Raw genomic sequence first — 72,089 nt, forward strand, 5'->3', positions numbered from 1 at the left:
TAGTCCGGTTTGGGCGAAGAACCTGGTGCCTGCATGCGCTCACTTTGTCTGATCCGTGTATATATATGAGTGCATGGAGACAATTCAGTGAGTGCTTGGAAGGGTAGTAAAGAAAAAAAAAGGATAGTGTGGATAGATACTGTTAATTTTCGAAAGGAGCAGGAGAAAGTCGCTGCTTGCAATGCAAGTCGGCATCGCAGTACAGTAGCGCACTGCTGTGCTGTGACCCTTTAAAATGTGATGCAATAAAAGAAATTTCATCAGTGTTTTATCGTACTTCATGCTGTTGAGTGTTAGTAATGGGATATAGCGTGATTGCACTCCCTTTGACCGAATGACGAGGCGGCGGTAACAAAAACGCTGAAAACGTGCCTCTGTCGCTGAGACCTGTCGCTCCGTACGGTATGCACCAGCGACAATGACAGGCGTTAGCGGCGGTGTCGGGCGATGGATTGCTAGGGGCTGTCGCCTTATGCGGTTGCCGCTACAGCGCTGGACGTTGGTAAAACACTATAATGATGGTTAGCCACTGCTGCATTGCACGAAACATAGTTGAACCATTCAGAAGTTTCATTATAGAACGCAGTTGACAAAGTGTTTATAGCCTGGTCGGTGCCTTTCCACGGGGAACAGCACAGTTGCCACAGTATTAGCTTCCATAGTTCGCCGTGACTGTGGCATGGCATCTCCTCCTGCTTGAAGGCAGCGTGAAAGAGGATGCACACAATATAGCCATTGGACATAGCAGAGTCCACTTATCGCTGCTAAATTGTGTGTTGTTGAGAAGCCGGTAAAAGATGCGTGGTTGAAAGGGCCGGATCACGAAATAAGATGCGAGGTCATTTTCAAGAGCAGTGAGGGCTGGGTAGACAACATAGAGATGTGATGACCAATGATTTAGACAGAATGAGGGTAGTGTTAACTTCCATCTCCTTGTACCACCTTTGAAGGAAGATTTCAACTAATTGTGCACAAGCTTTTTCAGAGCTCTAAAAGTGGAGAGTGGAATAGAGTACACCCTGCTCGTTTAGTTCATCCACGTAAGTTTTTCTGAATATATTTCATGCAAATAGCATTTTCTTTAAACGTTGCTCATTCCACTAAAGTCAGGTTTCAGCATTTTGGTTTCATTGGAAATACTGGAGGTGATGATAAGTTAATAAATGCTGGTAAGTGATCACTCCCGTATGGATTATCTAAAAAGCATCCCATGTAAAATTGACAAAAACATGGTGAACTAAACGACAGGTCTAAACAGCTCATTTCCCCGGATGATGCAGAGCAGGACGTGGGTTTTCCGAAATTCCACAAACGTCTTTGGAAATTGTATATTCCTCTAAAATTTTACATCTGCTTTTAGGTTTTTCGCTTCAAAAGGTGGAATGCGCGTTAATATCTCCACCTATCAAGTATGGTTCTGGTAGCTGGTCTAAAATGCCATCCAATTACTGTAGTTATTTTCATATGGGTTGTAGATGGTTTCAGACCTGTGCCAACTTCAAGAAAGCAAGAGCAGTAGCGTGATACGCCTGAAGGAATGCCGAAAATACCCTTCAAATACGTCAAAAAATATGGGGGCGGGTACAGAAGCTAAATTGCAGCTTCTCACCATTTAGTGTTTCTCTTTTATTATCCTGTATTCAAACAACTCTACAATAGCAACCAAGCATATTAGGCGAATACTTTCCAGCAGCTTATATATATCTTTGCATTGCACTCAGTCGTTTTTAAAACACAAAAACCACTGAAAAATAGACTTCCAACAGCTGGTTGACGTACAAACCTTATAACGGCCAAATTACTGTCCATAAAATCAACACGAGTACTATCTGCTGGAAAACAACCTGCCCCAGGGCCTGAAAAAATACAATATGAAAGGTTGGCCCATCTTTCTGATTCTGCTGTACATGCACTTTTGAAATTTTTAACAAAATGTGCATCTCACAAAAGTTACTACTGAAAGCTTGGTAAACAGCTGTTGCAGTTCCTTTTCTTAAACCGGGAAAGCTGGCAACTTCCCCTAGTAGCTCCGGGTCTGTAGCCCTCACAGTTGCCTCACTAAATCTTTTAAACCAGTTCTCCTAAAACGTGGCACTCTGAGTGCCAATGCTGCATTTGTGTTTGCACCTTTGCATTTGTGCATTTGGTCAATGTAGGTGTGTCAGGCGTAGATAAACTGGAGAATTAATTCGTGCCAACTCCCATTGTTTTTTGCAGCAGGTGGTGAAAGCAATTCTGGTGCTGAAACCCAGGCACCCTTAAATCTTGTGGACATGTATGTTCATTTTTCTTCCTCCTTACTTGCGACCTGTTTTCTGCGTTTGACATTAGGTCAACCTTTATTTTTGATTCACGTAATATTCTGAACATCGATCAGTGTGGTTTTAAAAAAGCATGCGCAACGACAGACCATCCTCTTAGACTTTAAAATGCTGTCCAAGAGGCATGTATACATAAGAAACAGTGTCTTGCCATCTCCTTCGACATGAAAAAAACCGTATGACACAACATAGAGGTTCGGCGTACTGCGTGACCTGGCAGACTTGGGTCGAGGCCACATGTTAAACTGCATGAAGGAATTCCTATCAAACCGTTTACTTAAAGTACATGTGGGCTCAATCCTTTTGAGGGGCTTTGTTCAAGAGAACAAAAATCATGAAGGGTGTATTTAAGTACTACTTTCTTTGTGGTAAATCTTCAAACAATAGCCATGATGATCCCCAAATTGATTATGCACTCACTTTGTGTGGATGACTCCACATTGCAGTACATCCAAACAACATGCGAGCGGCAAGTACAGTAAACCATAGATAGACTACCTACATGGGCATTCTATATCTTGACACCATTGTATTCTAAATGCATTTGACTGTAGGTATTGTGACATGGTATTCGGTTAAATTTACTATTAGTCCCATTAAACTGATTATTAGTCCCAGGTCTTGTTTGTCTTAGCTGGGATTCGAAGAGTGCATGGACAAGAGATTATTGTTTGTCACTACTGTACTGATCACTTTCTTTGTCTTTAATTTGTATGCAACTGACAGGTGAAATATTCTCAGATGCTGAAGTAGTGTCCGGCTAGAGGCAGGTACCTTCCAGAAAGTTATGCTAGAATCACTCTGTATCGGGAGGCTAATGACTTTCCAGTTTTGTTTTATAGCTACAGCAAAATTTCTCTCAGCAGTGTCACAAGTAACTGTGTGCAAATTGCATGGCTCGTAGTAAAGTATGACAACCAAACACTAATTTAGAGAAAATGTGTACTTGCGGCTTTCAGTGCATATTCGATTTCAAGTCAAGCCCAAACAATGGCCAAACAATTTGTGTCAGCAGAATTTTAAAATGTTTGTAGAGATAGCTTTAAATTGACGCAGCTAATACCTTTGGAGTGGAACGCCGTATGATTTTTTTTTGTGTTCAGAGCGAGCAGACTGTTAGTGATTATCTTCTCAACACTCATGTCCTTGTTTATTATGCCGTCTAGTTCCTGTATTGTATTGTAACATTCCGTATCCTAGCGCATGAGAATAGGTCATAGATAGCAATTCATTACACATTTGCAGAAAGAGCGGAGTCAAAGTGCTGAGCCTTGAGGTACACCAAGTGTGAGTTTTTGGGGGACTGATGTGTAATTTTCGAATGCAATGCATTGTGACTGTTGAGATAACTTAATAAATCGTGTTTCCCCTTAGCTCCTAAGTTATGTTTCCTCTAATAATATAAATTGTTGGACTGTATTCTGTTTATTGAAAAACGTGTTTATATGGCTGCAAAATAAACTAAGATGACTGCAGTGAAATACTATATTAAAAAAAACTGCTGGTTCAACTATCCATCCGACGAAATCTGCAGTCGTTCCTGAAAACACCTTTGTTACACAACAGTTACACAATGCCCATCTAGGGCACTGTTTATTAATAAGCCTCAAGTAGTCAAGCCACTCCTACTTCGTTTTGAAGGGAAGCGCACAGAATTAAACTTACTCAATTACCCGATGTTGCACACTGCCCCCACCCACTGCCACCCTGGTACAGCTTCCCCGATGTATGTGACTTAACACTTAAAAATTCCACAAAAAACGGACACCACATGAACACCTGTTACAAGAGTTTTTGACCCTCAGTGATAAATACAGAAATTATAAATCATTCTACACTGATGGCTCTAAAACAGTATTTTATATAGGCAGTGCCATAGTGAAAGACAAAAAAGTAGTAAGGTTACCTCAGGGCTCTTGCATTTACTGCTGAGTGCTACGCGATCGCCGTGGCAGTAGAAAAAGCAATAAACGAGAACTTGAAGAAAAGTGTCATTTACACTGATTTCTTAAGTGTACTCACAGCACTTCACCTTACACCATTGATTGGAAATATCATACAAAACATAGTAAAAGCCACAGCACAGTGACAGAGCATAATACTGTGTTGGGTTCCATGTCATGTAATTAAAGGCAATGAGAGAGCAGATGAGTGTGCTGCACAACACAAAAAATTAAAAGCATTCCCTGCAAGGACAGTTTAAAGTTAGTGCACTACAAGTTGGAAAAAAGCTGTCAGTCAAAATGGAATAAAGAATTGAAAAATAAGCTGCACTTAGTAAAACTTGCCATAGGAGAATGGAAGTCATTCTCTCACCATTAGCATTTCACTGAAGTCATCGTATGTCGCCTGCGCATTGGAAACTCACACCTTACACAATACTTTATTCTGGTAAAACAGGAAAGACCGAAATGTGGACTGTGGGGAAAAGAGATGACAATAATACACATTTTATGCTCATGCAAAAAACGGGACAAGATGAGAAAAAGAACACTTCCCACAATTCTTCAAAGTACACATTACTTTTCATCTTCACGTACTTCTAAAAGATGACTCACTTGCAAATACATTATGTGTTTCATTCCTAACAGAAGCAAACTTTTTAATTGAGTTATAGATTTTTTAACCAACTTTTAGACCCATCACATCCATAACAGCACATAGTCATGCTGCATGTTTCATTTTATTTTTTCATTTTACTTTGTGCCTTTGTATTTGTATTATCCACTTATGTATTTGTTCTGCTTGGATTTGTACAATAATCTGCAGTATGAAATAAAAAAATTTGGAGGACGCTTAAGCTTCGCCTTCAAGAGTGGAACGCGATAGCTTTATTACATCGCAGGGGACGCTTTCCCAGCAGAAGCGCTACGGCGCAGAGATCACGTCGGAGGCGTCCGACATCAGACGCTGCACCTAGCAATCGCGCTGTGAGCGTAAAGAGGAGCCGCGTCGCCTAAACACCACTGGTCGAGTGACGCACGCTGGATGTTGGAAGGGGAGAGAACGAGAAAACTTATTAAACGCAAGGGTATTGGGGCATCCTCGCACCGGTACCCGCGCGGCCCGAAGGGGAGAAAGGGGTGAGCAAAGATAGTGATCTAAAGAAAGGAAAGACTTGATTTTACAACCCGTGAGGGTGCACGGCGAAACGTCAGGGGCGAGTGGCATGCCACGTGTCGGGGCAGCGCTGCACATGGAAGTTGCTTTTTATTTATGAAGTGCATGCCGGGATTTATCGCTCACGGCCAACGCCGCCGACGACACCGGCTTTTCTGCGACACGAGCTCCTTAATGCTACCGCGTTAATAAAATAAGACTAAACCTCGCGCCTGGCACATGATGGCCTTCGTAGCCTATGTGCCATTGAACCACACTAAACTAAACAATCTTGGCTCACTTCTGCTTTTGTTAAGCTTCTCGGTCATAAACACAAACCAAAGTTTATTACCAACGTGTGCACAGCAAACCAACAAATTGTTTAATGCTATCCATAACCTAGTGCATAAAATGGTTAAGCCACAATGGCCATTTGAAGAATCATTGGAGGTATATGCAAAAGTCATGCGTGTGAATCCGGAGCGTATGCTATGACTGAACTAGTACTTTTGTGCTCCGTAACATGTTGAATCATTTGAAGCACTCCGAACATTCTGCACACGGTGTTCCACAAATTTGTTTATAGAAATGGTGGTGCTAAGTGGTCCAACAGCAATGGTTCACAAACCGGAGTATGTATCGCGGAACGAAAGTGCGAGCAGTAGCGCTAACAATCTGAAACCTCTTTCTCCAGCTATCCAAGATGAAACCTGCCACTGCTTTGGTCCAACCAACCACTAGCAATCAAGAGGAGACAAGACTAACGCGCACATTCAAGATGAACACTGTACCTTTTCTTTCTCATATCACAGAAATGTAAATAAATGTAAGTATGTAAATACATTTCTGGCCACGTTTCCACATTGCTTATGTCTCCACATTAAATACTTCCACCGCAAGTATTTTGTAACTTTGTCCGAAAAGAATTGTCCATCAAACCCCAGATACTGCGTTTCATATCGATTGCATCGTATTAGCCGCTGCTTTTCTTGATGCGCTTGCTTGCACTCTCGCGTAATGACTCGCGTGATGCATGCCATAATAAATGCATCGGGTAGCACAGACGCATGCTACTGTGTTTACTCGTCTGGAGCTTAGTGGACAGAGTACAGAAGAAAAACACTGACAAAGGGCCTTATGTTGGCAAAAGGCTCAGGGTAAGAGAAGACAGTCCTACACTTGAAGCTGTGTGTGCCACATTGTCGGTCGAAAGTCAGAACAGCGACAGTTGACAAGAAAAGACCTTAGGCCATTTTAAATCAACGCGTGTCCTGTGTCAATTGCCAAGCTTGTTCCACGTCTTATAGCCAGATAGTCGTTTAAACCTTCTACCAAACACTAAATGCCATATCAGGCCAGGTTATAAAAGACTGTATCCTACGCCCATAACTGAATTGATTGATTGACCTATCGCGTTGAGCGCCTGTCACAAAATTGGCGGACGGCCAATGAGGCCACCGGGTGAGCGGAGCTGCAAAACTGACCGTTCCATAAAGTTTTACTTCTCCCAATAAAATATGAGCATGGCATGAAGGAAGCCTCCTCAGGACTATAAGATTAGCCGCTTCATGAAGTGGTATGAATGTAACTGCCGAATGTGCATTCCTGACCCGCTCCCACCGAAAGCCAGCCGCAGCAGCTGCGGATGAAGCATCTTGCCATACTGAAATGCGATAAAATTATGCATATGTGGCGGAGAAGAGTAATGAAAAACCACTAATATTAGTTACACACTTCTAGGCAATAAAAAAACTAATGTCTGTATAGGCCGGAATTATTTGCTTTTATTTGGTCTGTCAGGTTGCTAGTGCACTGGTGCGATGTCAGTGCACGTTAGAGAACCCCAGGTGGTCGAAATTTCTGGAGCCCTCCACTACGGCGTCTCTCAGCCTGAGTCGCTTTGGGACGTTAAACCCCACAACCCAACCCAACCAGTTAAAAGTCAAAACTAATTAAAATTTTCTACCCTTACCAACGCTACCAAATGTACTAAAATACCTCCAAAGAGAGAATATTAAATATTGCATGGCGGGATTCTGCTGCACTTCCCTGTTCAGCTTTTACAACTGACCACGAAGTACGAATATAATTGCGATGCGTAAGTGTGAACGGCCATCACGAAATCGGCGCACATTTTTAAGCCGGCGCGGCGCGAGGCCCGCGCGTCGCCGCATGATAAATTCCACAAGATTTGAGAAAAACCTCCTTCCCCGCGCGAGAGAGCGCGTAGCTTTGTACGCCACGTGTCGCCCTCTTTCTCACCACCCGGCGTTGAAGGTGACTCACCGTCTGGAATACGCCAGAACCATCCAGAAATTTCTACGGGTCCTAGCCAACGACGCGCGGCTCGACGGGAGGAAAAGGGAGCGCTCTGACCAGCGAAGCTAAGTGTGTGTGCACGCTAACTTTGGCGCGTGTTAACAGACAGACGCGGCGCGCCTTATTTAAAGACCGCGCCGCTTGTGTAGTAAGTCAGTCCGTCAGTCTGGTTGCGGCGTGTTCGCCAGTGCTTCGGCTGGACTCCTAGGGATCACCCGCTGCTGGCAAGCCCACGGACCTGCGAGGGAGCGGAGCTCGTCTTGCATGGCGGCCACATCGTGACTCTCGAGGCGTTGGACTGCAGCAGTGCCCGGTGAACAATTGGTGTTTGTTTTGTGACTCTCGTGTTTGATCTGTTGTAAATCCTCTGTGTTATTGAATACCTCTGTAATTGCATGCTTAGCGTTTGTATTCTGTGACCCTCTAGTCTGCATTTCCAGCGATCTTGTGTATTCCTTTGTATCGTCTCTTGCTGTGCATAAATTGTGTTTTGTTTGTTACTTCTGACTCCAATCCTTACTCTGGTTTGAACCGGTGACAGCTGGGCACCAAACGGCCACCCCCCTCTGTCCCTACAAGGTAGTTGAATTCCGGCTGAGCTTGCCACGCAAGTCGAGGGCATCTCTTTTGCGACCGGAACAGCTACCCGCACTCACTCCAAGGATGTCTGGGAGTGTGCGCACCGTTGAGGGTGCATCGTTAATAATAATACCTTCTAATTATTAACGGGTGACAACTGCATGCAGTTTGTAAACGTAGGCCAGAAACGCATTAATGCATGAGAGCTTTTTAACTGATTTATAATAAACGCTCCACCAAAACCTTCCTCAAATTCATTGCCCATTTCTTCATCGTCGATTTTTTACGATTCCCGAAATAGTCGAACACGTCAACTACCACTGAACCGAGCTGTCGCTGATTTTTCGGTTTCTCAGTCTGCCATTGCGGCTATTAGTGCTTATTTCGTCGCCCGCAACAGCAAACGTACGGATGCTAAAAAAAAAGGACTGCATTTATTGCCAGAAATTTGCCTTTGGAGCTCTTGCCAAAAAAGCGAAAGCCTTCGAAGGTTAATATTTCAGACTGCGGTAGGGCCGTTTTGCTAGTGCTTTACACGATGGTTGGACGTAACACACAGAAAATAAAGCTTTTTTTCCTTCACTGTTTGATAGTTATGCAAATTTACACTAACAACGATTTCAGTTGCATTTTTCTCAGTGGCGGAAGAGAGGCCACAATGCACTCAGTCCCTGTTTCATCAAAAGCTTTTGAATAAGGAAAAATGTACACCGAAAACGACCAGTTTGATAGATACCAGTAATTTCAGTGACATATCTCAGCTTATATGCCTCTTTCTGGCCAGTTGTTTAAATCTACAGCTAAATCTGTGCTAGGGTGGCTAGAATGGGGAGGTGTGAAAACCGGCTCCTGAAAGCTGGCCGCAAAACGCGTTCCTGCCGCACGTGGCGCTGCCGGCGGGGGCGCCATCGTTTCTCGCGGCATCTGCACTGCTCCAGTAGGGTAGCTCCAAGTTAGCCCGAATGATTTCATCGCGCGAATATTTTTTCGCTTAGTATTTTTGTTTTACAGGTAGTAGATATGAGATATTTTAATTTGATACTCTCATTCCTCACAAAACTGCTAGCACAGACAAAGTTGGCGGCGTTCGCGCTAGAATGAATCCACAGAACTGATACAGCGCTGTTTTTGATCTTCACTCTCTGTGGTGCTCTTAATGCGGCCGCTTCTTAGAGTTAGCGCGTATGCTTGCCAGAATCTCGAATAAAAAAAATAAAGTGTAGTTCTCATCGGAATTACCGTGAAGGGCCAGCATGTTGGAGATGACTTTGAATGTGTCGGTCGTGCATCTGTCACAGTATTTTAATGGAGGAAGAGATTAGTGCAATATATGCGCGATGAGGTTAAAAAAATACGAAAAATACAAAATGTTCGTGGTTTAATAAAGTTTATTGCGAACAGCATAGTAACTCAGCAACACCGCATTTTTACAAAACACAGGGCTTAACTCTCTTTTTGTAATGGGCCTTGCGCTCATTCAATCCTTTCAGCAAGAAGTGCACACGCGTGATGCAATAAAACCTAGCCACAGACATTGTTAGAACAGTGGAATGCGCACTACAGCCAATCTGTGGTACATTGGCGGCTAGAAACAAGAAATCCTTTACCACTTTCGCATGAAGCCGTGTAGTGCTAAATGCACGCGTTAATCTGTCCTCTAGGGTCTGGATTAGTCTGTACAGACACCTTGATGGGTACAGAAGCCCTCCCATGTCCCATTGCTTGCAAGCTTCTGCTGGCAATTCATGCGGCACACTTTCTTTTGCCACAAGGCAGGTATCCGTGCATGCTTCACAATGAGCTGAAAGGATGCGTTTCCTGGCAACATAGCCCGCGATGTAGTAAACAAGGCGGAAATCGCTGTGTTCCTCGACGTAGTCCACATGGTCTATGGCCACTTCCGCTGCCTCAGCAGGTAGTCCAGGATCACCCAAGGCTGTTTCCTCACTTTCTGGAAGCAGCTGCTCCTCCAACAGCAGGGACTCCAAAAGTCCAGGGGACACATTTCCACCCTTGGGGCTAAGCTGTAAAAGCTTAAGCGCCTGCATTTACACGAGCAAATGAGAACAATTAAGAATTTAAAAGTATATGCCTGATATTTCAATGGACAGTATTGAAATGCATATGCATACTTGATGATAATGATGAACTGCGAAGGTGTGGGGTGATCATTGGCTCCACTAGCCTGTCTTACAACCCCAAAAGAACTCTCCAAGCAGTCTTGACTAAGGCGGGAGGTCATCAAATACCTAAAGCCAACCTTTTCAGTGAGGTACCAATATGTCCTTAGTGGAATGAATGGTGACACGCAGACCTTCTGATGTGCTCTTGCTTAAGAAGCCAAGCCCTTTTGCATGGGCCTCCCATTGATCTAAAAATTCCAGCAGGCCTTCAAGTGCAGCTTCTTTAGCGCTTCCACATCTGAAAAAAAAATTATTAGCAGCACATAGAAATGAGCTCAGTTGCTGTGTACATACCTCAAAGCTTCTGCTGGAAATCGTGACGTCATGGCTTCAATTGCTTGAACCATTATGTTAATGAACACCCTTGTTGGTTCCAGGTTTGGATATTGTCGCTCAATTTTTGCCTTGTAAAGGTCCATTGCATGTACAACTGCACTGCTAAAAATATAGAAGGCCAAATTTACCCTCATCTTTTCAAACCCACTTGGATATATGTGGGACCTTGTCAACTTCGGCACTGCCTTCAAGGTGAAGGCACTGCTGTTAACCTTCCAGGTTGTTGCCACATGTTCCCAGTGAGCCTGCACAATTTGATAAGTGTCAAACCAGCTGCTTACCACATGCTCAACATTTTGAATGTAAATAAAGACAATAAAATAGCATGCATACTCGGCCATTGTGCGTGTTGAAGCCGTGCTTCATCATTGTGTTTCGCACGCATTTCACAAGATGAGGAAAATCCGAGATGAAATGTAAGAACCGCTGATTGTCACATGGATGGACAACCTTGCATTTCACATATTTTGAATTTCCATGCACACCCATGATATGCCACATAGAACGGTTCCATGTTGCACCATCCGTACAGATGTAATCTACATGCAAACCAGCTTGTTCGCATAGAATAGTTGCCTCCAGAATGATTTTTGTCAGCGTTGGTGCCTTGACATTCCCATTGGAAGCAAAGACACCTGAAAAAAAAAGCATGAAAGCAGGTATTAGTGTGAATGAAAAAAATAAATTCATGCACTGATGAGTACTATTTACCTATAACCTGTGTCCACCTCCCCACAAAAGGCTGAAACATGACAACCAGGCCATGGTCAGCTTTTGCGTGCTTGTCTTGTGCTCCGGTGAACTGCCCCAGGTGAACTGCACGAAGCCCTCAATATCTGTAGATGATTTAAGGTCTAGGTGGGCAGAGAGCTTCATTTCGTCTATAACTAGCCCACCATGCCTATTCAGTTCATCAATTTCCCTGGCTTTCTCTTTCACACACTCAAGGAGTTTACGGCTAAAGCCGTAAGATGCCTTGAAAGCCTGCAAATATAAGATGAGGAAAAATTAACTTTACTCATTAAAAAAAAAGTGCAGCAACATACCTTGATGTATTTTTGGAGGCACACACGGCTAGGAAGTGCAAGGATCTTCTGTCCCCTCAAATGCTCGTACAAACGTGGGCTCTTCATCCTTAAGATGATGCACTCTAAGAGCCATGCTTTCTCATATCGATATCCCTTCATGGATCGCCTCTTTGATGCCTCGAGACGTGCTCGTACTGCATACTGCTGCTTTTTTGGAAGCTGCTCGATCTGAAACGAAAGCACAAACAGCTCCATTTATTTTAGGGCCAGTTATGAAACAGTGCAAAGCTTACCTTTGCCTCGAAACTGGCTTTCTGTATAGAGGAATGTTTTTCTTGCAACTTTCGGACGGCTTCATGCAGGCTGTGTACTTTCATGTTCCGCCGCCTCAAAGTGCGAACAGCGCACTTTAATCTCTTTCCCGCAGTTAGCATCAATGGGCGTCGCACTTTATTCTTGGAACGCAGCAAGCGGGCCTTCAAGATTTGCCTCTTTTCTGCACTTCATGCACCGCTGAGGCGTCTGGGTCGACACATCTGTGAAATAGATCACAAAAACCTTAAGCATCCAAAGTTTTCATACTTGTCGTGCTTGTTTGAGAGGCATGCACCCAAAAACATACCCTGTGACACGGATCCATCACATGCAGTAGAGTACAGGAAATGTCCAGATAGTGTTGTGCAATCAGACACATCTAATGGCTGGAACTCGGTGGGCTTTCCAACTCCATAACATGCAGAAAGATTTTCTGCATATGCTAGAAGCTCCTGGGCCTCTTGCTCAGATGCAGTGGTACGCCGGCAGTGATGCTTACCAGCCAGGATGATTGTGCAGCTTAAAGTTTGTTCATCAATTTCGAACACAGCTACCTTGTGGAAGGTAACTGGAGGCATTTTGTTTTTACAAAACTCGGCTGTTTGATAACGCACCACATTTTCTTGCTGGAATGTTTGGCGTGACCAGTTTTCTGATGGTAGTTGGACTAAAAATGTAATGCTCCTTAGGCTCTGCAACAGTCATATTGTCCGGTTCGTCATCTGGATTGAGTTCAGCCGATTCGCATGCAGACTTATCAGTGTTCTTGCGGCTCTTTTTCGCGGGAACGGGAGGGTTTTGTTTCACTCTTCTTTTTCTTTCTTTCGGTAGACTCTTTGTCAGGTACTTAGGCAGATTTGGAAAAACTGTTGGAATAGCCCCAACTTTCAGGGCAGGAACATCGCGTGGCATTGAGACTCCTTTTCCGTTCACCACGTGCACGAAGTGTCTCAGAATGAACCTAAAGAAATAAAAATGCATAACCTCTGTTAGAGAAAAACTTCCCGGTCTTGAATGCAATGACAACTACAACTTAAAGAGCTAACACACGTCCTGCCGCGATGCATGGGCTTCATTCTGGGCGCGTTTCGATGGAGGCGAAACGCTAAACGCATCCCTGTGCTGTGCGATGTCAGTTCACGCTAAAGAAGCTCCGATCATCTCAATCAATCCTGAGCTGTCCACTGCAGCTTCCCTCATAGCCCACGTGTCGCATTCTGTTACTCTTGCAATGTTTTCACGCGTACAATCAACACGTGAGAACCGCCGAAACACGCACGTACCTTTTGTCGAAATGCCGTTCACAAATCGCTGAATTCTCTTGCAGCAGCTTGTCGGCCCTTGGGATAGCACGAGCCCACTTTTTAAAATCATCTTTGCAGGCAGGCACGCGGAAAAGGGAGACTTTTTCTCCACATGACTTGTAGCCGCCGTCGCAACCCGGCACAAAACACCACCTCTGCATTTTTTTTTCACGTTTGACGGTATTCTTGGGATCGTGTGAAGGAATGGTGACAGCCACTCACCACTTGCACTATAGAATTATATAAACGCAAAAAATACACGCCAGCACTGCAGAAAACTTTCGCAACGCCATAACCTATGCTTCGTACGACGCCTGCGAGACTGCTGGTGCATGCTGGTGCTGCTGCCGGGCTAGCGGCGCCCTAAAACCCCTTGATACTTTGAAAGTTACGCCAAAGATTGATCTTTGCCGCCGCCGCGCTACCTCCTCGCCTCCTGCTCGCCCTTGCGCGCCCCTTCGCTGAAGGCCGGCTCTCCGCCCGATTTCCTGAGCGACGATTGGTCTCCCTGCCGTTGCCATTGGAAACCGACGCGCGTCCGGCGTTTTCCTTGTGTTTTCTTTTTCCTTCGCGCCATTTTTCTCCTAGTCTCGGCGAGCGAATATTGCGCGCTGTGCTTTTATTGCAGCGTGCAAGCTCTATGCCGTGCTGTTGCGCGTACAACTGCAGCAAGCGACCTGAAGATGGTTATGCGGTATTCATGATATCTCAAGGCAAGCGTGACGGCTTGCGCACGAGTCAATGGATTCACAAGATTAGTCGAAAGACGTTTATTCCTAGAAACAAGAGTTGTTTGCGACGTCGAGCCTTTCTCACTCTCCGTAATAACGCGTCACCTGACGCTGCGTTTTTTATTCCTGCTTGCTGCTCAATACTTTTGCGGCGGCAGCATGTTCATTGTATAAAAATAAGGTTGTCCTCTGCAGCATGCTGAATATTCTGCGAGGCTCCAAAACTCCATCATTTAACACGCTTCGACTTCTGTACAGTCAGAAACAGGGCACTATAATCTGCTTTTTGCTGTCAGAAATAACTGGAAAATTAGTCTCTCGATTGCATTTGTCGCGATTATGCTAGGATCCCTGGCCTCCTTCACTAAAAATCAAAATTCGGGCTTGTAGAGGAGCTAGCCTTTCCAGCTTTTACTTGTAGTGTGCGTCGGTTACTCGGGAGCAATGAATGCTGGCCCTGAAAAACTCTTTGGCAAGTAAACCCGAGGTATTGCGGGTAATCGGCACTAGTTAGGTCGTATGGCATTTTTTTTTCAATTCTTGAATGTGTCTTGCCATGCTTCGACGCACGCGTGGGTTAAAAAATATGCGTTCGTTTTATCAGGGATACGGCCAATGTGCAGGAGGTGTTCATATGATCACACAAGCTTCACTTTGACCATGACTACTAGGCGTTGGCAGGTTACCTTCGCTTTGAAAGCTGGAGCTCTAAAAGCGCGATTCCGCGTATTCATTTATTGCGAGAAAAGTTATCCCATCGATGTCAAATCAGCCGGAATCATTGCATCAATTTTCTGTATTTACGAAACTTAAACAATCAATGATGATTATAGTTATTATGTAAAAATAGGGGAACATTTTGCGAGCAACAATTCTTAACACTGTAACATATTACTCATTTCAATTGTATGCAAGATTTTTTTTTCACCTAGCCTGAGTAATTATCTCATCGCTCTATGTTCTAGCTACATTTCACTGAAGACCAGTTTGAGCCGCCAATATTACACGAACTCGAAAAAAAAAACAGACCAAACGCAGTTCCATCAATTTTCTCTCACCGACCTGTCCTGAAGTAAAGGAAGCCTCCTCGACAGAGACATGAACCTCGCGCTGATAGTAGTCAGTTAATTCTGTGGCTTGCTCTTTTCCCACCTCCATTTATGAGAAAACAAGAAAGTATAACAATTAAAAGTCAATGTATAGTTGTCTCGTCAGATATTATGAAATAGAGATATGACTGACAATGTAAGTCAATGAAAATTGAAGTATATCAATGGGTCATGGGACGGCATTAGATTAAATAGTGATGGTTATGAATAGTGATAGGTAATGATGGTGACTGTTACGGATAATAATAGTAAATTATAGTAATAGGCCCGGATAGTGAGGTGATAGTGTTCGTTGCGGATAGTGACAGTTACGATAGGTCTCTTGCATTAGTAGATATAGTGATAGATAGGATAGCGATAGTTAATGAATTGGCAGTTATATGCTTTCTCATTTCCGCACGTTGAAGACCTATGTGCACCTTGTAATTTTTTTATTTGATTGTTGCGTTCAATGAAATCAAGCTCTTTTACACAGCGCATGAGACCACAGCATGCTTGCCCCAGAACTTCAGTGTATCGGCAATAGGGCCCACCACTTCTCCCAGTGTACCCTGCTGTCTTTTAACCACACGCGAAGTCAGTGAGGGGCCACGTAATCATAAAATTATTTAATTCCTCCATCAGCATCATATCAAGACTGCCGTGGCAAACCTGTTCCTTGCCTCGAAGCAGCAAGGAACAGCTCAAAATTTGATTTTATACAAAATTAACTAATGAACGCAGATTATCGCGGATCGCTAACTAGCACAATGCCATTACACTTGGCCTAAGCTTTCCAACGGTATACGGTTCGGTGTTGCAGCTAAAATTTAGATTTTAATTGCAATTTACTAAATATCAATTAATTTGGCCCAGTAATTGATTGAAATACATGTACAATTAACCAATAATCCAATCTCATGGTTGATCACGTGACATATACTATGCTTAGAGAGATAGCTTGACAGTAGCGAAATAGACTAAGTCCTGCTTTAACCTTCTCTAATCTTGAAGTTCAAAGCACCAGCCTGGATCGTTTTCTGAAGTTTTACCGCGATGACAGATTTCACGCTCTAAAAAAAAAACAAACACAAAGTCAGAGGCAGTACTAGATTAAGTGCACAAAGTAAAACCTTATCATGAGACTTAAAAAGTGTCTGTAGCACAGAACTCGCTTGAAAGCTTTGTTTATCAGTATTCCCCATTCAAACAGTTCTAAGAAGAAACCAATCAATTCATGAACTTTACTATTGGCATTCTTAATGCTTTTCTCGCAATTTTTCAAAAATTTTGTGCACTCCTGGAGCGCAGACCTGGCCCAAAAGCTCAGGGCGTCAGGGGGAGAAAGCGTGTCGTGCGCAGCGCTCGCCGCCGCCGCGCGAGGAGAATCGAGGAGGAAAGCGCGGCGCGGAGGAGAGTGTCGCTACTTTCAAATTATCAAGGGACTTTAGCGGCGCCCCCGACTGGAGCGCCGTATTTTCCCCAAGCGGCAGGAACGCACAGCGGGTACTCGGCTGGCAATGGTACGGCGCCGCGGTTTTCACACCTCCCCATTCTAGCCACCCTATCTGTGCTGTAAGAGGTGCAATTCTTTCTGCTTGCGCTGGAGTTTTCTGCGTACCGCCAGCGCCGTCTAGTGGCCGTCGCTCCACTACCTTGGTAGGACAGCTGAGACGGCCGCGGCTGGAGACGCTGAAGAGAGTCTACTTTATCGCGAAACTAAAGGCATGCTGCTGCGTTTAGAAGCGCTCGGTTACAATAAAAAGATTGCTATGTACTCTATTCCACTGCAGCTGTACAAAACACAGTGGCGGTAGAACTTGACTGAATTCGGGAGACATGGGGGATTGTTGAGTTTCTCGTTTGTGCGCTGCTCATTGCACTTTATCAATACATCAATTGCGGAACCTGATGAGAATGTTTTGTGAAAGGCGCCTGTTATAACTGGGCGTGAGTGGAGCCATTGCAAGATGGACGACAACTTAAAGTTAACAAAGGGTGAGCGTAAGTAGCATCCCGATATGCATATTGCGATCATTTAGATGAGAAATCGAGAGAGTTAACAACCTATCCGAATACGCAGTGTTTTGTCAGAGTTGAGTTGCATAATGCATTAACGGGCACGCTTTCACACTTCTTCCTGCACTAAACTATCGGAACTCACCTAGTAACCGTTCAACAATTTTTCAATGGTTTAGTAACTGAGTTGTGATTGAAAAACGCCCCACAATTAGAGAATTAATCTTTCGTTGTTTGCTTCGAATAAAATACTTCAGAGAAAGCGCTTTTTGTTTTAAGTTGGATTGTTTAGTTTGCTGGCTGAAGTACAGCCGAAAATATTCATGCACTATTTGTTTTAGCACGCCTACAAATTAATAGGTAGATATTCTACATATTCAATCCAGAACGTTCCTATTGTAAATATCGCGCTGTACGATCTAGCTGCCTCACCATGAATGATTGCTCTAAGGAACGCATACTGCTAGCTGACCATGATTGCTTGAGTCGTTTATTTGGGCACGGAATAGTAGATACGCTGATCTCCAGTCGCAGTCGGCGCACGGGGAGGGTGGGGGGATAGGTCAGTGCATAACTGCTAAATAGTGCCTGTTACAATTTCAATTCTGTCATCATCAATACTAATCCCATCCTTCGATGTAGTTCATTCTTGGCTCTTAAGGTAGAGAGTGCGGGTATAAACTAAGGAGATTCAAGGTACGAAAACTCTCCCTCACGCTCTCGCATTGTAGGGCACCGATAATATCCGCCCAACGTTTATGACTAGGAAAATTGTGGCCACCTAACTTTTTACAGTGCTAGCAGTGTGAGCCTTCAAGATGCATGCTTCGCAGCAGATCTCGGTGTTATTCGCTTCGAAGAATAAGACAAACCCATCAGTTGCTTGTCGTTCATTGACGTAAATAGGCAAGTGCAGAAACGCGACTGCATGCCTTTGTTTCTCTACAGATGCGTTCAACGGCATCGCCCTAAAAACCGTGCATTATATATATTTCGCGACGCATGAGGCACCATTTTAATCGGAAAGCTTTCTCAATCATTACTGTTCCTCAAATGGGGAGTAGAAGTACTTCACGTGTTCAATGCTCTCAACACGCGCAGTATTGACAAATCCTACTGAATGTTAATACAGCAGTGAGGTTGTTTCATTTTGCTGTGATATATTTACCCTCCACTAGTGGTGCTTCATCGCAGGCGAATCTTATTTGATAGAAAGTGTGCCTGTAATTCACCGTGCAAAGGCGCTGTACTTTGCAAGTGCCCCATAGTAAGGAAAAAAGAGACTCAACTCACAGCCGTTTCAAATCTACGCGTAGAGACTGTCGCTTCCACAAGGCAGCAGCGGCGTGGCTCGTAGCCAAGTTGGCATGCAGCTGAAGAGGTCAGGATGCGCCTTCAAGCAATTAATTAAAAAGGAAAATTCCAAGTTTTTCAGAACAATAAATTTGCGGTAAAAGTACTAGGCACGAAATAGAAAGCTTCAAATCTTCCGATGGGCGTAGCCACGGCACGACGAGCGGTGTGCTCCGTCCTACTATACGCTTGCTCATTTTAAAACCAGGCGGCGCTCGGTGTCAGACTTCAAGCGCGCCCCCTGGCCAGCGCAGCATCTTACAGTCCGAGGCGAATTAGCAGATAGAGATAAAGATTCAGTTCACTTCTCTTTACGTTGCGGAATAAGATATCAGTGTTCTGGACTTACCACTGTTTTTAATACCCTGCCGTCATCATCACCATAGCTGTCATGCTGAATAAAGCTTCCAGTTTTGGCTTAAATTGTTTCGGGGCCATTTTATTACAGGCACAGGGATATAGATATCTGCCATCGCATGACAAAAAATATTAAAATGGTGCAGAATAGCAATACGGTGGCGAAAGGTATGTGTAGGGTTAGTTGTATAGGATGATAAATTTGCGTTTGGACACAGAGGCAAAAAACAACAGCATAAGAGCTTGTCATCTCCAGTTCTCTCGGACTGTGCCTTCTTCTCTGCTTCCGAAATTAAAAACAAAAGTATGGCGAAAGAAAGTCACACATATCAGCGACAGAATAGATAAAGTCAGTATCTTGAAAGAAGAATATCACCAAACTTCCACACTCATACAATAGCTATCCCGCCGGGTTGGCGCAGTGGTTACGGCGCTCGACTCCTGTCCCCAAGGATGCGGGATCGAGTCCTGGCCTCGGCGGCCGCTTTTCAATGGAGGCGAAAAGCAAGGCGCCCGTGTACTGTGCGATGTCAGTGCAGGTTAAAGATCGCCAGCTGGTATAAATTTTAGGAGTCCTCAATTACGGCATCTCTCATATCCTGAGTCGCTTTGGGACGTTAATCCTAGAAACCAAAACATCATGCAATAACTCAAGTTATGCAGAAAATTGCTATTCTATAAGAGTTGGACAAAAGAAATTCAAAGAAATGAAACCAGTGTTTAATAAAGAAAACAGCGAAGAAAATACAGCTCAGCTGTCGCAACACTAAAATTGGGATGTAACAAACCTCGTAATGAATAAAAGGAGCTCAGAATGGTAAAATTTCAAACCACAGCTCAAAATATTTGTGATGGGGTCTGAAAATGTTCACATGCATGGCAGAAATAGCTCTGAATTCCTTACGTCGCCTGTAAGAATTGCCATAAGTGCCGTAAGAGGCACATCACCCAATGGCTTGCTGTACTGAAACAGGGTAAAGGAGGGGCTTTGAGCTCTTAGCTAGTCACTGTTAAGGATCTGGTAGGCAAAAATATATCAGGAAATGTCGGCACTATATAGACCATCCGTTCCGCAGGCTGTAATTGGGATCGTGTCTTCTTTGTGCACAATCAGCTCTCCCTCCTCGATGTATAGGTCCCGGCACACTATGGTCTCTCGGGTAACGAGGCCGCTCACTAATATGCGCGAGGTTGTGTCAGCCGAGCTGTGAAGGTGTCTCGGACGTGGGTGCCTCACGAAGTGAAGCACTGGATACGTATCAGGCGATTTCCAACCCCTACAGAGAGCTTAGAGCGAGCCTGCCTCTTCTGCTTGATTCGCTCAGCCAAGGACAGGCTACACGTGGCGGCGCCTCCAAACTCGTTCGCAGCCAAACCCCTGGACTTAAAATATATTTCCTGAGCTAGTAAACCCGTTCTGCCAAACTTGCAGCGAGCCTCCCACCTTAGACCATGTAATCTGGGACTGTACGAAAGATCCACCTCCGGCAGGTCTGGCAGCATATCTCTCGCTTGAAAAATGGGTAGCAACCCTCGCCAGTCAGGACACAGACATCCAGTTCCGGGCCACGGCAAGAGTGCAGGAGTTCGCTGACAGACTTCAACTGCCAGCCACTTGGAACCGCTGTGAAACTCTACCTTTTCACTGACAAAGATTTCTCTCTCTCTCCTGATATACTTGACCAGCTCCATCATAGAGTGCAGAACCGGTATCACTGATAAGGCGGGGCAGATACTGAGGTTTTGATATAATTCTTCATTTGGCGCTGCGCATTACGAGGTATAATTTTTGTCATGCCGTGAAATTTATTTTTGACAACGTAATTACAATCTCACTGATATCTGCTTTGCGCTCTCCTACGGATATGGAATCTGTGCATGTGCTAGCAACGTGGCCAAAGCTTGTTGAAACTCTTGGAGGAACAAAGGTATACTAGCAATTCAGCGCAGCGTTTTGGCTGATATGCTCCGTTTGTGTGGAGAGTGCAAGTTCGTTGTTTTCAACCATCCTTTCAAACAGATTGCACGCTTTCCAGAGCGTATTGTGTCCATACACACCTCATTTTACAGTCACTGGCAATTCAAGAGCAACACGAACTGAACTGCCATTCAGCAAATGTGCTTGAGTCAAGTACGTATTGTCACGTTTACTCCCTTTTGCCGCGTTTTAAGTGCTTATTCGAATAAGGATGCATACGGAGGCGCTAAATCCTGCCGGGATCATAAGCCATTCATAATTATATGCATCGACCAAACATAGTTACCTTCCTTGTACCCTTTACAGAAAAGATGGAACTGTTCCAAAGCGACGGCCGCTGTTCCTACGATGCGAAACAATCTAGGTCTGTCGACTGAGGGGGAATAGCGCACGGTCAGAGCGACATCGTCCGCCCCACATACGTGCGGCATCTTTAGCGTGAAGGTCGAGACAACCGCGGTGCTGCAAGCATTAGCAACATGTCCTAAACATTTCTTGACAAGTCTGGGGGCGCTCCTGCTAAAAAGACCACTTAACAGCACCCTAAAGGGACCAACAATGCTGTCACGACCCTAAACATATCCAGACGTTCGCGCAACAATGCCCGCGAGAGACCTTACTGCTCAGCTACAACCTGGAAATTCAATTCGAGGCCATGGCCCACGGTGTCGCCGCCAGCATCGACTGACGGCCAGCTAGCAAGCTATAGATATACAAGCCCACCCCAGTCAAAAAAGTCAATGGGTCCAATTGGAAATTTCCCAATTGAAATGAATTGGTCAAAAACCAATTGTGTTTTCACCACCCATTGGACCTGACCATTTGATATGGATTGGTGCTCCCCATTGGAAATAATTGGTCACCTATGAAGACCAAATGGTTCACCAATTGAACTCAAATGGCATACCCATTGAGCCGAAATGGTTTGAACTCACATAGCTGAAAAAAAAATAATGGAGATGCAATTTCAATGTTTTGTGTCCAGAAGTTATAGGGAAGCCGACTTCTATACAAGTGGAATGAAATTACAATTTTTTACAGAAATCATATATGAGACAAGCAAGCATTACACACACGGAACTGACACAGATTCAATGTATATACCTACAGGTTGCAGACTTACTATATACTCCATTCTTTGAACAGTGCTGCTAGGACCAGTGACACATCTTTGTTATTCAGAGTTAACTTATTTAATTACGCCTGCACTTAGAGTGAACATGATATAATCAATTAATAAGATTAATAAGATTAAGCGGCATATACTTTTTATAAGAACTTAAATTTTTCACTGTTGTCTCTTTATAGAGGTATGTATATCTGTGCACATCTCAGTCAAGGCTATCACTGACTTGACTTTCCCAATTGGGAATGTTTGCTTAGGACCAATTAGAACCAATGGTAAGCCCAGTTAGAAGCCCAATTCGTTTCAAATGGGCGTCCCAATCGGGAGCGAAGGAATCCCAATTGGGATACCCCATTGGTTTCTTAAGTCCCAATTGGGACCCCCAAATGGTTTCTTCATTCCCAATTGGGAGTCATGAAACCAACAGGGCGTCCCAGTTAGGAGTGAGGAAATCAACTGGGCTTCCCAATTGGGAGTGGAGAAACCATTTGGGTTGGACAGTACCCATTGGACAAACCATTTGGGATTGGCAGAACCAATTCAATCTGACTGGTCTTCCCAGTTGGACCCATTGACTTTTTTTGACTGGGACCATCCATTAAGCAGTGCCAATAATATTCTTACAGTCCAAATCCAAGACGAAAACAGACTGCAATAAATTGCTCCCGGCTTTCTATCCGTCATCGCATGAAACTATGCGTTATGTATTCCTCTTAACCTATGTGTTGCTGCTGAAATGTTATTTAATACGTACGTCGTTGATGCGGGCCAGCTTGCAGGCCTTTCGCACTTGACGCCGACACGAACTTCCGCCCGCCGGCACCGCGATTAATCTCGGTTAACCGCCCAATCAATCCAAGGTTCGGGGCTCGATAACTGCGTTTTGGAACGCCGTGTAATATGGGCTAACCACGAGTTTTCGTTGCACTAGTCGAGTATACTTAACCCATCATGATCTTCTTTCTCCTCCCCTTCCCCTTCCCCAGTGCAGAGTAGCAAGCCAGATTTGAATAATTCTGGCCAACCTCTCTGCCTTTCCTTTCAATAAATCTGTCGATCTATGGTCGCTCATGCAGCCGACCTTATAAAAAGTAATAATATAACCATTGAAAAAAAAATTACTGAGCATTAAATAATATAATTATATGCGTCAGAGGCAGCAATTACTGGATACGGTTAATAAGCAGGTTAGCAAAGTGCGGGCACTCTAACGAGGCTCCTCAAGGAGACTTAAGAACCCCAAGTTTTGTTTATCACTACCAGGTTGTTGCTTAATTTATGCGATATTTGGTAATGGTTTTGAGGTGACATGTCAGTCGAGCAAGAGCCTGTTGCAGGAAATATAATCAACTGGACCAGTTACAGGTTAATGAAAACCAAGGACAATGGAGGCTTGATGTACCCCGCAAAGGAAGTAATCAAGCTTTGTCAGCTTACGAGTACCTTTATTAACAGGATGATGAAGTCTGAAGAGGTCCGGTGAAGTAGCAAGCTGTGTAAACTTTTGGTTTCATCATTGTTTTCTCACTGTACACAGTACCTGCAGCTAATCTATAAAAACAATGATCGTGCCCAAGCTAAGGCGCTATGCAAGATATCGTTAAGTTGCTGTCCCCACTAATAGCGAGCTGGGCTGGAAATGTCAACTCAACAGTGGAGCGATGTTTATGGCTGTGGCATAAATTTCTCTCAAGAAAGGTTTTCGTCTGCGATTGGTAATTTTCTTCCTTTTTAAGCGTACTCGGCTGCTCACTGAATCTCGGCTGCAGTTGCGCTCTGACGCGTGAACATTCTTGTGATCACAGCTAAGAGTTTTACAACAGCAACACTCGATGCGCGTTCTTCTATTGAAAATTACGAACCAGCAAAATTGTATGGGTTTGCGAGCAGCTAATAAAAATAGTAATAAAAACTTTCGGCGCATATGCGCATATACGTAGCACCTTGAGGCAGACCGGCTCTATCAAGCGCGCTTACTTTGTCCGGTCATGCAAAATGCGGGAAGCCATGACGGATAGTGTTCTGGCGTACAAAGTTTAATGTCTCCAACTGAGTAGAAGATCCCAGGTTATAGTCTAGATTTAATCTAATAAACATCTTCATATTTCCACTGTAAAATTTGTCACAATGAGATATAAAGGTTGGTTACATGTCGCATTTTCACAGAGGTTGCTCATAGTAGGACATTTTTTTATTAGATAGCGCTGGCAGCTTAGAACAGGTTGACGCCAATTTGTGTATAAAAGCTGTATGCAGGAATGAGTAAATGGTATGAAAATGACACACGGAATTCGCGACATAGTTAATTAAGTGGTTATCCATTAGGCTACGATGGCAGCTGAACAGCTTCGAATTGTTCACAGCCGGGTCACATTTTAATGTGGCGAACAACTGGATCCGAATGCAACATCATGGTAATGCGAGCTCTCCAATCGATTGAACCACCGTCACTATAAGTTTATCGGGGTACACTCCAGTATACATCCTTGCCGAGCAAGTGCTAAGTGCTGAAATGGTCACACTAGACATGACAGTATATACTAATTCTTGTTGCCAAATTGTGTGAAGCGGAGCTCTTATATCCTTAAAATAAAAGGCTTCTACCACGCCGACGCCTCCCTCAAAGCGCAGCCAGGCGCTGCTCTCCGCGCGCGGCTGTCCCCGAACGGTGGCGCCGCGGCGGTGGCGACTGGAAGTAGGAGCCTCCCGCCGGTTTCGGGCGACGTAACAGGCCGCACCTAGTGCGCTTCCATCGAGCGGCCGTGCCTTGTCACTGCAGCTTGCCAGACTGCCGCTATATCTGTTTACAGCATTGGCCATATAAGATATTTCTGAGAGGTAAAACAGTTTTGTCCTAATGCACTATAATCAGAAAATCTCGTGTTCAGTAAAATGCTAATGAGAAACGCTGTACTTAGACGGGCGAGGAAATGGACGCTGCCGAGAAAATACGCAAATCCGTGTCAAGTACAACGTGAATGTGAAATAAAAAAAAATTGCTACTTGAGAAGAAATATGTGCGGAATCTATTAACACTCTAAACGGCAATCTGCGCGCCTTCGAAATTAAAAAAAAACCTACAGTCATGCTCTTTCCCAACAATTAAATTTTTTTTCTCGTTCACCTTTTATAAGAAGCCGATAGCAAATTTTATAACCATGCGGTATTGAATGAGCTCTGAAATAAGTGATTTTGTTAGGTGAGACGGACATGCCACAAACAAATGTTAACAGATTTTAAGAGGTTGACAAATGAAGAGAGGAAAATGGACAAGATCATGGTAATATGAATTGTTCATGTCTGCTATCTGCCTTTTCAGTTAAGAGAAAAAGAATTCTCTATAACTATATGTCAGCGGAAAGAGCTGCACAAACATATCTCTGCCCATCACTGAAGATCGTAACGTGGCCCGAAAGACGATGGTGACTGCCTTTTCCCTTTCCGTGCTGGGGTCTTCTTGTTCACAAGCGGGGAAATGCTAGCGTTGCAACTTGCGCTGTCGCGTTCCTTCGATTTCCAACTGTCAATAAAGTGACTAGAGATGAAGGAGCGCTACTTCGTCTCCGAGACTCTCGTGCCGTCACTCCTGGGGAAGGATTTAAAAAATCAAGCACTTTCCACGACCACACAGTAACCAAATACGTACATGCGTGCCTCTGTCTTTCAAAGAACAGTGCTTAGGTCACCTGTTACTCATGCTAGCGTGAAAACTCTTAGGAATGAATCGACTTAAAAGCATCCGATGAGGTCGCGTAGCTGCTAGTGCAGCCAACAACGCACCAGGTTTCGCCAGCCTTGTTTGGCCAGACTTCGTTTTACCGGACATATTCCCCAAACTAGCCAAACGTTCTGCTCTCCTGAGGATATTCATGCACAACATCATCTAAACATTAGGATTTCTAATGTCCACACAAACCAATGGCAAGCAACGCGCTCAGCTCCGGGGACGGACCGAGTCACAAATAAGCTGCTTCGTAACTTGGATGACCTGTCTGTCGATGTGGTCACGGACCTCTTCAACTAATGCTGGCGCGCGGGAACCCTTCCGGCCCAGTGAACACACGCCCGTATCACATTTATCCCTAAACCCGGCAAACCACTCGACATCAAAAATCTCCGACCCATATCTCTCACTTCCTGTCTTGGCAACCTCTTCGAACATGTTGTTCTCGCACGCCTCCAGAACCACATAGACGACCACAACCTCTTACCTGACACAATGGTCGGCTTCCGGCCACATCTCTCCACACAGGATGTTATGCTGCAGCTGTCAGAAGATGTCCTTCACCCCCGCCACGCAAAGCGCACCCGAGCAATTCTTGCCCTAGATCTCACAAAGGCCTTTGATAATGTCCGTTACGCAGCCATTTTAGATGCTGTCTCATCGCTTTAAGTCGGCTCGCGTATCCACCAGTACATGTCCGCCTTTCTTAGTCACCGCACAGCAGAAATCACCATCGGCTCGCTCTCATCTCCATCTTTCAACCTCGGTAGCATCGGCACCCCACAGGGTTCTGTCCTCCCTCCACTGCTTTTTAATATTACCCTTATCCCCATGGCACACGCCCTCAACCAAATCCCTGCCCTGTCCCACTCCTTATACGCCGATGATATTACACTGTGGACCACCACAGGTAACATTGGCGCTATGGAAGACACATTACAGGCCGGAGCAGACATTGTAGTATCTTTTACCGTAAATGTCGTCTTGGCTTATTCCCCTACCAAATCGGAGCTTTTCTACTCCGACCTCCTAGGTGTCGTACAGACAAAGGCCCTCCTCCCCCCATCTTGACAATTGACAACACCCGGATACCAGAAGTGGACAACATCAGGATTCTTGGTATCCTTATACAAAACAATGGTAAGAATACCGCAACATATCACTAAGCTGACGGTGATGGTTCATCAAACAATCCGCCTCATTCGCCGCATAGCCATTCGCCATCGTGGCATGCGCGAGCATGACCTCAGATGCCTGGTATAGGCATTTCTCCTGAGCCGTGTTGTGTACTCGCTCCCCTACCTCTTCCTCACGCGGGTGGAGGAAGACAAGGTTAATGCCCTTATCCGACAGGCGTACAAGGCCGCCCTCAACTTACCCCGCTACACCTCCAATGAACGCCTTCTTCACATGGGCATCCATACCTCCCTAGCTAAGCTCGCGGAAGCCCACCGCTCAGCCCAGTTGAAGCGATTATCATCTACCCTCATCGGCCGGAAGATCCTTGCGCGCATCCATCTCTCACCTCCCGGTCACTGCTTTACACAACATACACTCCCCCCTGCGATACGCCGCGTTCTTAAGGTGCATCCCCTGCCAAAGAATATGCACCCAGAGCACCATGTCGCTCGCCGCAAGGCACGCGCAGAAACTCTTCACAAACAGTATAGCTTCCAGCCAGAGACCGTTTACGTAGACGCTGCCTCATACCCCTCCCGCCCTGCGTTCGCCCTCAGCGCTGTTTCCAACTCTTTGCAACTGGTCGCGGCCGGTACAACTTTTGCCTCCACTTTCCTGGAGGCGGAGGAGGCGGCGGTTGCCCTCGCCATAGCTACTACCCCAGCCACAACCATCTTTAGCGACTCTAAATCCGCCGCGCGGAACTTCGCCAATGGTCGGATCTCTAGCCCAGCCTTCCGGTTCCTCGCCTCCCTCCCCCACCCGAACACCCTATTCAATTAATATGGGTGCCCACTCACACGGCTCACCCAGGCAACGGAGCAGCTCACTCTTGCTCGAGGATACGTCAGCCGAGCAGGGACTGCCACTGCCTGGGGAGATGCTCGCGAGCGCATGTTATCCTGTCACGAAATCAGTCTCTATTACCGTGATCAACGAACCATCTACCCTCCTCCTAATAAATTTATGATTAAGCTACAACAGGTGCCGTGGCGCTAGCTTCAGTCCCGTGCATTCCCATCCCCTTCTTTCTTACCTTTGATCCATCCAGGACTGTTCTCGCCGCAGTGCACCCTGTGTGGCGCACCTAAAGCTGAATTTGAACACATTATGATCAAATGCTCAAAATTCCACCCTCCAGCCACTTGGCAACTCTCCGACCTCGAGCGGTGGGAGGCTGGGGTGTCCAGCTCTGACCCAGCCGTTCAAAAGCGGCTGACAGACTGGGCTTTGGGTGTCGCTGGGAAGTACCAGCTTCCGGCCACAACACGCAGCCAAGAGCCGACCCGTCATTAGCGTGTAATCACTTAAGGCTCCCAAATATAAAGTTTTTCACCACCACCAATGCGCCGGCTGGGGCTGTCGCATGCCAGCAATGAGCGCTGCGCCGCGAAGCGGCTCCACCCGTTCAGCTGTCCAGTCCGCGTCCGGTCCCTATAGAGATGAAATGGAAGGCTTGCGATCCAGGGGCCATATTTTCGACACACACACGGCCACCGTTCGGGGCCAAGTTGTTGCTCTGATTGGTTGTCAACACAGTCACATGTTTCAAATTTGCGGCTCGAAATTGCGGTCTGTCCAAAATGGCTTTTTGTGGCGACGTAAAAACGACGTGAGCGTGAAAACGGATTTTTAGCACTGCTATTCATGATGCCTGAATGGTATATATAAGTAAATGTGAAGAAAAAATGGAAAAAAAAGAAAAGGACTTATGCTTGTATTGCGAGTGGTTTGGTTGTTTGGTTTTTGGGGTCTGTTGCGACTATAATTTCGGTGCAATTACTCACAATACAAGACCGGTGACAGCTGTTCCTGTGCAATAAATTGAAAGAAAGGACAACATCATTGGCCGTTTTACATGACAAGAAATAAGCAAGGGTCTTGGATGACAAAAAATGGAGTAAAGTATTTGCCATCAAAGTGCTCATTTCATAGCCTTAACGCTTCCATAATGCCGCGAAACCTTCAAAACTGCATTTGTCGTTTTTTTAACAGCCGCCGGCATGCGGCCTTATCACTTGGATTCTGGATCGCGTATCAGTTCTGTATTCTTTGTTTGTTAATGCTCGATATCGCGAGACGCACTTTTATCAGTTTCGTTGCAGCCCAAGATGCACCGAGATCTGTCCCGAAGATTCCAGCCATTCGTGTGCCTTTCTACAATGTTCCAGCTTGTGCTGGTAGCAATTGCGAAGTTATCTAGATTGTTCTGAGCAGCCTTTAAATTGAGCGTTGACGAGTGCGACGGGCATTCTTTTTTTTTTTTTTTTTTGCTATCACCGCCGCCGAGTTGCTTAGTTCTTTTGCGGGTGCAAGTCAGCCCAATAAAGAGTTAATTTCAGTACCATTAAGCCTGTTTCTTCTTTTGGTGTCAACGGACTTGTCGCCACTACGTGACAATATCAGTGACATGCACTGCTTTGCCCGTTTCGAAGTGATATATTTATAAAGTTCTTTCAATGTTTTCTGTACTTATTAAATAGACAGATTCATGGAAGCATTGATACCAGGTATTTCTGCCACAATTTTCGGCACATACATATATATATTTTTTATAATAAAATGAATATGTTACTCGTCCTGACAGTGCGTATAGCGTTCAAGAATTCGTTTGCAGAACTTAATACACCACGGCTATTGACAATGAAAATGCTGGTAATAATCAGATATTTGATCCCTCGACAAATTCTATATGGAGGAAGCTCCGCTGGAACAAGAGTCCCTGCCTGCCTGTCGCAAAATGAAGTAAGAAACTGTGTAGAGTCCGAGAAATGAAAAGTTACAGACGCAGCGCAGTGTGTTATCACCTCCATTTAAGAACGCTACAAGGGAAATGAAACGGTCATCACGACCATCGCGCGCGCATAGCAAACTACGAGGCGCCAGCACAAACACAGGCGCAGGAGCTTTTAAGTCGGGCTGAATGCACGCGCAACGGGTGACACCCGCGTGAAAAGAAATTGCTATAGGGAATTCACCAAATAAAGAATGCCGTGCAGCTTTCACCACGTTGTTTAAAATGCCTTAAACGCCGTGGGACAACGATTTGTACCTGTTTTTACTTCGAGGGCCATTGTGTGCTCACAATTCACGCGCCAACAGACCTAATCCTCTTGTTCTAAAACAAAAACGACAGTGAAAAGGTCGTCGCATTTCAAGTGGCTGAGTCAAGCCTCAATCATTCAGAATATTTATTCGCAAGTATAGCTTGAGAGCTAGAGAGGAAGTGGATAGTTTAGGTGATGGTGAGGGCGCCAGACTCCAAAATGAAGTCTACCAGGGCCCTAAGCTTGCGCTTGGCGTCGGTACTGGGGCTATCTTCGTATGTCTAGATTCGGTGAGCAGCGTTGTAGTGAGTGCGGAGGCTCTCTGTTCCACGACAGGTTAAGATCAGATCAGCGGAGTCAGCAGTGCTATTGGGACAGCGCCATCAGCTCAGGATGTATGGTGTGTACGCTGCGCCGGCTCGCACATTTTGAGTGTGAACTTGGGCAAGAAAGACCACAGAACAGAGAAGTAATGCCGGGGACGATTTCCCACAACAAACCCCTCTGCTCATGTTTAAGGCGTGCGAAGACAGAGTCGGGTGTTATCAGGGAAATGGGAGAATAGAAAGGGTAGTCCGAGTTGGACGGGCATACGTCAAGGTCTTCTAGCTGTGCGCAAGCGACCTAGTGGCCAGTCCTGTTCGCGGTCCGTTGTGCGTGATGTCAGGCGTCCAGTGAATGCGTACTGTTGTGCCCGGCCAAAGCCGCCCAGAAATTCAGCCGCACGCCAAAATTCTCTGGCGAACGCCTTCTTCACAAAATCCGGATACTGCTCTGTAATACACAAGTGTACTGGAGGCGAGCCGGGCCAAGGGGAGAGAAGCGACGTTTTTTAACATGAGTTGAGCATCCAGACAGCTTGGCGCCGTGGCCCTGGCGGTGTACCCCTTCTCGCCCCGCGGCATATTTGAAGCAAGAACGTAGCAAGCTCTTCCATTGGCCCTGCGAAAGTGCTGCCGTTGGATTGGACCATTTGAGCGCCAACGGATTCTCGGTTACGGAGACTCAAGTGCTTCTGCTCGAGAGTAAGTTCGTCACTATAGAGTCCATCGGGAGCAGTTCGCCCCCTGAGAAAGCGGACGCGACGGAATCTTCCCGGCCGTCGCAGTGCGAGAACAGTCGCGTATGGCAATGTTAGCTTTCGGCCCCAGAGCGGACCTAGTTGTGTAAATGCCTGTAAATAGTGTACAAAGCTTTTTCTTCATCTCACCAGCGCCGACTCGGGTCCATCGCTACCGCCCAGGGAGCTGACAGCCTTCGTTCACGAAACTGGTGACGAGAGCTACGCTACCAACTGCTTGGCACAACCCTGTTGATGGTGGGCTACTGTGTGATAACCTCATCGGCACAACAGTACGAAGGTTTGCGAGGTCGCATGCAGGAAATGGCAGTGCTGTTTGATGCGGTGTTGCACTGAGGTCTTCAAGAACGGGCGTTCAGAATTTAGAGCCTCATGACAGTCGGTGTAGATGCGGATGGCACAACCCGTTGAAGAGCCTCGTGTATTGCTGTTAACTAAAGTTCATTTGAGGACTAGGGCATGCCACACGCAGTTGAGAACCCTCCTGGTAGAAGGAGGTGGTTGCAACCGTGATGGCTGTGTAGATGTCATGTTATCGGCCTTGTGTGCTTGTATCGTGCCGCCCATAGAGTTAATACAAAGACTCTAGAGGGAAAGCTGCCCGTTCAGCCAATGCATTCGAGTGGTGACCGCGTGATTGCCGCCATCATCACACTGTTTAATGGTTGCCAGATGAGTTTTACTTGCTAAATCGGGCACATGAAGATGGTTTGAAGCTGGCAACGTAGATCGTGGGAAGATGGCGGCGTACAGTTAATTGGCGGCTACTGTGCTACTGTAGAGTAGGTGCTGTAAACAACGGCAGAATCGTCGCGTCTGGAGCATTTCTGGTGGTATGTTGCTTCGCATACCTACTGTAACATCACATAGGTCCATCCTTCCAAGCTGTAGCGCACACAAGACGAGGGACTGAGAACGAGAGGACACATACAGCTCTAACTTCCAACAACTTTATTTGGAAAAAAAACGGCATCTCTATATATACACAGTACATTGTCGTGATCTCACAAGTCATGCACGAAATCAGCAGGAACGAAGGTAATCTATCTCTTACTTTGAAAGATTAACAAAGGGGGTACTCCAACAACTTTATTTTCCAAATAAAGTTGTTGGAAGTTAGCGCTGTGTGTGTCCGCTCGTTCTCAGTCCCTCGTCTTGTGTGCGCTACAGCTTGGAAGTATGAACCAACAAGCCCAAATTTCTACATCACATCGGTGTCCTGCCTCTTCAGACTTGTTATCGTAAGGCGGGCTATCCTTGCGATTGTTACGCGCTTCGCATGTATTTCGCTTGTCGAGGACACATGCATCTCCTCTGTTCCCGATCACCTGAAAACACGTCAGAAATTTGCTTTGGCGCAAGACGGCGACCACAGTATAAAAAAAAAAACAGTGACGAATTCCACAGCAACGGCCCTTCTTGGTCTATCCGGGATGGCTAGTGCTGCATACAGTAAATGTCAAAGGGTGCTCGTGTGTGTTTACTGTTAATTTGCCTTGTGTGCGTATTTTTTATTTTGTTTCCTTTTATAAATTTCAAAGGCTTCTTAACTCCTGTGGATCTTGTGCATTTTTTTTACCTTGCATTTCGCGTAGGATGAAGTTGACGTATCTTTTCTGGCGCGGGACGATGTCGCAATGGGATTATCTCACCACAGCATCATCTCCAGCCACTTTAACAGCTGCTTGTTATTCAGTATACGGAGTAGCAGTTATGAGAAACCAGAAATGCGCTAAATAATATCGTCTTTATTACCGCATATATTAGCGATGCAAAACATTACTCTGAAACAAATTTTGATGCCACTGAAAACACTCGATCATTCACCTTTTAAACTCCCCTAGCAGGCTGTGGAAATGGCGATAAGGAAGCTGAATATACTTAAAAATAAACAGGATCATAATGGTTTTTGTGCATCTCATGGCAAGACATGCACACATCGGTAAGGCATATCACTGAAGACCTTTTATTCGAGTTGCAGCCCGAAGTTAGGGACTAAGCATTTTAGTCATCTTATAGTGTGCACTTTCACAGCCATGTAGCATTAAACGAGATCATGTAAGTATATCATAATAATGATTCATTAGTGGAATGCCATGATGCATATATAGGCCTGCCAAAGCCAACAGAAGGCTTGTAGGGCAGTTTTTAGCAGCGTTAGACAAGTCTCAGCATACCTGACTGTCAGCTGACAAAAAAATAATGTAAAACTAAAGATTAAGCAGGAAAAAAGAAAGAGGAGAACAAGAGGGGAAAAAATCAAGCATACAAATTTAATCTAGCATAACTTGACTTGCTTGAAAGAAAACAGTAGTTGGCACAGGTATTATGAACACCTATTATGAAATTTGCAAATATAAAATGTGGCACGTCTACTCACACGTGAAGCGATATGCCGGATCCTTTTATAGCTGTTGCCTTGCATACAGCACAGGAAGGTGCCATCGCGATGCATGAAAGAGCAAGCACTTCGTTGTTTCGCACTTCGCACTTCGTGCACTTCGAGCATTCTCGTTGTTTCAACTTTCAAGTGTCTGACCTCGAGGAGCTCGAAAACTGAAATTTGAAACCGAAACTCAAGAGGCGTCTGCTACGTCTGCTCGCAAACATGGTTTCGCTCGTTCTACATCATTCCTTTACGAACAAGAAGGTGCCTGAAAGATCATGTAATGTGCTTGAAACTTGAAAACAAATTATAGAAATTTCCTACAGTTGTGTTATCTGCAGCGGTTTTTAAAACTTTTGCTCGAACCTTCATTCATTTTTGACGCAGTGAGCAGAAACTGTGCTGGCCACAATGACGAATTTGATGATGGCGACGAACCAGTGGGAAGCTCGTTTCCCTGCCCAGCTTTCCCTCTAGAGTCTTTGTATTAACTCTATGGCGCCGCCATTGAGTTTGAACAACTAACGACATCACCAGGCCGGGCGGCAAACTTTCCGATCGCTAGTATCTTCCCGCACCGGTTGCCGGCGGTTGCGGCTGCCTTGCAGTTTAGCGGCGTGGGTTGAACTGTCCGTTATTTTGTAGGTGTCAACGAATTGAAAAATTTGAAAATATTCGAAAGCTGCAGCCCCTCGCGCGGGAACAATTCTTCCTGTACCGCAGGAGCTTCCGGCATCGTTTGCAAATACATTGCGCACATGAAGTGTGGGGAGAATAATGTCATATGTTTCGTGTAGATGTATACTTTGCGTTTGGCTCAAGCATTCCTTGAGTGCAACCCTGCATACTAAAAAAAAATCAGATTAAGGGCCTTTGTCAGGTAGCACGATACGTGCCTTGATGATAAGGTTCATCTAATAACATATTGAAATCGCTCCCTCAATATCGCCCGATGAATGCATTTACGTCCAATTTTCGGAAGCTAGGTGTGCGTTCACAGATGTGCTGGAGTGCAGTGAAGACAGTGCAGACAAATGAGTGGCAGTTTCATTTTCCAGCCTAGCGGTACCTTGATTGTGATTGAAATTATTTATGCATAAAAATTTGATTGCGGTATATCATGAAGTCATATTTTATGGGATAGCTCTCGTCGAGTATAACTGCATTGGACTGATAGCAGGTAACGTTTACCAGTATTGGATAATTGCAATTCAATTTTGAAAATGTAGTCAATAAGATCATAATCAGATATAATATATATATATATATATATATATATATATATATATATACATTGTAATAGGGCGTTTATTGACGCTCAGATGGAGAGCTGTGAGGAGAGGACCTTGCAACGGCGAGCCCAGCGTACTTCTTCTTTGTCTTCGTCGCACAACGCACTGGTGCATGTCGACGGCTGAAGTGCTGACTATCACAGTACATTTTCCCCCCGGGTAAAAAAAGGAGCCATCCTGGCGACTTATGGCGCGGAAAGCACAGCGGGGTCATAGAATGGCTTCAATCGGTTCACGTGAACTGTTTCACGACCACGGCGACGCAAGTCCGCAGAGGGCGTGACGGGCTCAACTACGTAGTTGACTGCAGATGTTTGCTGGAGGACCCTATATGGCCCGTGGTAGCGAGCAAGAAACTTCTTTGAAAGGCCAGGGGTTGTGGAGGGCACCCAGAGCCACACCAGAGAGTTCGGGAGACATGACGAAGCTTCGCCGGTATCACGGAATATTCTTGTTGCCACTGATTTTCTGTTGTGAGAGAGCGGGCGAGCTGACGGCATTCTTCTGCGTACGTGACGGCATAGGATAGCGGGGAAGATTCGGAAACGTCAGGGCGGTAGGGAAAAAGTGTGTCCATAGCACAGGGTGGCTCGCGCCCGTAAAGGAGAAAGAATGGAGAGAATCCAGTAGTGGTCTGTGTCGCGGTGTTATGTGCGTAAGTTACAAACGGTAGAACTTGGTCCCGATTGGAATGGTCGGTGTTCACGTACATAACCAGCATGTCACCGAGAGTGCGGTTGAAACGTTCTGTCAGTCCATTCGTCTGAGGGTGGTACGAGGTAGCGGTGCGGTGTATGATGCGGTATTCTTTCAGGAGAGCCTCAAGAGCGTCTGATAAGAAAACGCGTCCGCGGTCACTGAGCAGTTCGCGAGGGGCACCATGGCGAAGAACCAGGTTTTTCAGAATAAAGGCAGCCACGTCGCGTGCGGAAGCAGAGGGCAATGCTGATGTCTCAGTGTAGCGGGTCAGATGTTCCACTGCCACGATAATCCAGCGGTTGCCAGCTGAAGTTGTAGGAAGGGGACCGTATAGATCTATGCCGACACGATCAAACAGACGGGCAGGACAGGGCAACGGCTGCAACGAAGCAGGAGACTTGAGAGGAGTTTATCGGCGTTGGCAAGACTGACAAGAACGGACAAAATGGCGGACAAAGCGGTACATTCCACGCCAGAAGAAGCGCAGACGCAAGCGCGTGTAGGTTTTCAACACTCCGCCATGGGCGCACTGGGGATAAGTATGGAAAGCAGCGCAAATTTCGGCGCGGAGATGACGGGGGATGACTAAAAGCCACTTCCTTCCGTCGTGAAGATAATTGCGGCGATAGAGCAGCCCGTCACGAATTGAAAAATGGTGAGCTTGGCGGGCAAGCGCCCTAGACAAACGACCTGGAGAGTGACGAAAGAAAGTCCAGAAGTGTAGATATCCACGGGTCGCGCCGCTGTTCCGTGGCCATGTCGATAGTGGCAAGCGAAGACAAATCGTAGGCGCAGATCTCATCAGACAACGAAGAGGGAGGCAGCGGTGAGCGCGAAAGAGCGTCCGCGTCAGTATGCTTGAGGCCTGAGCGATATATGACATGAATGTCATACTCTTGAAGGCGAAGAGCCCAGCGAGCAAGGCGGCCGGACGGGTCCTTGAGGGATGCCAGCCAGCACAGATCGTGATGATCAGTGACCACATAGAATGGTCGGCCATAGACATACGGACGGAATTTGCCTATGGCCCAAATAATGGCCAAGCGTTCTCTTTCCGTAACAGAATAATTGGACTCTGCCTTAGTCAAGGTGCGGCTTGCGTACGCCATCACATAGTCTCGGATACCAGGTTTGCGTTGGGTGAGAACGGTGCCTATCCCAATACCGCTAGCGTCAGTGTGAATCTCAGTTGGCGCATTCGGGTCGAAGTGGCGGAGGATGGGAGGCGAAACCAAAAGACGGCGTAAAGTGTTGAAGGCGTTATCACAAGCAGGTGTCCATGTGGTGAGGTCGGAGATGCCGGAGAGGAGCTGGATGAGAGGAGCAATAATAGAGGCAAAATTTAAGATGAAGCGGCGAAAGTAGGAGCACAGGCCGATGAAAATTCGTAGCTGCTTCAGTGATTTTGGGCGTGGGAATTCGGCAACTGCACGAAGTTTGGTGGGATCGGGAAGAATGCCATCCTTAGAAACGACAAGACCTAGAATAGTTAGTCGGCGAGCAGCAAAGCGGCACTTCTTCAGATTCAGTTGGAGGCCGGCGGTAGCGAGACGAGAACGTCCTTCAGTCGGAGCAGGTGGGATTGAAAATCGGTAGAAAAGACTACGATATCATCGAGATAGCAAAGACAGGTTCGCCACTTGAATCCACGAAGCACAGTGTCCATGAGGCGTTCAAATGTGGCCGGGGAGTTGCAAAGTCCAAAGGGCATGACGTTGAGTTCATATAATCCATCTGGTGTGATGAAGGCAGTTTTAGAGCGGTCAGCGTCATCCATTGGCACCTGCCAGTAGCCAGATCGTAAATCCAACGAGGAGAAAAACTCGGCGCCCTGCAAGCAGTCGAGTGCGTCATCGATGCGTGGCAGAGGATAGACGTCCTTGCGCGGGATCTTGTTGAGCCGGCGGTAGTCGACACAAAACCGGAAGGAGCCATCTTTCTTCGGTACCAACACAACTGGAGACGCCCAGGGACTGTGGGATGGCCGAATGACACCACGACGGAGCATGTCGTCCACATGATCAGCAATTACTTGGCGTTCCGAAGCCGACACGCGATAGGGGCGCTGGCGCAAAGGTGCGGTTTTACCGGTGTCGATGGTGTGCTCTACGACAGACGTGCGGCCCAAGTCAGTGTGAGGAAGGTCGAATGAAGAAGCGAAGTTCTGCAAGAGTGCGACAAGTTGATCACGTTGCGCAAGTGGAAGATCAGCATCAATAGCATGTTGGAAAACGTCGGAGGGCGTCGAAGCGGTCGCAACATCGCAAGATCACAGACTAACGTCGAAGGAGGGGGTTGAGTCAGCAAGAGTGGTGATATGACCGGGATCAAGCTCTTCAAGACGTCCAAATGCATTCGCCACGGAGCAGGACTGCTGGGCAAGAAAATGGGTTCGAGGCGTAAAGTGCACTCTCGCCATCTTGAATTTCGAGAACTGCGAATGGAAAAAGGAGGCAGGGATGACGGGAGGCGGCTTCGGAAGGTGTAAAAATCGCAGTCAAAGGAGTTACACACTCACAAGACAGTGGTACGAGGGCAGCAGAAAACGGAGGAATGTCGGTGTCATGGGCGACGAGAAGTTTTGCAGTGCGGGGAGGGGTATCACAGAAGGGGGCATCACAGAGGGGGGCGAAGGCAATTTGCGCGCGAGCACAGTCAATAACGGCCTGATGAGTCGATAGAAAATCGTATCCGAGGATGATATCATGCGAGCAGTTCGGCAGAACAATAAACTCGATGGGGTACAAGACGTCCTGAATGAGCACACGGGCTGTGCAAGATGCGGAGGGGTGAATGTGCTGTGATGAGGCGGTGCGGAGCGAAAAGTCGGAAATCGGAGTGGTCACTTTGCGAATTCGACGGCAGAGCGCTTCATTGATGACGGAGACGGCTGCACCGGTATCGACGAGAGCGAGAACTGTGGCGCCTTCTACAGAAACTTTGATAACATTAGCGGGACGACACGGAGGACTTGAGGAATTCGAAACAAGCGCAGTTCTTGCCCCCGGAACTGCGACTGTTAGTTTCCATCAACGGTGCTGGTAGGACGTCGCAGCATTGGAGAAAGCGATCGGCGCCGAGGAGAATGTGATCGACGAGTGGCATAGGTTTGGCGATCTTGTGAGACAAATTGAGAACCGGGCGGAATCATTTGCGAGCGTGAGTCGGTATCGTACGGGTAAAGTCGAATGTCAGGCTGTGAAGGTTGGAGGCGCTGGCGACAAAGGCGTGCAACATGGCCCGGCCGACCGCAGGCATAGCAAATCGGAAGGTTGTCCGTAGTACGCCAAGGTTTCATAGGATGTGGGCGGAACCTTGAGGGTGGGGCTTGGAACGAAGGCTCAGCATGCGGCGGTGAACGGTAGGCAGGGACCTGCACATAGGAGTCAGACGTGGCCTAGCCGTTACTTGGGCATACGTGAGAGGTGCCGTCACAGGCGGCAGCACGGGGTTGGACGGCAAGACATCAGCGACGTGTTCTTGCACGACACGGCGTATAGTAGGGGCCAAAAATGGAGCCAGTTCAGGAACGAGGCGGCCCGAGTCTTTAAAATGGGGAAGGAGTGAGAGTTGACGTGCGACCTCTTCACGAATAAAATCTTTGATCTGTTGATTCAGCGGGCTCCCTTCAGAAGTTGGCGAACCACCCAGGGCTAATGCGGATACGCCTTCGTCGCACACACTGGAGCGGCGCCTAGAAGCGCGCCGCTTGCGGAGCTCGTCGTAGCTCTGGCAAAGCTTCACGATTTCACTAACGCTGGTGGGATCTTTCGCTACCAGCATCTGGAAGGCGTCCTCAGTAATGCCCTCGAGGATGTAGCGGATTTTGTTCGCTTCCGGCATGGCCGGGTCGACTCGTTTGCAGAGATCAACGATGTCTTCTATGTAGATGGGAAAAGGTCTCATCAGCGCGCTGAACACGATCGTGTAAACGTTGTTCGGCACGAAGCTTACGCACTGCCGGGCGGCCGAACACTTCCGCGAAATTCTTTTTAAATTCCGACCAAGATGACAGGTCAGCCTCATGGTTGCGAAACCAGAGGTTCGCCACGTCCGTCAGATAGAAAATGACGTTACTGAGCTTGTATGAGTCATCCCACTTGTTGTAGCTACTTACTCTTTCATACGATGACAGCCAGTCGTCGACATCTTGATCGGCCTTGCCACTGAAGAGGCAAGGGTCACGCTGGCGCACGACGCCAGAACGCATGATCGTGGGTGGAACGGCCGGCAGCGTCGAAGTGGACTCGTCTTGCATGGCGGTCGTAGAGGGCAGTGTACGGCTTCGCAGTTCCAGTTTGGATGGGATCGTTTCCGGCACCTCCGTCAATTGTAATAGGGCGTTTATTGACGCTCAGATGGAGAGCTGTGAGGAGAGGACCTTGCAACGGCGAGCCCAGCGTACTTCTTCTTTGTCTTCGTCGCACAACGCACTGGTGCATGTCGATGGCTGAAGTGCTGACTATCACAGTACAATATATATATATATATATATATATATATATATATATATATATATATATATATATATATATATATATATATATATATATATATATATATATACACATATAACAGAGAACGAAACATGGTGTTATTTCTTGCTGTAACCTTGGAGAACGCCAAATACACTTTATTACGACATGGGCTGTTTTACCTTCCTCGTGATACTGCTGTGATTCATCGCTCTCGTTCCTCTTTCTCGCAGAGGAAATCCATAAAATGATAATTCCAGAGTCTTCCCAGGAACATTTATGTAGCTGTTGTGGCAAATGTACTTACACGCAGCATCCACCCGAACGAGGAGCAATGTCGACAAGCGCGACGCGCGCATTGCGTGCCGCTTGCAGGAGATGTGAAAGAAACGACACCAGAGCTGGAGTGTGCCTAAGAAGCATAACGTCTACAGATACAACCTCCCGCGTCCCTTTTCTTTTTTTTTTTTTTTTTTTTTTTTTGCAATCGTCAATTGAGCGACGGTGCCAAGCTGTTATCGGCGCTAGCTACATTCCGTCCTCACATTGATACTAAGAAAAAACCCAGTGCATTGGCGACTTGTATACTTTGATCTTTTTATCTTCTTGCATTTAAAGTACTTTCTATATATAAAAAAGAAACGAAAAGCCGTCAACTTCTGCTAGCGGCTTTTCGCTTTTTTGGCCGTAGAAGATGTGCTGTGCCTAAAGGGACTGCGGCTGAAATTTTATCAGACAGCAAGAACGGGTAGCGATTACCTTCGCTTTTATTTTGTTTTTGTTTTTTTGCACTCACATGGTGCATTTTTCTGATATGTGCGTCTGCGGCACGAGACACAAAGAAGCCGAAAATATGTTTTGGCTCAAAAGCTCTACAGCTGTGGAGAAATGTACATTTCCCGCATAACCATCACATCGCTCTGATAAGCAAACAACCGCTTGATTTCCGGACTCTTGCCAAGAACGTTTCTGTAGCTATCGTGGCAATCATTTACGCAACAGTGAACAATGCCATCTTTTCTCATCCGCGATTCCAAGTCGCCAGAGTGAGCCATCATGCCGGCTAAGGCAAGCATCGTGAGCCGCTTCGAGACGACCGGGAAGTACAACCGCTTTTGCGAGGTGGCGCCCCATGTTGCCCTGAAAGCTGCAGCGCATGACGCCCATATGGCGGCGTCGGTATAAATGCGAAAACCGCTGTGCTGGTCTTGTATATCAAGTACCTGGCTATAGTGAACCTGGCGTTGCCGGTTAACTCTGCCAGGCCTTTTGGTGTCGGTTAAAAGGGGTCTTGAATTCGTTACCAGAGTTTCTGTCCGTGGGGCTGTAAGGCGGTAAGCGGTGAAGCGTTTATTATGACGGCCACATAGCGGCGCCAATGCAGCGACTGTCGCTGGTTGCGCAAAACAGTTTCCGGTTTGCCGTGGGCAGAACATGGGTATTCGAGAAATATAAAGAAATATTACGGTTGAAAGAGTAGAGCACGTATATGTAACGCCGAGACAAACGAACATACACTGAGCCTTTATTTGACATCCAAAAACATAAGCGCATAGTTAATGGTGTAAATATTTTAAGCTAAACCCACATGAGAAGCAGCTAGCCAGAAAAACATAACCTGAAAGACAGCGCTCGTTGGCAAGGCAGGGTGCTTCTGCGAATGAAAGTCATGGCTCTCCACGACAGCCCGCGAATGCGACTTGTTGTTACCATGAAAACTTATCATTTCTCAGCAAAACACGAGAAATAGAAATTTGAAATTTGTTTGGTCATTTGCACAATACTTTTTTGCGTTGCTTGTTTCTGCGGCTTATCTGGTTTCAGAACAGTAACTCACTCGAAGACCCATTTCATGAGAATTTATGAAATGAAATCTCGCGTAGTCGTGAATAATTATATTTTGTCAATGCTATTCAATTCGAACAGCATTAAACCGGCTAGTGTGGAAGGCGTATTAAAGGTCGACGGAGAGGGGCTCAAAAAAAAAAAAAAAACAGGTGAGAGGCGGTCATACAGTATCACTTTCTTGCCCTACACCAGCGTGATGGGCCCATCAGTCTTTTGGCAATAAAGACAGAGTGAACAATCTGCCCCCCCCCCCCCCAACATCCATGAGTGTCTCTAAAAAAAGAAAAACAATCCAGTGGTCATCTTTTGCATTACGATTTTTTTTTTGCATAAGAAACTCACTGAGAAAAACGTTTGGATGCATGCATCATTCCTTGGCCTGCTCATGGAAGTGCCTAGTACGGCCGTAATTTTAAGACGATTTCTAGGTTTTTTTAAAAGTTTCTGTATTTCTCAGCCCTAATAAGGGGACCGTATTTTTCCAGACGGGCTAACAGCTGAGACGTGCATGTCACCTTGGAGTGGTACTTCACAGAATATAGATAACAGGCTACACTCCCAAAGACCGATGCATTGACTTCTTTATGAACCGGTGCCAGGAAGGTGAATACCAGTCATCTTTAGGGACCAGGCAAAAAGAGACCATCCTTGGTGCTCGCCCTCACGATGCGTTTACGAAAGGACCACCCGTCAAGGGGCAGTGTTTCTACTGTTCTTGCGACAATACAACCCAAATACATACTCTTAGTTGTTTTCTATATATGAACAATTCTGCGAAATATTCATCAGCTAATTTTCTATTTTCTTGTGATTGTTATTTCCCCTCATTATTTTTATCATTATCTTCTCGCCCTTAATTAAAGCAGTAGTGCTGCCATTGTTTCGATTTCGACCACAAATAAAGCGAAAACAATTGCCTTCGCTGCTTCAGCATTGCCGCACGCCAAAATTTCACTTCCGCGCCCATCGGCCATTCGCATCGAGAAAGGAAAAAGAAGCTGGTCGAGGGAGAGCTAGCGCTGCACGAGCGTTTCGAACATGACGCCTTCGAATGCAGCCGCAGCAACAGCGGTCGCACCCTGAACGAACGGACCGAGCATCGGCAACCGAGGTTTCAGCAGAAGCTAGAGCGCACCCCCAATTGCGTACAGCGGTCGGAATGATGCCTGTCCCTGCCTGCGGCGCGGTCAGGGGCGTGAATGCCACAGCGGCCAGCGCTGAGGCGAGTTCTTCGAGCAGGAGTTCCACACGCCGTTCCTCCCACTCGGGTCCCGGCTGTGCCAGCGACGCCAAGCGCTTCACCTACCCGCCAAGGAGCCCTGGCTTCCAGCGCCTTGGGGGCATCGAGTTGTCCCAGGTTCCTGAGATAAGGCGTCCCACTCAACGGACATTTGTGGCAAGACCAGTGACCACTGCAGAAGCCTCATGTCAAACAACAGGGCTACTAGAGCTGGGAACTTTACAACAGGTAAGGGCGGCAACTCCAAAGCTGGAGGCCAGCGCACTTCCTAAGTAACTGATATATTATTCCTGCACTTGAATCAGAGGCCTGTATGTCAAGCATATGACATTTCCAGACGCGTCATAAGCATTCTGTAGAATATTTAATTTAAAGTCGTTATAGGAAACGCCTAATCTTGAAAGAAGCAGTTTTACGAGAGTTACACTCTTTCATAGTCTCTCTTCTTACTTCTGGTTTACACGGAGGAAGAGCATGCCCTCTTACAGGGTCGGCTGGGGGTCTGTTGCAGCTGTAAAAACAAAAATATTCCTTGCGACTGTGTCTGCATCTCTCGCTCTCTGTCCTGTTTTTTATGCCGAATTTATGATGCAGCGTACGCAAATTAAGATTCATGTAAAGTAGTGCTACCTTCTAAAGCGCATAGAAGCTTAGGCAGTGCATCAGCATTCTGCTTAAATTGCACTTCTTAATACAATGCCTGTTGACTAGAGAAAACTCCAAGGGCTAAAACTGCCACCTGACAATTAAATCAGTACGAAAAATTTAACTATTCGCGAATGGTATATTCCGCCATATCTGCGCGTTTTTCTCATTTCCTGCGCGCGGCACAAAATTAGACAGAAAAAGCGCACACACCAGCAGGGAGCAATCGGCGCCAAACCTTATTGTGTCGTTCTTACGGCGCAACAAAGGCATGTACTTATCCCAATCGTGAATGCCTTCAAGCAGATAAAATGAAACATTTTCTTGAACGCGATTCGCATTTTGTGAATTTTCCCCGAGTAAACCAGCTCAATGGGTAAAGCTGAAATCTTGGCAAACGTTCTCAGGCCACGGGGTCTGCTTTCGAACAGTATATAGACCTTATCGAAACGTGGTCGTGGGCGCTGCCATATTGGATACTGGGCTGTGCTGCTAGGACAGGAAAAGTTGAGAATTATCTCTTTCAAACCCGCCCCACAGCCCAGTCAAACCAGTTTCCCCGAGGCTCGTGAAAAGGTCTATACGGGTCCCTGTAGCGTCTATGACATTTCCATGGACCCAATGAGTGAGGCTGTGCCTTATCCTTACCTATCTGGGATATCAAACGACGGGTACTATGCTTTTGAATAGCACAATATAGGAATGGAAAACTCTGACCGATTCAATACGTAATTATTTTGCGTCATAATCCATCCAGTAGGGGACAGAACGGAACCACAGACAGAGCTCGTCTCTGTCTCTGGTCGTTCGCGACCACGACGTGCTGTTGACGCACTCTAAACCAGTTCGAACTGTGCTTGCTTTCAGATGTCTGACTAAATGTGAGGAGCTCAACTACAAACTTACAAATCATTCCAAGAAATGAGCTGAAATTTTTCACTTTTGTTACGCCAGTATTTACATAACCAGACTATTCGCTACTCTGAATGAAGTAACGCGCTCTTCAGAGAGCCTTCGCATACGCATTTGCCTTTTCCCCCGCTGAACGGAGCTTCGCGATTCAGCCGCTTCTGCGCGTTCGTCACACTGAAATTGCCCCAAAAATACTAATATGATTAGGCCGACTAAAGAAGTGTACATATTTTGAATTGGCTAATATGTGTAGCGACAAATAAAACACCAAGATTGCTGTAGTCTATTAAGCAGCCAAAAATTCAAACGTGGAGCCAAAAAACCTAAAGCCAAACCTGTAATAACAACTTTTGTAGCCTGGCTTTCGAGGAGAATTAAACATTTACAAGGTGTTTTGGATGGGAAATGGACAGCAAAACACATAAAAATGACGGTTATTTGCGTCTAGAAGGAAAGCTGAATTGCATGCATATACAGTGACCCAACTGCGCGAAGGCGAGCACATCCTGGGAAGCAGCCAGGACTGTGCGCTAACGGACATGTCAGCAATCAGAAACACCGAAGAGTACTAGATACACCGATATTAAGTACAGTAAAGTCGAAAGTTCGGCAAGTTGGTAATGACTCCTCTAAAAACGGCGCACGCAAAACACGACAATACAGATAGAACAGGATGGACAAGAGCGCACTAGCATTTGATGCAACTAATCAGTTTCTAGGACGCTTTCGTCCGTCCAGTCCTCTATGTTTTCGTGTTTTATGTACGCCGTTTTTAAATGGATCTACATTACGTAACAACAGAAAGTTATTCTTGTCTCGCTTGCAGGTATTCTTTACTCTGTATAAAATATGATGCGCTAATATGTCTCAGAGACAACGCCCAACTAAGAACCTTTCGTTGCTTAACTGAACGTGGTGCAACATTTTTGCCTGCTATTCGCGTCACGTAAACGCCTTCAAGTATTGCTTGCGTGTAATACGAAATTCTGCCCTCATCCCCATCGAGAGTGGCAGATAATTGCTCTTGCGCCAATCTAAACCTCACATAGACGAAGTAGGATGATACCTTCTTTTTCCTCTTGGCCTGCGCATTGTCGTGACGCTGGGGCTACGTCGACCCGGCCTTCACTTGGTAGCGTGCAGAGACTCGGGGTTGAAGTAGGATTGAATCTTCGAAGTTGGTGAAATATGTACAAGCAGGTTTAATGGCACTTTGAGAAACTTATTTACAAGATTATTTACACGAAAAAGAAGGGTACATCAGCAAAATGGCAAGCGTTAAGAGTTCATAGCGAGAAGCGACTGGATGAGCCGTTTACCCAGGGCCCAGAGCGACATTTCGTGCTCTGCAGCGTCCTTAAAACCCCCTATGTCCAGCCCCTCTCTGAAGATGCTGACCAACCAAATCCAGGGCACGCCCCTCAGGTATCGGCATCCAATCGAACACATCACTGCACTGATGGTCTGAAGCACTGACTGGTCCGGCATTCATTCGTTGGGCGTGATCACTTGTTGGCGGGAAAAGCTTGGGAACGGCGAGGAGAGGAGGTACATTTCTATTCTTCAGCAAAGAAACCACAGGCTGGTTCTGACAAGTGGTTTTACTTCTCAGAAACCCGAGTGCACGTGGCGCCGCATCCGCTCCCAGCATTGTCCGTTTTCGACAATTGCAAATCTTTCCTGCATTCCTGGGAAATCACTTAATGGCCGTATGAGTCATGCTCCTTTCTTGTCCTGCACGTCAGCGGACATGTCACTCTGTCGTCTCCTTTGGATAGGAGGCATTCATCACTGGAGGATAGCACTTCTCGACTGGAAGGGTGAACAAAAGAAAGAAAGCACTTCCTGCATTTCCCGCAGGGGGACGTTTCTTTGTGTTTTTCCAGACGTTCTCTTGGCAGGGTCAATTTGGCATTTGCAGAGTGTCCACAAAGCAAAACAGGCTTACAAAACAGGATTCCTGGAAACAGGCTCACTTAGAGCCATTGGACCATCACCACATATTCACAGCACTTTTCCATGCCCACAGGCGAACAATAGAGCGCGCAAATGCGGATGCTTGGTCGTAACAGCCTCCTCCCCCGCCAGAAGAGTCTCGGAGGGCAGCAGTCCCAGCTGCTGCATGAAGAGACGACTTAATGGCCTGCACGTGAACGCTTGAAGCTCGCTGTTGCTTGTCGCGTTGTCTTGATTGTTGTAGGCCAAATTGCTCGAGCTGTCTGAAACTCAACCACATGTCGAAGCAAGCACTCGGCTCCCGTCTGAAGAGACCAGGTTAAAAGAAAACTGCCATTGTTGTTCGAGAAAAGCCCACTCTCAAGACGTTCAGGACCCACGTATTCCTAGAAAACCAAACGTGCTGCTTTACATAGCCACACATATACAAGCGCACGAAAAAAAAAAAAAAACCTGATTATCAATTTGGATACATGGTGAGGAACATCTCGGACCGCTTAGAAAGAGCGGCTAAGCGCGTCCGCATTCCCATTTAACTTCCCCTTTTTGTATCTTATTTCAAAATTGTACTGCTGTAAAATCAAGCTCCACCTAAGAAGGCGACTGTTCTTCGATGTCGCAGTTTGCAGCCAAGCCAGGGGACAATGGTCCGTCTCTACGGTGAATTTGGCCCCTCCAAGATAGCACTGCAATTTTTGAATGGCCCATACAATGCAAGCGCATTCTTTCTCTGACGCGCAATAAGCCCTCTCTCTAGAACTCAGTTTTCTGCTCAAGTAGAGCACGGGGTGCTCATTACCGTCGTCATCTCTCTGGCAGAGAACAGCACCTAACCCTCGATCACTGGCATCACACTGGACCGTGAATTCTCGGCCATAGTCTGGAGCTCGCAATACCGGACGGCTAATCAGCACAGCCTTCAGGTTTACGAAGGAGGCTTCCTTTTGTTCGTCCCAGACTACATTTGTCGGTTCTGTCTTGCGGAGAGCGTCGGTCAGAGGGCTAGCCAAAGCTGAATAGTTAGGGATGTAGTGATTGTAGTACCCAGTCAGACCTAGGAATGCTCGAATTTCCGTCTTCGTGCTCGGCCGCGGATAGTCTGCTACCGCAGAAATCTTAATCTCGCTGGGTTTCCTGAAACCCTGACCTACATGGTGACCCAAGTAGTCCACGGTCGCCCTTGCCAGGCAACATTTCTCGGCCTTTACGGTTAGTCCAGCTTGACGCAAAAGGCTCAGTACAGCTCTTAGATGTACCATATGGTCCGCCCATGAGTCGGAAAAAACCGCAATGTCGTCTAAATAAGGCACCGCGAATGTTTCACACCCCTTTAAAACCCTATCCATGAGTCGGGAAAAACAAAATGGAGCATTTTTGAGCCCGAAACTCATCATTGTTGGCTGGTAGCTGCCCGTCGGAGTGACGAAAGCCGCGTATCTGCTGGCGCGTTCAGTGAGCGGTACTTGCCAGTATCCTCGAGTAAGGTCCAGCGTAGTCACATATGCCGCTCTACTGACCTGTTCTACTCTCTCCTCAATATTCGGAATAGGATACACTTGATCCCTGGTGAGAGAATTTAGCTTTCGGTAGTCTACCACAGGCCTAGGGTCTTTACCTGGAGCTTCTACTAAGATCATAGGCGAAGCATAATCGCTTTCCGAGGGTTTTATTACTCCCAATTCCAGCATGCGAGTTACTTCCCTATCCAGAATTTCTCTTTGCCTTGGAGAGAATCGGTAGCACCTTGATCGCACTGGCACGTCTGAAGTCAGCTCAATATCGTGCTCAGTCAAATCAGTCCTGCCTGGCCTGTCCACGAAGCAGGCCTCAAACTCTGTTATTATTTCGCCCAGATCGGACAGCTGGGATTTCTTTAGTTCTCCTCTCTGCTCCGTCTTTTTTAGAAGCTCCTGAGCGTTGCTTCCTTTTCCGCTGAGGCAAATCAAGTTGTCCCCCATCTCCTCGGGAAGGTTTAACGTTAGATTTACCACGGCTTGCTCCATAGCTAAGTCCTCTCGGGTTCCACTTAAAAGTCTCGTGAGATTACTAGACACTGGCGGCAAGAGGTTACTCTCAAGAACGTCCTCACTCCGCGTCTCATCAAGCTCACTTTCATGTTGACTTATCTGAAATGCCTCGCTCTCAAAGTTTTCTGACCCGCTATCTTCCACATCGACCACTGTTTTAACTGCCGTTTCCTCCGCTGTGGATTTTTCTGGAATGAGCAGTGTAGCTAGTTCTCGCGCCTTTGAACGTGTTAAGGCTTGCACAACTCTGTCTCCGAAAAGGATGCCCCTCTTTCGCAATAGCATGTCCGATTTGTTGGAGAACAAATACGGATAGCACTTAGGAAGCTTTCCTGAAACGGCAGCCTCGGTTGTTAACTTGCCGAAAGGGCCCTCGATGACCACGTTCGCGATTGGCAAGCACACACTCTGTTCCTCCACTACCTGGCGGATCCACGCACACTGTCCTGTATAGTCGGCAGGCGACACATACGCCGGATGGACAACATCCATCGTTGCGGCCGAATCGCGCAGTACCTTGCAAGGCTTCCCGTTGACTACTAGGTCATGCAGGTAGGGTTCTAAAAGCTGCATATTTTCATCGCAGTCACTGACATACGAGAAAGCAATCTTTTCTTTCCGGCAGTTGACGGCAATGTGACCCTGCTCATTACACCTAAAGCATGTGAGCGGCTTCCTAGCCTCAAGCTTATTCTTTGTGTTCTGCGCGTTGGTCACTTCCCCACTTTTCTCACTGCCGTCCTTTCTAGGGAGTTTGCCTGAAGAAACCTTCATTTCTTCGTTTCCAACTCTAGCAAAGTGCTTTTCCTGACGGTTATTCACACTGAACTTGGGATTGCGGGGCCTATCCACTGCTGGGTTACTGAATTGTCGGCGCGAAGCATACTCCTCAATAAGTTCGGCAGCTTCAGTTGCCGACTTAATTTCGCCTCGGTCCTGTAACCAATTTCTTTCTTTTTCTGGGAGGCAGTTATAAAACTGCTCCAAAAGAATTCGCTCGACTACAGCGTCCCTATCACTGTAGGAATCAGTGCTCTTTAGCCACTCGCCCAAATTAACTCTTAAATTGTACAGGAATTCAGGGTAACTCTCGTCCCTGGACTTAGTAGCGTTCCGAAAACGTTGTCTGAACGCCTCGGCGCTAAGCCTATACTTTCTCAGAAGGCAAGCTTTGACCTTCTCGTAGTTGTCCGCGTCCTCCTTGCTTAGCCGCGCGACAACCTCCGCTGCCTCGCAGGGCAGAACCGTCAATAATCTCTGAGACCAAGTGTCTCGCTGGAAGGACAGTTTTTCGCAAGTTCGCTCAAAGTTAGCCAAATACAGACCGATATCCCCCGATATCACATATGGCTGCATGTACTTTGACATCTTGAAATCTGCCTCCTTGTTGAGAAGAGGTACCGCTAGCTGGGGAGAATTGCCCGACCTCTTGCTCAACTCTAGTTCTAATTTCCGGAGCTCAATTTCTTGGTCCAGCTTTTTTTCTTCTCTTTCACGCTTCTTTTCCTCTTTTTCCCACTCCTTTTCCTCTTTTTCCCGCTCTTTCTGCTGTCTGAGCTGCTCCTTTTTTTGACCGATGAGGTTCCATGCTTCACTGAGCTCCTCATCATCGGTTCCCAGATCAGTGATTGCCTTTATAATCAAGGGTTTTCGTGCCAAACCACTTGTATCAATTCCCAATTCCTCACACAACAGCAACAGGTCCGGTTTCTGCAGCTTTTGTAGGTCCATGATCGCTCCGAGTGTCGGCTACTTCCAAAACAACTGTGCAAACTACCAAACCTAAAGGCGTTTCCACACTCTCTTTACCAGTTCTAAAATCTAACCCTGTTCTAGAACCTGGTCCACATCAGAAGAAAAGCCAAGCACTCACCCACACATGCGATCGATGTTCCGAGCTGCTTTCTTGTTGGCCGATTGTTGCTCCTGCTTGTTGCTTGAGATGCCACCTCCGATCACAAGATGTTGTGGCTTGTAGATTCTGATCCACCTCGAATCACCAGATGTTGTAGCTTGTAGATCCAGATCCCACCTCCAGTCATCAGATGTTGTGGCTTGTAGATTCAGATCCCAACGCTGGTCACCAGTCGTTGTGCTTGTAGATTCAGATCCCACCGCTGCCACCAGTTGTCGTGACGCTGGGGCTACGTCGACCCGGCCTTCACTTGGTAGCGTGCAGAGACTCGGGGTTGAAGTAGGATTGAATCTTCGAAGTTGGTGAAATATGTACAAGCAGGTTTAATGGCACTTTGAGAAACTTATTTACAAGATTATTTACACGAAAAAGAAGGGTACATCAGCAAAATGGCAAGCGTTAAGAGTTCATAGCGAGAAGCGACTGGATGAGCCGTTTACCCAGGGCCCAGAGCGACATTTCGTGCTCTGCAGCGTCCTTAAAACCCCCTATGTCCAGCCCCTCTCTGAAGATGCTGACCAACCAAATCCAGGGCACGCCCCTCAGGTATCGGCATCCAATCGAACACATCACTGCACTGATGGTCTGAAGCACTGACTGGTCCGGCATTCATTCGTTGGGCGTGATCACTTGTTGGCGGGAAAAGCTTGGGAACGGCGAGGAGAGGAGGTACATTTCTATTCTTCAGCAAAGAAACCACAGGCTGGTTCTGACAAGTGGTTTTACTTCTCAGAAACCCGAGTGCACGTGGCGCCGCATCCGCTCCCAGCATTGTCCGTTTTCGACAATTGCAAATCTTTCCTGCATTCCTGGGAAATCACTTAATGGCCGTATGAGTCATGCTCCTTTCTTGTCCTGCACGTCAGCGGACATGTCACTCTGTCGTCTCCTTTGGATAGGAGGCATTCATCACTGGAGGATAGCACTTCTCGACTGGAAGGGTGAACAAAAGAAAGAAAGCACTTCCTGCATTTCCCGCAGGGGGACGTTTCTTTGTGTTTTTCCAGACGTTCTCTTGGCAGGGTCAATTTGGCATTTGCAGAGTGTCCACAAAGCAAAACAGGCTTACAAAACAGGATTCCTGGAAACAGGCTCACTTAGAGCCATTGGACCATCACCACATATTCACAGCACTTTTCCATGCCCACAGGCGAACAATAGAGCGCGCAAATGCGGATGCTTGGTCGTAACAGCATGCAGGGAGGACATGTTGCTGTTCGCCAGGTGAATTGGCAAGTCAAGAGGCGTTTCAAGAAATTCCTCCTTGCAACTGCCATCAGCTCTGCCATCGCTTTGTTCTTCTACGCTATTTCGGTGATGTGGAATCGCATTTCGTACCCTGACGTGTTCCGCACCGCCTCCCGATCTGCATACTTTGACCACGCTCACCTGACACGCTTATCAGGCTGCGACACTACTGCCTGTCAGATGTATATGAGCTCCTTAGAGTCTTCTCTAAATCGATCCCAAGATCCGTGCGAGAATTTATACCGATTTGTCTGCGATGGCTGGCAGCGTGATCATCGCTTGCTCACCGTACTTGATGTCGCTGTAAACTCTATGTACGACCATGCGCTCAGCGCAACCGAGTGGCCGCGCCCTGAAATCGGCAAAGCCGATTACGCTCAGTGGGCAGCGGCGGTCGTCCCAAAAAGGTTAGTCGAGTTGGCCAGGTCCTGCATCGAACTCTCGGAGAGTAGCTTGGACCGACTGAAAATGTTCTTGGCCGAGCGCCACCTACCATGGCCCAAGACATCACGCAGGGACCTCTTCGAGACTCTTCTTGATCTCTCCGGAAACTGGAACATTCACTTATGGTTCCAAGTTTCTTTGAACCTGACGCACTCCCGCAACTTTACAGGGGGGCCCGTGCTCAGAATTGGTCTGGGTGCCGCTCTCCGCGAGTGGATTGCTTTCATGCGGCCGTTCGTCGGCCAAACAAGGGACCTGACACAATCAATCCGGTACCAGCAGTACGTCTTGAGCATGCTGCGAATTTTTGACGCACCTGAAACCCAAGCCACTGATCTCGTCGCTATTATAAAAGCTATGAACCGGTTGACGCTAGCAGTGCTGGGGCCAGCAGTGGCCAATACTGAACAGAGATTTCTGAGCATGTCTATCAGTAATTTGACCGAAAGGACGACTCCCGGAATGACCACAGGACGCCTGCTGCTGCTGCTCAACGAGCACTTCATGTGGGCGCAACCATTTTCGTCCAATGACATCGTGCAGGTGGAAAATCCCGACCTCCTACGAGCAGTTTTTTACCTATTCAGTCTTCAGTCTGATACGCGAGAGGCGCTGACGCTCAGCCTGGGCCTCCGCTTAGTTCACGAGGTAGGCTGGATGGCCGACCAAGAAATAGCGGACGTAACCTTGGAAGTGATGGGTCTCCCGTCATCAGTGCACCCACGGCGCTGCCTAGTGACCATCGAGAACAGCGTAGGCGTCGCATGGCTAAGCTTGTTTCCCACTAGTAATGAATTCCAAACTCTCGTGAAAGATGTGAGAGACACCGTCGCCGATATTGTGAAGCGTCGCAGCAGGTCCGTGCTCGATGTCCGGGCCCAAGGTGATGACGCCACGTGGAGCTTGTTAGCCAGCGTGCTCCCTCAACCTGCCAACAGAGTTGGCTTTTTTACCTACTGGATAAGCCTGATGAAAGATCGATGGCGATTACAGCAGCACAATCTGACAAATATCCTTAAGCCAGGCACCGCACTGACTAATAGATGGAACGTGCATGGAACACTGACCGTCTCTCGCGAATTCTTTGCATTCCCACTTTACCACCCTGACCTGCCGGCAGCTGTAAACTACGGCGGCGCTGGGCGCCTCATTGCGGACGAAATCCTCAGAGGTGTCCTCCTAAATCCTGTGTACGACGAGAGCAGCCGTGGTCCTCAAATACCACCAGAACACCGTAGCAACCAAACTACTACTACCGAGTCAGCTTCAGAGCGCTCTCCGCACCAGGTGGACGCGAGTGCTCTCTTGGCCGCCTTGATTGGCTACAGGCTACGCATCCTGCAACAGCCGAGTGATACACCCTCCATGGAGACGAGTCTCGCTCATGACCGACTTTTCTTCGTGTCTTCGTGCTACGCGCTCTGCTCTAGCGGTGACTACGAGGATGACGTATACGGAGATGCGAGCAGACGCTGCAATGAGGCGCTCATGAAGTTATCCGAGTTTACGGCGGCCTTCAAATGCGAGCAAGAGTATCGTCCGCATTAGTTTCAGCCAGGCCTCTCTTCCCATGTACGACTTCTTTCCTTTCTAAGTGCTTTCATTCAAGCAGACTTCGCTTTCAAACACCCTCACATTTATGATTTGCAGTGAAGTTTTCGTTCCTACTGTGTGACATCTTTTCACTATGCGCTGGCACATGTTACTTAATTTGCCTATGGGTGAGTGTCATCGGCAGTGCATGAAGGCCGGTCTATTAATATGAGATGGATCTAGATGATAAGGATGACATCGCTGGCGACTGAAATAATGTGGGCTTCAGAAATGATCCTAAGGACAGTTTGTTTAGGGTTTCGCCAGCAGAATATCTCATGCTGTGGACTGCCGTATATTAGTTAACAGTTATGAATCACGCTCGTAGAAAGATGTTTGCGGAGCGAGACACCCGAATACGTAGTTTCGGCTTGACAGTAAATATAAACGGGTGTCCAGATTTCCATCCAAAATCTTCAATATGTAGTGTGCATCATGATTTTGAAGTGATCGTCCAGTAGGCTTATATCCAATATTTCCAAGGCCCGGGGACATTGCGGGAAGGAGTGATAATAACTTAACCAATCATTCTAAACATATGAACTAAAATTTGCTTTGAGGTCTTAGCCTTGAATATTGAAGATTTCAAGCTCTCAGGTGCTTTCAGCTGATAAGGGTCTGCGTGGCAGTTATGTCTGTAGTGAGTTGGCCTTCGATCACCCAAAGCTTATGCTGGACTTTGCTTCCAAGCAGTATACAGGCGCTGTGCTTTGATGAGCCTCAAGGTAGGTAGGTAGCAACTTGAATGATTCAAAAAAGAACCAAGTGAGGGGGGGGGGGGGTAAAGGGAAGTGAGGGAGCAGGACGACGATGGGCCCTCAGGCCGCTCTAGATGGCCGGGCACTTTTGAGCTTCGGCGACCCTCGGGCCCAGCTCACTGTCAGAAGCTGTACCTCCGGCAGCGAGCTGCGCAGAGCAGCCTCCCATGGCTCCTGATGTCTTGGCCCTTGCCACGGGGGCTTGGGTTTGTTCGGGCAGTTCAGGAAGATGTGAGTGAAGTCGGCTCTGGTGCTAGGACACAAGTGGCAGTGAGGAGAGGTTTCGCCACGGTTTATAATAGAGAGAAGGAAAGGGGTCATGACTGTGGCCATCTGAAGTCTGCGCCAGAAAGCCTGGTCGCTTTTGGGAAGAGATTTATGCGGAGGAGGGTACAGCAGGCGGGAATTTCTATAAAATACGGTGAGGTCGTGGTAGTTAAGAATCCGATCTCTGGCACTGCGAGACGAAGGCACCAGGTCGCTCTCAGCCCGGTTGACGAGTGCTCGGGCTTGGGAGTGAGCGGCCGTGTTGCCTGGGTGTTCGCTGTGCGCAGGGACCCAGAGGAGGGTGATGAGGTGATTCGGTGGAGGGGATGATGCTAGAATGTTTGCGGCCGGGGAGTGAATTTTGCGATGGGCATAATTAATAATTGCTGTTTTGGAGTCTGAGAAGATATACTCAGCAGAGGAGTGTGTGATTGCTAGGGCAATTGCTGCTTCTTCAGCTTGCAGGGAATCCTGCAAATTTGGATTGGACGCACTGACTATCGTGTTGTGGAATCCATCCACGACAGCTAATGCGAAAGCTGGTCGGTTTAAATATTCGGCCGCGTCTACGTAAACTGCCGGAGCGCCAGGAGGGTAGTGCTTGTGCAAAGTCTTGGCTCTAGCTTTCCGTCTCTCACGATTATGCTCCAGGTGGGTATTTTTGGGAAGAGGCGGAATGTAAAGATTGTTGCTAACAGCGGTGGGATGATTGCGCGTGGCCGAGGTATGACCGGGTAGGTTTATCCCAATTCGGCGCAGACGAATTTGGCCGGTTTCGGTATGCGAGAGTCTGTGGTACTGACTAATGAGGTGAGCTTCTACCAGCTCTCCTAAGGTGTGAACCCCTAGTTGAAGTAGCTTTTCAGTAGGCGTTGATTTAGGGAGGAGGAGAGCGCTTTTGTACGCTGTGCGGATAAGTCTGTTGAGTTGCTCGGTCTCCGTGGGTGTGAGGTAGAGGTAAGGGATGGAGTAGGTGATCCTGCATAGGCAAAATGCTTGAATGAGGCGACGTGTGTCTGCTTCCCTCATGCCGCGATGGCGATTGGCGATACGCTTAATTAGTGAGGGTGTATTCAAAATGGCAGCACGAATTAATTTTATGGTCTCGGCGTTGGAGCCGTTGTCAGAAATACTGAGACCTAAACTTTTGATTCTATTGACCCTGCGGATGGGGATGTCGTTTAATGTGACTTGAATATTAGGGGGGTTCCGTTCTTTTAGGTCCATGACTATGAGCTCAGATTTAGCTGCCGAGCAGCTTAGACCAATGCTGCTTGCATGCGTAGCAACAGTGTCAGCGGCCAGCTGAAGTTTGGATTCTATTTCGCCATGGTTGCCGGTATTGACCCAGATGGTGATGTCATCCGCATACAAGGAGTGGTAGATGGAAGGAATTTTGTCAAGATCCCTCGTTAACGGGATAAGAGTAATGTTAAAAAGAAATGGGGACAAAACTGCTCCCTGGGGCGTTCCCTTACTGCCTAGCGTGAAGGGGCAAGTTTTTACTGTGCCTAATTGTAGGCAGACGGATCGGTTGCTGAGAAAGGCAGCAACATAGTCATGCGTGCGAGAGCCCACGTTTAGGTCGCTCAGTGATTGTAAAATGGAGGAGTGGGCAACATTATCAAAGGCCTTCGTCAGGTCCAATGCAAGGATAGCTCTGGTGATGTGAGGGAAAACGAAAACGGGATTGAGCACATCCTCCTTAAGTTGTAACATGACGTCTTGGGTTGACAGGCCCGCGCGGAAGCCAAGCATGGTGGTGGAGAAGAGCTGGTTTTGCTCCATGTATCGGTTAAGTCGATTTAGGATTACGTGCTCCATGACTTTACCTGTGCAGGAGGTGAGAGAGATTGGTCTCAGATTCTTAAGGTCTAAAGGTTTGTTAGGTTTTCGTATGAAAGTTACCTTGGCTGATTTCCATTCCGGGGGCAGCGTGCCCTGGTCCCAGTGTTGATTCATGTACCTAATGAGAGAGGCTAATGATTTGGCGTCTAAATTTCGTAGCGCTTTGTTAGTTACTCCATCAAGACCTGGTGCGGACGTGGTGCGGAGCCTACCCAGGGCAGCCCATATCTCCGCCTCTGTGATGGGAGCGTCCAAGTCTGAATTGGGGGTTCCTTTGTAAGCCGGTAATGGCTCCTGCTTTAGGTCGGGGAAGTATGTGGCTTTAAGAGCTGCTTCAACGTCTTGCCCCTGTTTCTCCGCCTCGTGCAGTAGTTTGGTGATTTGTTTATTATTTTCTGACCGTGAGGAACATGGGTTTAGTATATGGCGGAGGAGGGACCACGAGTTCTTCATGTGTAGAGTGCCGTCTAATCGGTTACATAACTGATTCCATTGCTGTGACGAGAGCTCGGCCGCGTGTTCGGTGATGAGCTAGAGCGTTTGCGCCATTTTCCGTTTTAATTTGCGATTATGTTTTTGCCTGAGCCATCGTTTCTCTAAATTCTGATAGGCCTCCCAGAGGTGGAGTAGTCTGCTGTCAACTGGATCGCCAATATGTTCTGCGCGGGGCCAATTTTTCGCTAAGGGATACATCCCGTAGGAGCTTAGAAGCCCAGTCCATATAGTCAGCGTGGCGTGACATGGTCCATAGGGTCACGAAGAGTCGGACACGACTGAACGCCTGAACTGAACTGAACTGAACCATATAGTCATGAATATCTTGTGCCGGGTTTTGGTCTCTAATTTTGCGGAACTTGTCCCAGTCTACAATAGGTTTAAGGTGAAACTGAGGCCGTAAACTAGCAGACGGTAGCGTAACTGTTAGGATGTAATGATCGCTGCCGAGGTTGATTCCCGTGTTAGTCCAGTTAGCCTGACGGACGTTCTTAGTAAAAGTAAGGTCTAGGCTGTTATTTTTGCTCACACTGTTGCCAATACGTGTGGCTAGTGTACAGTCAGTGACTAGGGTGCACCTATTTCGCTGAATGTACTGAGATAGGCTGGTGCCCTTGCGAGTGTTCCTATTATATCCCCAGTCTACGTGTGGCGCATTAAAATCAGCCGTTACCACTATAGGAGCGGAGCCTGCTATTTGGATGGCCCTGTCAACTGCTTCAAATACAGCAGTAAGGTTATCTCTAGGATGAGAATAGATATTTAAAATGAAATATGAGAGTTGTCTTTTACGATGGGGGAGGAGTTCGAGAAGAGTGCAGTCGGAATAGAGGTCGGACAGATCGTGAGCTACATACACGATATTTCTCTGGATATATGTGATAACCCACGGGGAAGTAGAATGGGAGTGTATAGCCTGATAGCCTAGAAGCTTGCATGCCTTTAAAGGCTCTTGTATGCAGATGACATCTGGGGAAGGTGTAGAGTGCTGTATGTATAGAGAGAGATTGTCTCTCTTCCTTTGCAACCCGCGGCAGTTCCATTGCCATATGCAGAGTGAAGAGGGGGAGGAGGAGGCAAGGGCGCAAGGGGGGTTATTGCTGGGAAGGCGCTTGAGAGGGGGAGGATTGTGGCAGGGCGTCCAAGGGGGAGAGCCGAGCAACTAGCATGTCGAGAATATTCTCTATCTTGGTAAAGCGTTCGGCGATTTGGGTAAAGCATAAATCAACCTTTTGTCTGAGCCCCCTGTGCTCTTTTCGGATTTGTTGAAATGTGCATTTGGGGTCCTCGTCAGCTGAATCGGGCTGTTGTGTCCTCTTCTTTTTCGCGGGCTGGGGGGAGGATTCTATGGAATCGCTCTCTGATTGGTCTGCTATATCTGTCTCCGAGGTGGAGAGGGCGATAGTAAGGGACGGAGAAGGTTTAGGAGTAGGTGCTGTGAGTGTATTTAAGCGTTCCAGTACCAAAGCCAACTGTTGCTTTAATTCCTGATTCTCTCTAGTTAGACGTTCGATAGTTTCCCGAGTTTTAGAGTTTTCTTTTGATTCAGATCGGGTTCTAGTGGAGCGGGAGGCTTGCTCTGCCCAGCTCACCTTTTTGTAATGGGTCCCACTGTCCCGGCTTTGGGATCCAGTTCGTCCAGGACTTTTGCTCCTGTTGCGATGGTGGCCGTCTTAGATTGTTGGGAAGGACTCCTTCTCGAGGTTGAACTCCTGCTGCGGCTGCGCCTGTCGTGGACGGGAGGGACGACTATAGCGGCGTTGGTAGCGTTTCTTGCAGGCCCTGTCGCCCGTCATGTGGGCGCCCCCACAGACCACGCACGTCGGAATGCAGGGGAGGTCCGCTTGGTGCTTCTGTCCACAGCCTGGGCAGGTGAGGCGATTCGGCAACGGGCACACATCGCGTCTGTGGCCGATTTGTCTGCAGTTCAAGCAGGCCTCCACTTTGGGGCGGAAGGGTAATACTGCGTAAAGGACGCCAAAAATTTTCACCGATGGCGGAAGTTCTTCAGCCTTGAAGTGAATGAGCACAGAACGCGAGGTTCGCCCCATGTTCCTGGCCTGGACAATCGGTAAGAGAGGATTCGCCCGGCGTAGTTCTCTGAGCAAGTCCTGCGGCGACTCACCGTTCCAGGCGCGGTAGATGATTCCTGGCCGTGCCCCGTCCGGAGGAGCTACGTATGTGTGGAACATAAGTTTGCTGCCACGAAGTGTGAGTTGTCTGATTTTGGCATAATTGGCAGCTCGGTCTGCGCAAGAAGTTGACACTGTGAAAATATTCTTGGCCAGGTTGGTACATATGAGGTCCTCCTTGGCAATAGTAGGCTGCAATCCGCTGCCGGCGACAACAGCCGCCCGTAGTTCTCCCTCGTTGTATTGGACTAGACTGACACCCGCATTAGGGCGGAAAACAATCTTGAAGTCGTTAACCGGCAGCCGCGGCAGCGGCCTTGTACGGAGGCGCGTCGCAGCTGTCTCGTGGACATTTGAGTGAACGCTTGCTGCGGACGCCGCTTTCTAGTACAGCCGAACCTTTTGTGGACCTAATAGTATTTCATGACTTAGTTCAGTTAGTGAGATCGCCCACCCCCATTGAAAATTATACAGATTCAGCCTTAGAACTATTTCTTGTAACCAACGCAGCGCTCAAATGTGAGCCCAAAATACATATTTTTGATGGAATATCTGATTACAAAATGATATCTTAAACCCTTCTACTTAGCCGCCCTACTGAAAATAAGAAAAAAATTTCCTTCGGAACTTTTAACGCTTTGAAGACGTTGATATATTAGATACCATGAATGGATAGGTCGCTGTGTGATTTCATTCCTTTTTTTTTTCTAAATCGGACATGCGCGTGATGTGAACGAGCTATGGGCTTTCGTTAGAACCTTGTCTTCAAACGCGTCAAGAACTTTGTTCTGATGAGGCTGTGTACGCGACAGCGTATACGTCCGTGGATGATGAAGGAAGTAGTGGGGCTAGGACGGAAACCTAAATGAATAAGGAATCAACAGCGTCGGTGCTCTACAAATATAACGCTGGCAAACTTTCTAACATACGTCTAACTAAAAATTACTAATAAAAAAGCAAAATATTTTAAACAAAGTGTATTTGTGAAGACTTTTTTGTTGACCTCCCCAGGTATGTTTTGGTGAGACTTTCGGGGAAACAGCCCTTCAATAGCTTTCAGTTTTTAGAAATGACGACGGTTGAAAGCCCAGCATTAATCTTTCAGTTGAGCGCCCACCCACTGAAAATATCACAGTGACAAAAGAAAGCATCTTGCCTCTTTGGTTAAATCTAAACATAAAAGATCGCTTGGAATGAACGGCATACCTACAGCTTTTCTCGTGAGATAAGCCGACTGGGGTTCGAAATATTTGTACATTCTATTTAATAAGTCTGCCGTGTGCAGCAGTCCTGAATGACTGGAAGTGCGCAAAAATTACCCGCGGATCGACACACATGGCCGCCGTTCGACGCCATATTTTTTTTTCTCTGATTGGTTCTCAGAACAGTCACGTGTTTCAAATTTGTGGCGCGAAATTTCGGTGTTTCGAAATGGCTTTTTGCGGTGGCGTAAAAATTACGTGAGGGTGAAAACTTATTTTTGGCGGTGGTATTCATGATGCATAGAGGGTATATATAAGTAACTGTGGATGGAAAACAGAGGTAAATATGATGGAAAGGAAAGCACTTACGCTTGTATTACGAATGGGCTGAAATGAACCAACCACTGTCAAGAGCCGACTCCTGAAATCTAATAGGCTGACGTTGTGTGGCAGGAAATACGTCATGCATAAACATTTAATGATGACGCAAAATGACGTTTCATCACGCAAAGGATATTCAGCCATTGCTGTAAATGACCAAAGTTGGGCGCCGCATTTTGAAGCACTTGAGGCGGCCGCGAAATAAATAAGGCGAATTCGACGTGCAGTGTAGGTGGCTGGTAGCTCTCCGCAGTTTAGTAGAGAGTTTGGTGGGTGGTGTAGTAAACTGACACATCTTGTTGTAATTGCAGAAAGCAATGAAACGACATTATAAGGGAACTTTTCAGCTGCGTCATTTTTTAGAGTATTAATAATGAAGACGCAGATTTACAGCCGCACGAGGATCGTAGGGCGTTGAAAATGCTTTGCTCTCATAAAGCAACCATCAATCCGCGCCGTCGTTGCCAAGCGCAGCAATGCGGCCCGCTAACTCAAGCGGTTGATCTGCGCGAGACGAGGCATTTCAGAGAGCAACAGAAGGGGAAGTTGGTTGAGTTGTTCATGATGGTTTCGTTGACGCTCTTTAACACAGAGACAAAGAAAAGAAGAGAAATAAAGGCGCCAGTCCCGTGTTTTCTTCTCTTTGTCTCTGTGTTAAACAGCGCCCATCAAACCATCATGAATTTCAGAGAGCACCGCGATGCTTTCTCTGATCGGTTCGCGAGTACAACCTGAGGGGTCGATGGCTGTGCAGGAACGTCGCGCGACAAGCAGCGAAGGATCAACAAAGACTTTCTTATACGTCAGCCCTAAACACTGCCTTTTTGTCTTACACTATGTACTAACTTCAATGTTGAACAGCCTTTCCACGATGGGCAAAGCAAGCAAAATACTCACAGCTTCTATTTTATTAAAGGAATGTATGCTCCATGTACATACATAGCACATGTTTGCTTGCCACATGTGATGTGTTTCATATAAAAAGTTTTCTTTTAATATTCATGCGGGCTCACCATTTGGTTATTTTTTAGAAAGAAATATGGTACTCCGGAGCACGTTATGACGGTATGGTCTAATCATATGATATAGTTGAGTGACATTTTGTGTTGACTGCTTTTTTTAATACAGCCTGAAAATAATCTCCCTTTATTGATTTGCACTTTAAAGTTTCGACAGTAAGGAATACATGCGCGCGGGGCTCCGCCCTAGCTTCACACCTTGAATTCCTCAGTCATCTTTCGCTTTCTTTCCTTATTGTCCGTTTATCTCCCTCTGCGCGTGTACGGTAGCCTGAGAATCGCCTAATTAACCTTCCCGCTATTCTGTTCTTCTGTTTTGTTTTCTTTCTGGGACATCTTTTACGTTTCGTTAGAGCTTTTCACACGCTAGCACATAAAAATTTAACCGACTAGGTGTAAGGCCCAGCGTATGCCTTTCACTTCTTCTGTGCGTGTGTGGAAGACTCTCTCTCTCCCTCCATATCTCTCTCTGCGCTGCTTTCCGCACTCTACGCAACTGAAGCCGACACAATATGTTAGAAACTTAAGCAGACTTGGTGACCTGACGGTAGCTGCTCATAACGCGGCTTTGCGAAAAAGGTGGGTAGCACAGCCAGTACCTAATAGTAATTGACACTTTGAAACTGCGAGCGTTGTCCTCAGAGATGGACATTACCGGCTGCGCCGGCGCCTCTTCGCCAGTGCTGGAGATACTTTGGAAATCTGTCGATTCCTTCTGTTTACGACCAAGTCCTTAAACGTTTATTTCGTGCATTTAAAAGCCGCTGATAAGTGAACATGAGAGATCATCGGCGCTTATAAACAGAAATGCTACTTTCCGCTCCCATTTCGCACCACTGCGAATATTCCATTGGTATTCTTGCTCTTAAGCTGAAACTGGCGCAGCCTTTCCGTGCGTAGCTGATGCTGAATGCTCGACCGCAAGTATGTCATGACACACTAATTCCGCAACGTCACAACATACTTCACTCACCTCACTGCAACCAGAGGCTTCCGAATCACGGAATGCACCGCAGAGTATCGGTTCCTGCAGGAGCACCGTCGTTCTTCATACTTGGCGCCAATATATGGTAGCAGACGACAGCGCGCTTTTTTCTGTCCCTTTATTTCTCTTCTTCTTCAGAATGCGTAACCCGATTGTGTGCTTATGTAACCTGGCACCGTCCTACTGCACACGTCACGCGTACGTCACAATTTGAACGAAATGGCGAATTGTATAGAATAGGGCCCCCAGATACCTAAAGCCGAAAACCATAGCTTATCATTTCGTACAGACCGCTTTCATGATTGCTTGCTTGTGCAAAATCTCTTGAGCGCATTATATTCAGCATATTTATGTCTATCTGCAAGACTTAATAGATTACACGCAGCATGGGTTTCGGAAGACATTATCTACAACAACACATCTTCTTGAAACTATTCGCGAATTCGCAAGAAGACAAGACAGACGGGGTCAAATTGACATGATATTCGTCGATTTTGAAAAGACATTCGACCGTGTGTTTCACCCTTAACTGCTACTAAAGCTCCAGAAAGTGCTTAAAGATTATTCACTGCTTCCATGGATATCAGCATATTTCTTTCTATGGCAAGAGGGCATGCTTGTTGATGGTGTGCGGTCTGGCTCAGCGCTGTTAGATCGGGAATTCCTCTGGGGTCTGTCTTTAGGCCACTTTCGCTGTTGATATTCATCAATGATTTAATAAAAGAAGTGGGCAGGAAAATAAGATTATTTGCAGATGACAGTCTTTTATATCAAGAATTGAAAGCTTAACTAACCATGTTTGTTTGAATTCCTCATTGACCAAGGTAGAAGCGTGGTGCACCACATAACAAATTACTATTAATGCGAAGAAAACGGTCGCTATGTAAATCAGACGAAAACGCCACCCTTTAAAGTTTTCTTACAGCGTCAGCGGTAATTATCTACGGTCAGCAGCTACAGATACTTGGGTCAATTACATCCCACCTCAGGTGGAACGAACATATTCTTATTTAAAAAAAAAGGCAATGTGCAAGCTTGGTTATTTGAGGAAGTCGCTATGGGGGGGGGGGGGGGGGGGGACAATCGACAAAGGAAATCCGTCTTTTAACGTACAAAACATATATTACACATTTGAGCACGCCTCAATAGTATGGGACTCGTACACCCAGAACAAATATCACATAAATAGAAAACATCCTAAGAAAAACAGTTAGGTTTATATTTCACTTATAGCTGGAAAGTATCTGCGAAAATTCTTATGAACAAAGCAAACTTGTGGGCGATTAAACTGAGACTGTAAAAATACAGGCTGAAACACATGCATTTACTTTATCACGAAGTGCTTGCGATAGATAAAAATATATAACTCAGTTTCTAGGTGCCAAACGCGATCTAACCATCCAAACAAATTGAAAGAGCTTTCTGATAGAACGTACCGTCTTTGCAAAAAGTAACCACGCTGCGTGTTCCGCTTCTGAGTAGGATAGCAGAGAATTCATACATCTGAAGCTGTAAATATATGCAAAGTAAAGACGAGCTTTTGTCCTCACTTTTAAACAATTGTAATCCCTGTGAATCCATGTTAGCTTTACAATACAAGCGAAAAGCTAAACATGAAACCTGGTTACTTTTAGCAAAGACGGTACACATTTAAGTACTCTTTTTTGTTTTTTGCTTCAAAGACAGTGAGCGAGTGGAATGCGCACACCGCCAGTACAGTGGAATCCCCGACCGCCCATTCATTCTGCGGCATGCTCGACAGCATTAGACTGTGCTCCTATTTTTGTGATATTGTACACAAGTCTTCGAGTGCTCCGTTTTCTTGATCGCTATATTCCATAGATTTCGTTTCCTGCTCAAGAGATAGAGCATGCTTGGCGTATTTTGTTTTCACATCACTACGACTTTGATGCCGTTTATGCGCCATGTTCTGTATGTCACGTTTGATTTTCGTCGATACATTTAGTGTTTGATTGCTTTGTTTCATTAGTTCTTTTTTTTTTTTTTTTACAGCGTGCTGCTGGAACTGTCAGCTGAACTTGCGCAGATCAAGAGGGGTTTCATTGTCTTAGGCTGGTAACTTGTTCTGCACCCGTCCTGAGCAAACGTATTCATTGTGGTCACTCAACTTTTTTTTTTGCGTTCATGTATTGGTTTTCATGCTGTCCGTTTTGTTCCGGTGTTTGGTCTGCCCACTCCGGCAAAATGCCCAAGACTGAGGCCTGCAGTATCTCGTAAATAAATAAATAATTAAAATAAAGTGCTCCATCAGGCTATCGTGCTGACATCTGTAGAGATTCAGAACTATTATGATCATAACAGCGGTTTATTTGCTGGCGAGACGTCGAGCGAAGCGCATATTGGCTCACCGGTCATAAAAGCATCAGACTTCTCTGCGTTCCCACGGGCTTGTCATATGTCGAATTCGAATGGGAGAATAAGCGCACTCGAGAGCCCTTGTGCTCTCAAACAAGCCAGCGCCCTCCAGTGGAAGAGCAGGAGTAGTATCACTGGCTTCCAATGGTAGATGAGGAGGGCTTTTCCTCCGCTGAGAGCACCCGAGTACACTCCCGTCTTCTCCATCGTCTAAAACGGGAGTAGAGGAAGTCACATGGTAGAAAGCGTCATATCCGCGCCGTCTTTTTTTTTTTTTCTCTTGAGTCGGCGATGCTCAAAATGGCGGCTGCAAATCGTCGGCGCTCAGCGAGCGAAAAGCATTGCTCTGGTGCTGTATGCATGCTTGAGAGTCGCTGCTGGTGTCGAAAGGGCCAAAGGAGGCAGATCGCCGCGCTGTGAGAACAAAGGCATACAAAAAAAGGAGCGTTTGCCTCTCCTCGGGTTGCAATTATCGAGGATGAAAAAAACTCCATAGTTGCAACGGCCGCCACTGCGGGTAGGCGGAGAATGCTGCGGAGAGACGTGCGGTCACATGGCCGTGGCGCTCTGCTCTCGACACGCAGAGGGCTTTCCCGTGCGAGTACAGTTACACCCTCACTCAGCATGCTCCTGCACTTGTCTGACCTGCTCGATGCTTCTGCTCTCGTCCCCCAACCGAATGCGCCATTAGGTTCGTGGGCCGTGCACCGAGTTGCTTGTTAGTGCAAGAGCTGCTTGTCTGCCGCTGAAGTAAGGGTCGCTTAGCCAGTTGCTGGAAGCAGGGATGACGGCAATCGTAGACGTCTATTCACGTACACCTAGAGTAGGTTACGAGTATATATATGAGACAAAATGTTAAGTAGGCACGCACTTGGAAAATATCTTTTCTGCATTCCACAGTGATTGAAGCCGAACGGCTGTCCTATGAAATTGCCGTGCAGATTTTCTTTCCTTTCTTGGGGTATCTGTGAGCCTCTGATCGGCACCAGTCAGTCCAGCGATATTCAGCGCCATTCTCAAGACGTCTGACAACAACTTGAAAACTCTATAGAAATTGACAGTGACATCATCTGTCATCATCATCATCATCAACCGGGATATACCCATTACAAGGCAAAGGCCTTTCTCTCAATTCTCCCAATTAACCTGGTCCTGTGCTAGCTGCGCTCAGCTGACCCCTGTCAACTTCTTACCACCATCCGCTCACCTGACTTTCCGCCGCCTCCTGCTACGCTTTCCTTTCCTTGGCATCCAATTTGCAAACCTATTCGACTATCGGTTATCATTTCTTCGCAATACGTGCCCTGCCAATTGACATTCCTTCTTGATATCCATAAGGGTGTTATTAACTAGAGTTATTTCTCTGACCCACTCTGCACGGTTCCTATATCGTAACGTCACCCCTACCATTTTTCGTTCCATAGCCCTCTGCCTTGTCAACATAAGAACCCTTTTCGTTAGCCTCCATGTTTCAGCCCCATCTGTCTTCATGACATAACACAAGCGCGAGAGGAGGAGGAGGAGAAGGAGGAAAAACTTTATTTCATGAAGAATTCAAGGCACGCAAGCCTTCTGGGAGAGAGAGAGAGTTTCACAACGTGCCTACTGCATGATGTTGGCAGTGAATCAACAAATGATTCTTTACAAACTCCTACCTGGGCTTCGTTTGTTATAACGGCGCCTCAAGCAGCAAAACGAGTCCCTATGCAAGTTGTCAAGGAGGAGTGAGTACCATCTGTAGGGATGAAAAGATTGCTTGACAATCAAGGATGTACGTAATGCGTCGAAAAGTGTTGATTGTAAAGAATTACAAATCCTTTGAATTTAGCAAGACTTCATTACTTGCCGAAAGCGGCACCATTCAAGGTAATTAAATTATTTTGTATCATCATTTTTTAAGGATTAATACGTTGCGCTTTTGAAGCTTTGGCTTCGATATAAAACGAAGGAAAACTGGCGCCTGCGGAATATGCTTTGAGTGGTTGTGTCCGTTGCGACATCGCCCTACGTAGAAGCCTCGCGTACGATCTTTACCGGGAGGGCTTCCATTTGACAAGGCTGGCACGAAGCGAAACGTGTCGGCCCGATATTTTATGATTCGCATTAAAACTCAGCATTAACAGCGGAATGCTCAGTTAGGTCGAGGGTCACTTCAACTTAAAAGCGCTAAGACTCGAACATCGAGACACTTTCTAGCTATGTGCGAGGAATTCGTGAAGATTTTAGCACCGCCATTCCTCGCGAGCTTACATCGAGGGATTCTTTACATCCATTGTAACAGATGTGGCTTAGTCGGCGCTATACTGCTGATCCCGAGGACGTGGGTTCGATCCCGGCAGCGACGGTAGCGTTTCGATGGAGGCAAATTGCAACGCGTCCATGTAGTGTGCTACATCTGTGCAAAAAAAACTATATACTGTGGCGAATTTTGCTAAGAATTCGACTACCATGTTCTTCAAAGCCGATGCCGCTGTAGAAAGTTAAACACTAATAATCAAGTCATACCAGCTTCAATACACACAAAGAAAAAGTAACTTGAAAAAACCGACGAAAATTGCTAAAACCACAACACAAGAACGGTAACGCATGCCGGCAAGAGAAAACACATTAAGCAACCCTCGCCAGCTCACTTCCGCATGTCTATATTTACGTACACTAGGAGGCGGCGACTTAAGGTTGTAAAAAGAGAAAAATTATAACCAATTGTAGCAGTCATTTTTTTTTTCAGATTCGATTTTAACCGCAAATGTTACGGACACTTCACAAGCCCACCAGAAAAGCTAGTAGGGAACCGGTGTTATACCCCAGTAGCCTCGGCCTTATGAAGGTGACTGGCCTAACATTCAATCGACTCGAAAACCGCTGGCTCCTGTTATTCGAGTAGTTCCAATGGTCACGGAGCAACGCGGGACACGGAGCAAAGCGGAGATTATAAACTTCGAAGAACTTGGAGCGGTGGCAGCGTGTACTATTGGACCGGCAACCTGAAACATGCAGTTTGTTCTAAGCTGCTTCAAAAGAAGGAATTTAATTTCAAGGGCTATGAATATAGTACAATGAATCGATATTGCCTGGTTGCTTGTGTCCCCGTAATAGTATTGTCGGCAACAGTGTCGCCCCACCTTGGCGTGCGATGATAGAATTTCTCGACGGTGGCGATATTGTCGCGTATAACAGCGATACAACTCCGATATCGATAGCGACTGAAAATCTTTAGGAGATTCTTGACTGAATAGAATTAGTTTGTAATTTCCCGTTTTACAAGGTATTGTGCTGCGTCAAAGGAAACAACGTAACTGCATGGAAGTCGTGAGTGCGGTGGGACAAGGATGCCGGTGGATTGCGCAGCGCCGTTTTGTGACTTGCACCTTCCCATCTCTCCTGCATTTACTTATTACTTAACGGAAACGCCTCCGTGGTAAGGGATGCTTGACCTCTTTGCCAAACGTCGTATGATAGCCTAACACTATTTCTTTTGTGCTATCATCGGCATCAGCTTTCATTCTTTATAAGGACACTGTCGTCAAAATGACCATGAGTGCGATGAAAGTGTCGTATTCTCGGTGCGGCGACGCTTCAGATGCATTTCGAGAACGTTGAGAGCCTCCATATTACCGAGCTTTTCCACATCCACAATAAGAATTCTCTCTCTCTTTTTTTTTTTTTTGCATGCAGATGACGTCAACGTCTTTTTAACAGCGCAGGCAGCCAATGAAATGCAATTGAAAGCCAGTGCATTGTAAAATCATATAGGGAGTACCACATCTTCACTGAAAAGAAAAGCTACATGCTTTTGACGCGAAACAAAAAAATGCCACTGTGCCCTATACCTACTCTAACTCTTGGTACAGGGTGGATTCAAATATGTTCCTCACTGAAGGAGAGAGATCCGACATTTCAGCGCAACATGTATTGAGCTTTCATATCGCTCTTCGTGTTGAGAACTTCGCCAGATACACAGGTATATTACGAAGGTGCTTGTTTGTTTTCACTTAATATCAGGCTTTTATTTACGACGAAGTATTTCTGCCAAACTTTATTTCAACTTTTAACCTGTTTCTTTTAAAAAATTAAGCGTTAATTTCTAGCTCAACATAGCTGTTTCTAGGCTCTTTGGGCATGCCCATAAAGTCACACATATGAACAAAACGTCAACTGAACTGTATTTATATTCCTATAATCATTGTCCAAATGGATACCATGTGACTGCCGGCTTTAACTCAACTGTGTCTTAAAAATAAACTTAGGTTTTTGCTTCACAGTTATATGATTTAACACTCGATTACTTGTGTTTCTATGACAATATTATCTCTTTATGTAACCAAAGCCGCATGACGACCATTTGTGTGTTAAGTGCTGGACTAGCATTAACAGCCTATTTTAATTACTGCTGGCAAAATGGCTCCCTACCTCCTCAGTGGAAAACCGCGAAAGTTGTTTTTATTCCAATTTCAGGAAAGCCGATCCAGCGGACTAATCTCCGACCCATCTTACTTGATGCGTAGCCAAACTCTTCGAGCATGTTGTTCAGACACTACTGAGCAACTACTTGGAAGATAATGAGCTCCTGCCTACCAGTATGTTCTTTCAGACCAAGTTTTCCTGCACAAGACATATTCCTACGACTACATCATACACTAGAATCTAAAACGAAGGACACCAAAGCCATATTGGTGGTAGACATCAATAAGGCCTTTGATCAAGTTACCCATGTGGCTGTCTTAGCGAACCTTCAACCTCTTGGTGTCGGAAGACGAATCTACAACTTCATTCGTGATTTCCTCAGTAACCGTACCACTCATCTTTCATACGGCCCATACTCTCTCAGCGACATTTCCCTCGGTGCACGAGGTTCTCCACAGGGAGCGGTCCTCTCTCCGACTCTGTTCAATATAGACCTGCTGGGATTACCCAAATTACTTAACTGGATACCTAACCTGCACTACAGCTTTACATACAGAGGTAGCGATGCGGAGATAGAGCACCGTTTACAAACAGCATTAAATATAATTTTCACCTATGTAAATGACAAAGGGCTGTCATGCTCTGCTACGAAATCAGCACTTTTCATACACAAACCATACCGAACGTCTGGTACACCATCCAATATTCAGATCAATTTGAACACAGGATCCTTTCCTACCGTCCAAACATTCGCATACTAGGCAGGTTTCTCATGACCCATGGATCTCACACTGATACAATTCATGCAGTCCAAAAGCCCACCCAGCAGACAATCAGGCTGATCAAACGGGTGGCACACAGGAAAACAGGCTTACGGGAATCAAACGCGCTTCGACTTACACAGGCTTACATTACCAGCAGAATCACTTACGCACTATCCTCGTAGCGAAAGATAGGGAACGTTTAGATGGCCTGATTAGGAGCAGCACGTGTGCCAATTTATGCGTTCCCCCGAGCGCTTCCGCAGAGCCCCTCCTACGACTAGGAATGTACAACACTTTCAAGGAACTCTAAAAAGCAACCAAAACGACACAACTAGCCAGACTCAAAACAACCCCTGCGGGACGAGCTCTTCTGCAGTCGCTTCATCTATCACTCGCCGGTGGAATATCCGACCCAATCCCCACTACAACACGAGCTGCGCTCCAATACCCCCCTCCCTCCTCCTAAAACACATGCATCCAGAACGCGATGAAAAACGCAGGAAGGTCCGGGCCTTGCCGCTGCACAGACTGCATGGAGAGGATCCCAAAGTTTTATAGTACACTGATGCCACACCATTTGCATGGGAGGAACCGTTGCGCGGGCCCCTCCCAAAGAAATCGGGGGGGGGGGGGGAGACTAGGACCCTCGCCTGCATTTTAATGGTCAATAAAGTTTACACCTCCACCTTACGCGTCTTCGTGATAGCCCATGTTGCACAGGCTAGAATACATGGAGCGTTTTTGAAGCGGCAAGCCGGCGTTTTTCACCCACCGGCGCGCACTCGAAACCCGGTGTCAGAAAAAACGCGCGCCGCCGCCGATCTGGCTGTGGGCGGTGCCAAGGAGTTGGTTGCGTAGCGCTCGTCACCCGTTTCGTGAACGAGGGCTGTCAGCTCCCTCGGCGGTAGCGATGAATCCGAGTCGGTGCTGGTGAGATGAAGAAAAGGCTTTATACACTATTTACGGGCATTTACACAAAGAGACAAGATAGTCAAAGTAGCCGAGGAGTTCTATACAGATCTCTACAGTAGCCAAAGTAGTCAGGACCGTATGGAGATTGGCGGTAGGGAAAAACAGTCAGACGTTCCACGATGTTACGAAGGGCGAGGTCAAGAAAGCATTAGAAACTATGAAAAGGGGGAAATCAGCTGGAGAGGATCAGATAACTACAGATTTGCTGAAGGACGGGGGGGGGGGGGGATATAGTGCTAGAAAAACTGGCCACCCTGTATACGTAGAGCCTGGTGTCATCGACGGTACCGGAACCATGGAAAAATGTAAACATTATCCTCATTCATAAGAAAGGGGACACTAAGGACCTTAAAAATTACAGACCAATCAGCTTACTGTCTGTTACGTATAAAGTATTTACTAAGGTAATCGCTAATAGAATCAGGACAACCTTAGACTTCAATCAAGCAAAGGATCAAGCAGGGTTTCGGAAACGGTACTCTACTATGGATCATATCCATACCATCAATCAGGTGATAGAAAAATGCTCAGAAAATAACCAGCCCTTATACATAGCATTCATTGATTACGATAAAGCATTTGACTCAGTTGAAACTTCGGCGGTGATGCTAGGCATTGCGAAATCAGGGGGTAGACGAG

General features: G+C 46.6%; 1 pseudogene; it reads right to left on the bottom strand.

Moving 5' to 3' along the window:
* Positions 1–10,689: 10,689 nt before the first annotated feature.
* LOC146184789 (uncharacterized) lies at positions 10,690–56,834 on the bottom strand (annotated as a pseudogene).
* Positions 56,835–72,089: the final 15,255 nt, after the last annotated feature.

This window comes from Amblyomma maculatum, chromosome 7 (genome assembly GCF_055883805.1).
Source record: "Amblyomma maculatum isolate TAMU_Amacu chromosome 7, ASM5588380v1, whole genome shotgun sequence".
In the NCBI taxonomy this organism is placed as follows: domain Eukaryota; kingdom Metazoa; phylum Arthropoda; class Arachnida; order Ixodida; family Ixodidae; genus Amblyomma; species Amblyomma maculatum.